The 72,089-nt window shown below is 41.6% G+C and overlaps 2 protein-coding genes across 3 annotated transcripts; both read right to left on the reverse strand.

Annotated features, from left to right (window-relative positions):
• Window positions 1–1,984: 1,984 nt before the first annotated feature.
• Window positions 1,985–18,264, reverse strand: LOC121843820 (NLR family CARD domain-containing protein 3-like). Its single transcript, XM_042313668.1, has 6 exons — window positions 18,173–18,264; window positions 17,837–17,921; window positions 17,480–17,708; window positions 7,780–9,571; window positions 7,444–7,493; window positions 1,985–2,136 (listed from the first exon to the last, which is right to left on the reverse strand). Exons 1-6 carry the CDS (start codon window positions 18,238–18,240, stop codon window positions 1,985–1,987), a joined length of 2,376 nt encoding a protein of 791 aa, XP_042169602.1. The 5' UTR covers window positions 18,241–18,264.
• Window positions 18,265–37,299: 19,035 nt separating this feature from the next.
• LOC112241358 (NLR family CARD domain-containing protein 3-like) lies at window positions 37,300–52,326 on the reverse strand. 2 transcript variants are annotated; one of them, XM_042313666.1, is made up of 8 exons: window positions 52,098–52,326; window positions 49,872–51,690; window positions 49,420–49,593; window positions 47,469–47,642; window positions 42,660–42,833; window positions 39,506–39,679; window positions 38,370–38,416; window positions 37,300–37,902 (listed from the first exon to the last, which is right to left on the reverse strand). In XM_042313666.1, the coding sequence occupies exons 1-8, from the start codon at window positions 52,306–52,308 to the stop codon at window positions 37,364–37,366; spliced, it is 3,312 nt and encodes a 1,103-aa protein (XP_042169600.1). In that variant the 5' UTR covers window positions 52,309–52,326; the 3' UTR covers window positions 37,300–37,363. The 2 variants fall into 2 exon arrangements, with proteins under 2 accessions (XP_042169600.1, XP_042169599.1); XM_042313665.1 differs by lacking the exons at window positions 37,300–37,902; window positions 47,469–47,642 and having other exon boundaries at window positions 38,198–38,416; window positions 52,098–52,323.
• Between the last annotated feature and the right edge of the window lie 19,763 nt (window positions 52,327–72,089).

Raw genomic sequence — 72,089 nt, forward strand, 5'->3', positions numbered from 1 at the left:
ACTCCAGTCAGAGGGTGAATTATCAGGTATTGGAGCGTTAAGAGATGACGCACAACAACAGTTTCTACCACGAAACCATGATTCCAATAACCTCTGCGGTCGAAATAACTGTAAAGTACGTCGCCATCAACATGACTACCGCTACAATCGACCTGTTCACTACGTTCCTGCACCTAACCCACACAAAGTGTCAGAGCACAAGGGTAACAAAGGATTGAAGGATGATCAAAAACGTAGACCAATGTTCTCCAGAAGTTCCACTACATGAAGAACTAAAGCGAGAAACATTTGAGAAAAGGGTAAAAGATAAGTCACAAGGACTAGACGGGGAATTACCGGACACCAGGTCCGCAGGAATTAACACCCATAGCAAGGATGTTAAAATTCAAATCTCCCGCTCTAATCCGAGACCCTATCCAGGGCCCGCTTGATCAAGAAACAAGCCCACAGGCTTTGTCTATAGACTCTGATACAAAGGTTGCGAAGACAAAGGTCAAACGCTTCGTTAAAGCCAAGCCCACTCAAAATCTGAAAAGTCGATCTGCTTCCACCTTGAACAGAATTGACACATCATGTTGTTGCGAAGAACCACTCCACTTTGTGGGGAACATGTTCACTAAACAGGAATCGAAACGACCATAGCTGGAAAAAGTCCTGGGGCTTAACTTGTCATGCGCTAATTGATTCGGGTGCGACGATATCACTCATCTCTCAAACATTGTTTGATGATCTCAAAAGGGCTTTGAAGCCAACTAAATGTTGGTTAAAAGTGGAACGATGAGACACTACACTTCGAGGGGTCACTAAGACTACCTCGCCTCTCACATTGAGAGTCATGCTGAAACTACACTTCAAGGACGTATTGCTCATTCACCCTGTGTATGTTACCAGCCTCAAAACTGTAACCCTGCTACTTGGAGCAGACTTAATTAATCGGTTACTCCCATTGATGGATTGGAAAACCAACCAGGTATGGTCACAGGCCACCGTGCCTTCTCTACCGACCACACTGTCTGTCTTCCCCTAACGCTAGCTGCAACGCAGTCATTCACGAGGGGTATCTGTCGAAAGCACCTCTTGGGAAAGAGACGTTTAGAAACATCTTGGGGCAGAATCCGATCCAAGGAGATATTACAATATCTCGACACATTCCATCAGCCAATCTGATTGACCATTCTTGTCATGATTTCGAGCCAGCTGTCTCTGTGAATGAGCAACTTCCCTCCTCCTTGCAGTCATGCAATACGGTAGTTGAGATGAACTTCTCTTGCCCTACGGATACTTCCGCAAACACTGCGGCCGTCTCAGCAAGAAAAACATTGATACGCAGAGTATACTCTGCTTCCGATGACACACCTTACACTTTGTGGGGACTGTCAACCCTTACAATGACACTAATGGCGTCAGTCCAGCAACTGACCCGGTGACTCCCACTGGTGAAACACTTTACGATATCACAGACCGATATCCTCATCTCAGTTCGCAGGTACTGAAGAGGTTGCCACACGCGGACGCGGTGGGGACTGACAGAACTCGGCAGCCCACTGAGGGTGCTGTAGAATGGAAATACTCTCATCATTATTCCCAGAACTGTCATTTCTGAAGTCTGTCAACTGTAGCATGTCCAAGCTGTTTGTGAAGTTAACAATACAATGTGTTTTTCCTTTGTGTTCATGTTCTCTGTGATGTCAGAATCTACATGTTCTCTGTGATGTCAGAATCTCCATGTTCTCTGTGTCCGTTAGAATCTCCATGTTCTCTGTGTCCGTTAGAATCTCCATGTTCTCTGTGTCCGTTAGAATCTCCATGTTCTCTGTGTCCGTTAGAATCTCCATGTTCTCTGTGTCCGTTAGAATCTCCATGTTCTCTGTGTCCGTTAGAATCTCCATGTTCTCTGTGTCCGTTAGAATCTCCATGTTCTCTGTGTCCGTTAGAATCTCCATGTTCTCTGTGTCCGTTAGAATCTCCATGTTCTCTGTGTCCGTTAGAATCTCCATGTTCTCTGTGTCCGTAGAATCTCCATGTTCTCTGTGTCCGTTAGAATCTCCATGTTCTCTGTGTCCGTTAGAATCTCCATGTTCTCTGTGTCCGTTAGAATCTCCATGTTCTCTGTGTCCGTTAGAATCTCCATGTTCTCTGTGATGTCAGAATCTACATGTGCTGTGTGATGTCAGAATCTACATGTTCTCTGTGATGTCAGAATCTACATGTTCTCTGTGATGTCAGAATCTACATGTGCTGTGTGATGTCAGAATCTACATGTTCTCTGTGATGTCAGAATCTACATGTTCTCTGTGATGTCAGAATCTACATGTGCTGTGTGATGTCAGAATCTACATGTTCTCTGTGATGTCAGAATCTACATGTGCTGTGTGCTGTCAGAATCTCCATGTTCTCTGTGATGTCAGAATCTACATGTGTGTGCTGTCTGAATCTCCATGTGCTCTGTGATTTCAGAATCTCCATGTGCTCTGTGGTGTCAGAATCTCCATGTTCTCTGTGTTCGTTAGAATATCTCCATGTTCTCTGTGAGGTCAGGTATCTTGACTCTTGGTAGAATGAACGGTTCTCCCATCTCCATATTTGAAAGCTCTGTTGTTTGGTTTGTCAATCATATGTTGTACTTCTTTCATATTTACTTCACTGACACAGCTATCAAGCCATTTCCTAAGGATTCAACTATAAAGGTCTCAGTATCAACCACAGCAGATCCTAAGGATTCAACTATAAAGATCTCAGTATCAACCACAGCAGATCCTAAGGATTCAATTCAACTATCAACCACAGCAGAAAGATTCAACTATAACAGATCTCAGTATCAACCACAGCAGACCCTAAGGATTCAACTATACAGATCTCAGTATCAACCACAGCAGACCCTAAGGATTCAACTATACAGATCTCAGTATCAACCACAGCAGACCCTAAGGATTCAACTATACAGATCTCAGTATCAGAAGCAGATTTGTTTGATGCAATGTTGCTCAATCTCTGTGTTTATATTTTCCTCTGTTAGTTTAACTTGTTCATTTTTTTGAGGACAGTCTTTAACCCAGTGGTGCTTTGACAAACAGCACATTTTGATCTCCTCCATATCTGTCCAGTGGATTTGTGTCGGACAATGGCGCCCTCCCCTGGTTGTCTTGAGAATGTGACGTGTTGGCGTGTTGGTGCCTTTTCTCTGCTGTTCAGTGGAATATGCTGCGTCACTCACTTGCATTGGCGTGACAGATGTCTTTTCACCCAAAATTATTTTTAGTGCCAACTTTATTGACAGTCAAAGCCAACTGTTGCTCCCTTACCATCCAGACAGACAGTATCTAACAACTAGAAAGCTAACACTGCATCCAGGAGAACCATGTCTCTACCATCCAGACAGACAGTATCTAGCAACTAGAAAGCTAACACTGCATCCAGGAGAACCATGTAGAAAGCTAACACTACATTGCACATCCTATTGTAACTCTGTTTGAAATCAATTATGTTGTCCTTCACTGCAACCGAATTGCCTCTAGTAACACTGTTAGTGTGAATATGCCTCTTAGTACTGTTAGTGTGAATATGTCTCGTAGTAACTGTCAAAGTGTGAATATGCCTTGTAGTAACACTGTCAGTGTGAATATGCTCTTAGTAACACTGTCAGTGTGAATATGCCTCTTAGTAACACTGTCAAAGTGTGAATATGCCTCTTAGTAACACTGTCAAAGTGTGAATATGCCGTGTCCAGACTAGTAACCAGTGTCCAGACTAGTAACCAGTGTCCAGACTAGTAACCAGTGTCCAGACTAGTAACCAGTGTCCAGACTAGTAACCAGTGTCCAGACTAGTAACCAGTGTCCAGACTAGTAACCAGTGTCCAGACTAGTAACCAGTGTCCAGATTAGTAACCAGTGTCCAGATTAGTAACCAGTGTCCAGATTAGTAACCAGTGTCCAGATTCCAAGTTCATTTTTCCAACTTTCATACAAGCTCTTCTCGTGGAAGCGAAGTGGCACATTGTAGTTATTAGCCATCCTCTGCTACCAATGTTAACTTAAAATGACACAACGACTATGTTCCTGTTGAACAACCCAATACATGGTTACCATGGTTACCATGACACTCAGGACAGGCCCACAACACTGTGACTCCCAGGCCCACTGGAGTGATATCACCGTAGTAACAGAAATATAGGGGGACTTAAAACATTAATTTAACACACAGTCCAAACAACATCTATTTTGACAGTGAAGCTAATATTGTAAATGAAAGCACTTTGTGTATCCAGTCCCCCAATTGAAGAAGTCAAAGTAGTCCGACCAATTGTATTAAAGTTGTCAAACATTTTGTACTTGTTCCCAAACTCCTTGGTTGCATTTGCAGTCTGTTTTGGTTGTGTTATGGGTTATGTTTTGCCCGAAAGTAACTGAATGGTGTCTAAGTGACGAGATAACATGTTTCTAAACACTACTAAATGAATCCTGATGATGCCAGAACTAATACAAATCATAAATGAAAAATGCTAACCTCTCACCATTACCAATAACAGAGGCTTCAACAAAACATGCTAACCTCTCACCATTACCAATAACAGAGGATACAACAAAACATACTAACCTCTCACCATTACCACCTCTCACCAATAACAGAGACTACAACAAAACATGCTAACCTCTCACCATTACCAATAACAGAGGCTACAACAAAACATACTAACCTCTCACCATTACCAATAACAGAGGCTACAACAAAACATACTAACCTCTCACCATTACCAATAACAGAGGCTACAACAAAACATGCTAACCTCTCACCATTACCAATAACAGGGTCTGATCTTTGTGCCAACAAAACATGTAACTTTCTCAGAGGCTTCATCACCATTCAATAACAGAGGCTTCATTCATGCTAATTATTCATAATCATACTACCTCTCATCAATAACAGAGGCTACAACAAAACATACTAATGAATTACCAATAACAGAAGCCTCTCAAAATCATCTTCAAGATTCATTCATTATTACTGAATCATATTAACATCGAAATGAATGTAGAAGTGTTGACTGACTGAAGTGACTCCAAAATGACAGGACATTATTCACCATTCAGTTTCTATTAGGAAAACATCTAAAACACAACCAAGACAAACTATAAATGCATTTAACAAGTTAGTAGAATCACAAGATTGATGTAATCACTGCAGGCATGGAACATGGGACCAAATACTAAACTTATGACTACGTTAATACAATATGAGTGAATATGTCAGAGTAATTACGATTTTCAAATGGGAGAACTACATACATAAAGTGCTTTCATATCTGATAATACTGACCTCAGAGTCTCCAGTTTACAGTGGGGATTCCCCAGTCCAGCAGAGAGCAGCTCCACTCCTGAATCCTTCAGGTCATTGTTACTCAGATCCAGCTCTCTCAGGTGTGAGGGGTTTGACCTCAGAGCTGAGACCAGAGAAGCACAGCCTTCCTCTGTGACTCCACAGCCTGACAGCCTGACAAAGAGTCAAATCATTTTAAAATCACACTGCTATTCTTTGGAGGTGAAAATAGTGGCAGTATATTTTTTCAACATATTCAGATATATCAGTGTCCTGAAACCTTCCATATCTATTCGTAAATGTAAGTATCATTATTAAAAATGACAAATGATCAAAGTATTGCCTGCAGATAGAAACATGTATAGTACAAATATTATAGTAGACTGACCAGACCAGTTTAAATATCATAACTCAAAAGACAGACACATACAGTACAGTCCACACCATATCTTTTTTTCTACATTTTCAGATATATCAGTGTTCTGAAACCTGCCATATCTATTCATATATTAATGTACCAATATTATAAATTATAAATTATCAAAGTATTTCCATGGTGTTTATACTTTCTCCTTCCTGAGTGGTTTGACAGCTTGTGGTCCCATGGTGTTTATACTTGTCCCTTCCTGAGTGGTTTGACAGCTGTGTGGTCCCATGGTGTTTATACTTGTCTCCTTCCTGATTGGTATGACAGCTGTGTGGTTGCCTTGTCTCCTTCCTGAGTGGTATGACAGCTGTGTGGTCCCATGGTGTTTATACTTGTCTCCTTCCTGAGTGGTATGACAGCTGTGTGGTCCCATGGTGTTTATACTTGTCTCCTTCCTGAGTTTATACTTGTCTCCTTCCTGAGTGGTATGACAGCTGTGTGGTCCCATGGTGTTTATACTTGTCTCCTTCCTGAGTTTATACTTGTCTCCTTCCTGAGTGGTTTGACAGCTGTGTGGTCCCATGGTGTTTATACTTGTCTCCTTCCTGAGTGGTTTGACAGCTGTGTGGTCCCATGGTGTTTATACTTGTCTCCTTCCCAGTTGAAGTCGGTAGTTTAAATACACCTTAGCCAAATACTTTTAAACTCAATTTTTACAATTCCTGACATTTTAGTTAAAATTCCCAGTGGCTTATTGATGAACAACCTTTCAGCTTATGTTGATATAGGACTCGTTTTACTGTGGATATAGATACTTTGTACCTTTTTCCTTGAGCATCTTCACAGGTCCATTGCTGTTGTTCTGGGATTTATTTGCCACAAAGTAAGAGAATCTCTAGGAGACAGAACATGTCTCCTTCCTGAGTGGTATGACAGCTGTGTGGTCCCATGGTGTTTATACTTGTCTTCCTTCCTGGATGGTGTTTGGTATGACAGCTGTGTGGTCCCATGGTGGTCCCATGGTGTTTATACTTGCGTACTATTGTTTGAACAGATGAACGTGGTACCTTCATGCATTTGGAAATTGCTCCCAAGGATGAACCAGACTTGTCCGAGGTCTTGGCTGATTTATTTTCATTTTCCCAAGATGTCAGGCAAAGAGGGACTGAGTTTGAAGGTAGGTATTGAAATACATCCAAATGATGTCAATTAGTCTATCGGATGCTTCTAAAGCTATGACATGATTTTCTGGAATTTTCCAAGCTGTTTAAAGGCACAGTCACCTTACTGTATGTAAACCCCTGACCCACTGGAATTGTGATACAGTGAATTATAAATTAAATCATCTGTCTGTAAAAAAGTGTTTGAAAAAGTGACTCCAAAATGAAAGGACATTATTCAACATTCAGTTTCTATCAGGAAAAGCATCCAAAACACAACCAAGACAAACTACAAATTAATTCAACAAGTTATTAGAATCACAAGCTTGATGTAATCACTGCAAGCATGGAATATGGGACCAAATACTAAACTTATGACTACTTTAATACACTATAAGTGAATGTGTAATAGTAATTACGACTTTTTCAAGTGGGAGAACTACATACATAAAGTATCTGTATCTGTTAATACTGACCTCAGAGTCTCCAGTTTACAGTGGGGATTCCCCAGTCCAGCAGAGAGCAGCTTCACTCCTGAATCCTTCAGGTCATTGTTACTCAGATCCAGCTCTCTCAGGTGTGAGGGGTTTGACCTCAGAGCTGAGACCAGAGAAGCACAGCCTTCCTCTGTGACTCCACAGCCTGACAGCCTGACAAAGAGATCATCATGACTTCACAAACACACTGTTCATTTAACACCAGTAGTGTAGAAGGACAATGGTAGATGCATTTGGTTTATTCTCCCAAACAACATATAGATTCATCTTCCGTCTCCTATAATTGTATGGTCATATTGTTATACTAATGTGAAAATCAATGCATTTATTCAGTATGTTATTCAATATAATATTATATACATATTATGATACATATTTTTCTCTAAACTGAATATTTCTTCCTGATGATTAGTTCTTATATGTCATTTTATTTACTCACAGAGCAGCTCTGGAGGCTTTGACCACTGGCAGCAGCCTCAGAAGACCTTCCTCTGATCTGGTGTATTTCTTCAGGTCAAACACATCCAGCTCCTTTTCTGAAGTCAGCAACACAAAGACCAGAGCTGACCACTGTGCAGGTGACAGTTTGGGTTTTGAGAGACTTCCTGAGCTCAGGTATCTTTGGATCTCCTCCACAAGAGAATGGTCATTCAGTTCATTCAGACAGTGGAACAGATTGATGCTCCTCTCTGGAGAGGGATTCTCCCTGATCTTCTCCTTGATGTACTTGACTGTTTCTTCATGGCTCTGTGAGCTGCTTCTTGTCTTTGTCAGTAGACCTCGTAAGTACTTCTGATTGGACTCCAGTGAGAGGCCCAGAAGGAAGCGGAGGAAAAGGTCCAGGTTTCCTGTCTCACTTTGTAAGGCTTTATCCACAGCACTCTTGTAGAAAGTAACTTTACGCCTTTGTTTGATCCTCACAGAATGGTTACTGGATGTTGATTGCAGTTTGTCCATTACATTCTCATTGTTGTTGATGAATGAGAGGAACACATATACAGCAGCCAGAAACTCCTGAATGCTCAGATGAACAAAGCAGTACACCTTGTCCTGGTACAGCCCACATTCCTCTTTAAAGAGCTGTGTGCACAATCCTGAGTACACTGAGGCTACATTGACATCAATGCCAGCTTCATTCAGGTCTTCTTCATAGAAAATCAGATTGCCCTTCATAAGCTGTTGAAAAGCCAGTTTTCCCAGTGACAGAATGCTCTCTTTATTCCAGTGTGGACCTGTCTCTTCATTCCCAATATACTTTTCATTCTTCTGTTTGGTATGAAACACCACAAGGTGTGTGTACATCTCAGTCAGAGTATTGGGCATCTCTTCTCTCTTATGTTTCAGCATGTGTTCAAGGACTGTTGCAGAAATCCAACAGAAGACTGGAATGTGGCACATGATGTGGAGGCTCCTTGATGTCTTTAGGTGGGAGATGATTCTGGTTGCCAGGTCCTCATCACTGAATCTCTTCCTTAAATACTCCTCCTTCTGTGGGTCATTGAACCCTCGTACCTCTGTCACCTGGTCAACACACCCTGAAGGGATCTTATTGGCTGCTGCTGGTCGGGTAGTTATCCAGAGGAGAGCAGAGGGAAGCAGATTTCCCTTGATGAGATTTGTCAGCAGAACATCCACTGAGTTTGACTCTGTGATATCACAACAGATCTTGTTCTTCTGGAAGTCTAGGGGCAGTCGGCACTCATCCAGACCATCAAAGATGAACAGAACTTTGTAGTTGTCATAGTTGGAGATTCCTGATTGTTTGGTTTCCATTGAGAAGTGATTGAGAAGTTTAATGAAAGCGTGTTTGTCCTCTTTCATCAAATTCAGCTCTCGAAAAGGGAATGAAAATACAAATTGGACATCCTGATTTGCTTTTCCTTCAGCCCAGTCCAGAATGAACTTCTGCACAGAGACTGTTTTTCCAATGCCAGCAACTCCCTTTGTCAGCACAGTTCTGATACGTTTGTCTTGTCCAGTTAAGGGTTTGAAGATGTCGTTACATTTGATTGCAGTCTCTGGTCTTGCTTGTTTCCTGGTTGTTGTCTCAATCTGTCTCAGCTCATGTTCATTATTGACCTCTCCTGTTCCACCCTCTGTGATGTAGAGCTCTGTGTAGATCTTATTGAGAAGTGTTGGGTTTCCTTGTTTAGCGATCCCCTCAAATACACATTGAAACTTCTTCTTTAGATTAGATTTGAGTTCACGTTGGCAAATCACAGCAGGATCATCTGAATGAAGAAATAACACAGAGGATATTAATATTATGTCTGTTTTAATGCCTACAGTATTGTAGGACTGTTATAAAGTTCCCAAATCAAATCAAATCAAATTTTATTTGACTGTCACATACACATGGTTAGCAGATGTTAATGCGAGTGTAGCGAAATGCTTGTGCTTCTAGTTACAATGCAGTGTAACGAGCAAGTAATCTAACTTTCCAAAAAAAAACTAATGTCATACACAGTGTAAGGGGATAAAGAATATGTACATAAGGATTATGAATGAGTGATGGTACAGAGCAGCATAGGCAAGATACAGTAGATGATATCGAGTACAGTATATACATATGAGATAAGTTGTAAACCAAGTGGCATAGTTAAAGTGGCTAGTGATACATGTATTACCATAAGGATGCAGTCGATGATATAGAGTACAGTATCAACGTATGCATATGAGATGAACAACTAGGGTAAGTAACATTATATAAGGTAGCATTGTTTAAAGTGGCTAGTGATATATTTACATCATTTCCCATCGATTCCCATGATTAAAGTGGCTGGAGTAGAGTCAGTGTCATTGACAGTGTGTTGGCAGTAGCCACTCAATGTTAGTGTGTGGTGGCTGTTTAACAGTCTGATGGCCTTGAGATAGAAGCTGTTTTTCAGTCTCTCGGTCCCAGCTTTGATGCACCTGTACTGACCTCGCCTTCTGGATGGCAGTGGGGGTGAACAGGCAGTGGCTCGGGTGGTTGATGTCCTTGATGATCTTTATGGCCTTCCTGTAGCATCGGGTGGTGTAGGTGTCCTGGAGGGCAGGTAGTTTGCCCCCGGTGATGCGTTGTGCAGGTCTACCCTCTGGAGAGCCTTAGGTGAGGGCGGTGCAGTTGCCATACCAGGCGGTGATACAGCCCGCCAGGATGCTCTCGATTGTGCATCTGTAGAAGTTTGTGAGTGCTTTTGGTGACAAGCCGAATTTCTTCAGCCTCCTGAGGTTGAAGAGGTGCTGCTGCGCCTTCCTCACGATGCTGTCTGTGTGAGTGGACCAATTCAGTTTGTCTGTGATGTGTATGCCGAGGAACTTAAAACTTGCTACCCTCTCCACTACTGCATCGATGTGGATGGGGGTGTTCCCTCTGCTGTTTCCTGAAGTCCACAATCATCTCCTTAGTTTTGTTGACGTTAGTGTGAGGTTATTTTCCTGACACCACAGAGGGCCCTCACCTCCTCCCTGTAGGCCGTCTCGTCGTTGTTGGTAATCAAGCCTACCACTGTTGTGTCGTCCGCAAACTTGATGATTGAGTTGGAGGCGTGCATGGCCATGCAGTCGAGGGTGAACAGGGAGTATCAATTGTTGTTGTCAATTATAATAATTTATTATCTCTTAACTGACTGTATAAATGTGTAAATGTTTTTATAATGCATTACAGACTGGTGTGACTGATTATATTATTATTGGTATTATTGATGGTATTATTAATGTTCTCTCTCTCTCTAAATTAATCACCACAACACATCCCTGCTGCTACTTGATGAGGACACTAGGTGTTGTGTTAAGGCTGCTACAATATCATTGAGTTACACAGCTACTTTAGCTATTGCTACAGCTTTTAAATGTTATAAAACAGCATTCAACATGAGCCAGACAGATCTTACATTTCTCCAGTGTGTCAGACTGGTGTGACTGATTATATAAATTATCTCTCTCTCTCTCTGCTTGATGAGGTCACTAGGTGTTGTTTTGAGAATATGAAATATACTTATTCATGTCACTGAGGGAGTGCTGAGGTTTAAAAGATCTACACCAGAAGGTAATGGTTATAGGATGAAGGTATATAGTGGAGGGTCTACACCAGAAGGTAATGGGTATCTGTAGGAGGAAGGTATATAGTGGAGGGTCTACACCAGAAGGTAATGGGTATAGGAGGAAGGTATATAGTGGAGGGTCTACACCAGAAGGTAATGGGTATCTGTAGGAGGGTATATAGTGGAAGGTCTAGACCAGAAGGTAATGGTTATCTGTAGGAGGAAGGTATATAGTGGAGGGTCTACACCAGAAGGTAATGGTTATAGGAGGAAGGTATATAGTGGAGGGTCTACACCAGAAGGTAATGGTTATAGGAGGAAGGTATATAGTGGAGGGTCTACACCAGAAGGTAATGGGTATCTGTAGGAGGAAGGTATATAGTGGAGGGTCTACACCAGAAGGTAATGGGTATCTGTAGGAGGAAGGTATATAGTGGAGGGTTTACACCAGAAGGTAATGGGTATATAGTGGAGGGTCTACACCAGAAGGTAATGGGTATCTGTAGGAGGAAGGTATATAGTGGAGGGTCTACACCAGAAGGTAATGGGTATCTGTAGGAGGAAGGTATATAGTGGAGGGTTTACACCAGAAGGTAATGGGTATATAGTGGAGGGTCTACACCAAAAGGTAATGGGTATCTATAGGAGGAAGGTATATAGTGGAGGGTCTACACCAGAAGGTAATGGGTATCTGTAGGAGGAAGGTATATAGTGGAGGGTCTACACCAGAAGGTAATGGGTATCTGTAGGAGGAAGGTATATAGTGGAGGGTCTACACCAGAAGGTAATGGGTATCTGTAGGAGGAAGGTATATAGTGGAGGGTCTACACCAGAAGGTAATGGGTATCTGTAGGAGGAAGGTATATAGTGGAGGGTCTACACCAGAAGGTAATGGGTATCTGTAGGAGGAAGGTATATAGTGGAGGGTCTACACCAGAAGGTAATGGTTATAGGAGGAAGGTATATAGTGGAGGGTCTACACCAGAAGGTAATGGGTATCTGTAGGAGGAAGGTATATAGTGGAGGGTCTACACCAGAAGGTAATGGGTATCTGTAGGAGGAAGGTATATAGTGGAGGGTCTACACCAGAAGGTAATGGTTATCTGTAGGAGGAAGGTATATAGTGGAGGGTCTACACCAGAAGGTAATGGGTATCTGTAGGAGGAAGGTATATAGTGGAGGGTCTACACCAGAAGGTAATGGGTATCTGTAGGAGGAAGGTATATAGTGGAGGGTTTACACCAGAAGGTAATGGGTATATAGTGGAGGGTCTACACCAGAAGGTAATGGGTATTTGTAGGAGGAAGGTATATAGTGGAGGGTCTACACCAGAAGGTAATGGGTATCTGTAGGAGGAAGGTATATAGTGGAGGGTCTACACCAGAAGGTAATGGGTATCTGTAGGAGGAAGGTATATAGTGGAGGGTCTACACCAGAAGGTAATGGGTATCTGTAGGAGGAAGGTATATAGTGGAGGGTCTACACCAGAAGGTAATGGGTATCTGTAGGAGGAAGGTATATAGTGGAGGGTCTACACCAGAAGGTAATGGGTATCTGTAGGAGGGTATAAAGTGGAGGGTCTAGACCAGAAGTTAATGGTTATCTGTAGGAGGAAGGTATATAATGGAGGGTCTACACCAGAAGGTAATGGGTATCTGTAGGAGGAAGGTATATAGTGGAGGTTCTACACCAGAAGATAATGGGTATCTGTAGGAGGAAGGTATATAGTGGAGGTTCTACACCAGAAGGTAATGGTTATAGGAGGAAGGTATATAGTGGAGGGTCTACACCAGAAGGTAATGGGTATCTGTAGGAGGAAGGTATATAGTGGAGGGTCTACACCAGAAGGTAATGGGTATCTGTAGGAGGAAGGTATATAGTGGAGGGTCTACACCAGAAGGTAATGGGTATCTGTAGGAGGAAGGTATATAGTGGAGGGTCTACACCAGAAGGTAATGGGTATCTGTCGGAGGAAGGTATATAGTGGAGGGTCTACACCAGAAGGTAATGGGTATCTGTCGGAGGAAGGTATATAGTGGAGGGTCTACACCAGAAGGTAATGGGTATCTGTCGGAGGAAGGTATATAGTGGAGGGTCTACACCAGAAGGTAATGGGTATCTGTCGGAGGAAGGTATATAGTGGAGGGTCTACACCAGCAGGTAATGGGTATCTGTCGGAGGAAGGTATATAGTGGAGGGTCTACACCAGCAGGTAATGGGTATCTGTCGGAGGAAGGTATATAGTGGAGGGTCTACACCAGAAGGTAATGGGTATCTGTCGGAGGAAGGTATATAGTGGAGGGTCTACACCAGCAGGTAATGGGTATCTGTCGGAGGAAGGTATATAGTGGAGGGTTGTCGTGGCTAATCATTTCAAAATATAACACTTGCAAGAAGCTGTGAATTCAATAATAGACTTTTGATACAATGTATTGCAAGCCGGAGTGGTCCGCGGAACACACACCTTTTTTCAGAGCACTCGCTCTGATTTATACACATACAACATATGAGTCCATCCCACATGCAAATGAAGTTACTTCTCTCAGTCCATCTGCCACCATTCTATCCCAATCTGTGCATCCTGCTTGAAGGTAATAACGCCCATATCTGCTTTCCGTCAGATTATAATGGTGACAAGACCCTTGCTTTGTTCCTGCACTTAGCCTAATGCGTTATTTTGTATGTGTGTTATCTAGGATCAGCAGACTATGTGTCTCCTCTGTTTTTAGCGTGTCCAGCTATACTAAAAATACTATACATTCCTCTATTCTACAGGCCTATGCTTTGGCCCTGTATTTAGCTCAATGTGTTCCTTTGTATGTGTGCCTTTATCTCGGATCAGCAGACTATGTGTCTCTTCTGACATTCCTTCAGCATCTCCATGTCCTAAAAATATGTGGGGATGTCTATAGTCCATTAGTTGGTCATTTGGCTGACCCCCTCCTTTGTATATCCCTCTGACCTTGGTATGTCCAATTGCCCTAGGCGCCTATGTGTCGCCTTCCCTTCGTGTGGTCTGTTTAATGGGTCCCATACTCTCATGGCCTCCTGTCCTATACAATAGACAATGCATTTTACCAGAATGGCAAATGCACTCTAAAAGTCTGTCTTTCTCTTGTGTTACAGTATTATGTTCCTCCATATATGTACATCTTTCTCCCATAGGGTCCACACCAGAAGGTAATGGGTATAGGAGGAAGGTATAGTGGAGGGTCTACACCAGAAGATAATGGTTATAGGAGGAAGGTATATAGTGGAGGGTCTACAACAGAGGTTAATGGTTATAGGAGGAAGGTATATAGTGGAGGGTCTACACCAGAAGGTAATGGGTATCTGTAGGAGGAAGGTATATAGTGGAGGGTCTACACCAGAAGGTAATGGGTATCTGTAGGAGGAAGGTATATAGTGGAGGGTCTACACCAGAAGTTAATGGGTATCTGTAGGAGGAAGGTATATAGTGGAGGGTCTACACCAGAAGGTGAATGGGTATAGGAGGAAGGTATATAGTGGAGGGTCTACACCAGAAGGTAATGGTTATAGGAGGAAGGTATATAGTGGAGGGTCTACACCAGAAGGTAATGGGTATCTGTAGGAGGAAGGTATATAGTGGAGGGTCAACAACAGAAGGTAATGGGTATCTGTAAGAGGAAGGTATATAGTGGAGGGTCTACACCAGAAGGTAATGGGTATCTGTAGGAGGAAGGTATATAGTGGAGGGTCTACACCAGAAGGTAATGGGTATCTGTAGGAGGAAGGTATATAGTGGAGGGTCTACACCAGAAGGTAATGGGTATCTGTAGGAGGAAGGTATATAGTGGAGGGTCTACACCAGAAGGTAATGGTTATAGGAGGAAGGTATATAGTGGAGGGTCTACACCAGAAGGTAATGGGTATAGGAGGAAGGTAAATAGTGGAGGGTCTACACCAGCAGGTAATGGGTATCTGTAGGAGGAAGGTATATAGTGGAGGGTCTACAGAAGAAGGTAATGGTTATAGGAGGAAGGTATATAGTGGAGGGTCTACACCAGAAGGTAATGGTTATAGGAGGAAGATATATAGTGGAGGGTCTACACCAGAAGTTAATGGTTATAGGAGGAAGGTATATAGTGGAGGGTCTACACCAGTAGTTAATGGTTATAGGAGGAAGGTATATAGTGGAGGGTCTACACCAGAAGGTAATGGGTATCTGTAGGAGGAAGGTATATAGTGGAGGGTCTACACCAGCAGGTAATGGGTATCTGTAGGAGGAAGGTAAATAGTGGAGGGTCTACACTAGAAGGTAATGGTTATAGGAAGAAGGTATATAGTGGAGGGTCTACACCAGAAGGTAATGGGTATAGGAGGAAGGTATATAGTGGAGGGTCTACACCAGCAGGTAATGGGTATCTGTAGGAGGAAGGTATATAGTGGAGGGTCTACACCAGAAGGTAATGGGTGTCTGTAGGAGGAGGGTATATAGTGGAGGGTCTACACCAGCAGGTAATGGGTATCTGTAGGAGGAAGGTATATAGTGGAGGGTCTACACCAGAAGGTAATGGTTATAGGAGGAAGGTATATAGTGGAGGGTCTACACCAGAAGGTAATGGTCTGTAGGAGGAAGGTATATAGTGGAGGGTCTACACCAGAAGGTAATGGTTATAGGAGGAAGGTATAAGTGGAGGGTCTACACCAGAAGGCAATGGATATCTGTAGGAGGAAGGTATATAGTGGAGGGTCTACACCAGAAGTTAATGGGTATCTGTAGGAGGAAGGTATATAGTGGAGGGTCTACACCAGAAGTTAATGGGTATCTGTAGGATGAAGGTATATAGTGGAGGGTCTACACCAGAAGGTAATGGGTATCTGTAGGAGGAAGGTATATAGTGGAGGGTCTACACCAGAAGGTAATGGTTATCTGTAGGAGGAAGGTATATAGTGGAGGGTCTACACCAGAAGGTAATGGTTATAGGAGGAAGGTATATAGTGGAGGGTCTACACCAGAAGGTAATGGGTATCTAGGAGGAAGGTAAATAGTGGAGGGTCTACACCAGCAGGTAATGGGTATCTGTAGGAGGAAGGTATATAGTGGAGGGTCTACACCAGAAGGTAATGGGTATCTGTAGGAGGAAGGTATATAGTGGAGGGTCTACACCAGAAGGTAATGGGTATAGGAAGAAGGTATATAGTGGAGGGTCTACACCAGAAGGTAATGGGTATCTGTAGGAGGAAGGTATATAGTGGAGGGTCTACACCAGAAGGTAATGGTATCTGTAGGAGGAAGTATATAGTGGAGGGTCTACACCAGAAGTTAATGGGTATCTGTAGGAGGAAGGTATATAGTGGAGGGTCTACACCAGAAGGTAATGGGTATCTGTCGGAGGAAGGTATATAGTGGAGGGTCTACACCAGAAGGTAATGGGTATCTGTCGGAGGAAGGTATATAGTGGAGGGTCTACACCAGAAGGTAATGTGTTTCTGTAGGAGGAAGGTATATAGTGGAGGGTCTACACCAGAAGGTAATGGGTATCTTTAAGAGGAAGGTATATAGTGGAGGGTCTACACCAGAAGGTAATGTGTTTCTGTAGGAGGAAGGTATATAGTGGAGGGTCTACACCAGAAGGTAATGGTTATAGGAGGAAGGTATATAGTGGAGGGTCTACACCAGCAGGTAATGGTTATAGGAGGAAAGTATATAGTGTTTGAACTAAGCTTGGAATGTGTTGGTGCAGGGAAGTGATTACATGTGTCAGGCATTGATTAGGGAGAGAGACATGGATTAGTGATGGAGGGGGTCAGATGAAGTGAGGAAGAACAGATCTCACTAAGGTTTGTTTTGCAACATATATACATTCTGTTCGGCTGCGGAGGAGGAGACTCCTCCGCAGGGTTAAATATGGGTTAAATATCAGTGCTTGTGTCAGATGTTTTGTTGTCTGAATAACAGCTGTAACGACCCTTTGGGAAGAATTATACTTGGTTAAAGCTTCTCTAGTGTCCGTGACTTATTTACTCTGAAAAATTACAGTGTTAAGGCTGCTACAATATCATTGAGTTACACAGCTACTTTAGCTGTACTTTAGCTACAGCTTTTAAATGTTATAAAACAGCATTCAACATGAGGCAGACAGATCTTACATTTCTCCAGTGTGTCAGCAAGCTCCTTCTGGTTCATTTTCCTCAGGATGTGCAGTGTGATCTTCAGAGCCCCCTCTCTGGCACTGCTCTCCTGCTGCTCATCTTCAGGGTCCACCACTTCCTTATCCTGCTTCTGACTCTCAAAGCCTTCTGGGAGTTCTGGACTAAGAATCCTCTTGAACATCTTCAGCTCGTTCTTCACAAATGTCATAATATTCTGTTCAAGCAACTGAAATAAATAAAGTAAATCAGTTAGCAAGAGAATAAATGCTTTCTCATTAACACATTAATACATGTTTGACAGATCAACTTTATTGAGGTAAACAAGAAACAAATATACATAACAGGACCACATACACTGAATATGGAGGCCAGGTCTGTTTGATGACTCTGGGAAGACTGACCACTGAGACTCTCTGACTCCAATCTCTCCTGTTGGTTTCTGTGGACAAAACATGAGATTACATCTCCTCATCCAGGAGTACACGTACACACACACACACGCACTACACGAACAAACACACCGAGGGAATGTTGTGTTTGTTTAATATTGTTTTACGACTATGAAAATGGACAAAATGATTAGCCTATGGATTATGAAATCAACAAAAATAAATGTGAAAATGTGAGAGGAGAAATGACTAGAGACAGTGTTGTTTAACTCACTGACCAGGACCCATGAGTTCTTCTTACCTTTGTTCAGTAGAAAAGTCTCCCTCTCTAAACTCTATAGGATGATTCATAGACTTCTCACTCTTCATGGACACACAGCTGGGTACAGGGAGGCTGGTCTCTCCTGCTTGATTGGTCTTCAACACAACAGAGACAAACATTACATCTCTCATCTACTCTGAGCTCAGATGGGGAAACAGAAGAAGAGTTTCACAAATAGAACTGACTTCCAGACGTTAGTTAATGGCGCGAGCAGTGAGTCATTTTTAATAACGAAATTAATTTAGCCTTGCGAGCGTTGTAGTCAGTCTGTCAGCCCCGCTAAAAGGCTGGTGTCGTTACTCTGCCTTCTCCGGGGGCATGTTGAGGTAAATTTACTAACCGGGAGGGTTGAATGATGTAATTTATTGGACGGCTGGAAGACGCACTCTCGAGGTTGTTTACTCACAATACCTGTCTGGGTTGGCGCCCCCCTTGGGTTGTGCCATGGCGGAGATCTTTGTGGGCTATACTCAGCCTTGTCTCAGGATGGTAAGTTGGTGGTTGAAGATATCCCTCTAGTGGTGTGGGGGTTCTGTGGCAAAGTGGGTGGGGTTATATCCTTCCTGTTTGGCCCTGTCTGGGGTGTCCTCGGATGGGGCCACAGTGTCTCCTGACCCCTCCTGTCTCAGCCTCCAGTATTTATGCTGCAGTAGTTTATGTGTCGGGGGCTAGGGTCAGTTTGTTATATCTGGAATACTTCTCCTGTCCTATTCGGTGTCCTGTGTGAATCTAAGTGTGCGTTCTCTAATTCTCTCCTTCTCTCTTTCTTTCTCTCTCTCGGAGGACCTGAGCCCTAGGACCATGCCCCAGGACTACCTGACATGATGACTCCTTGCTGTCCCCAGTCCACCTGGCCGTGCTGCTGCTCCAGTTTCAACTGTTCTGCCTTATTATTATTGGACCATGCTGGTCATTTATGAACATTTGAACATCTTGGCCATGTTCTGTTATAATCTCCACCCGGCACAGCCAGAAGAGGACTGGCCACCCCACATATGCTCTCTCTAATTCTCTCTTTCTTTCTCTCTCTCGGAGGACCTGAGCCCTAGGACCATGCCCCAGGACTACCTGAATATGATGACTCCTTGATGTCCCCAGTACACCTGACCGTGCTGCTGCTCCAGTTTCAATTGTTCTGCCTTATTATTATTTGACAATGCTGGTCATTTATGAACATTTGAACATCTTGGCCATGTTCTGTTATAATCTCCACGCGGCACAGCCAGAAGAGGACTGGCCACCCCACATAGCCTGGTTCCTCTCTAGGTTTCTTCCTAGGTTTTGGCCTTTCTAGGGAGTTTTTCCTAGCCACCGTGCTTCTACACCTGCATTGCTTGCTGTTTGGGGTTTTAGGCTGGGTTTCTGTACAGCACTTTGAGATATCAGCTGATGTACGAAGGGCTATATAAATACATTTGATTTGATTTGATTGAGGCGCCCTGAAAATGATATTCAAAAGTTTGGTCCTTGGACACAAAGGGGTTAAACACTAAAGTTACCGTCCATCTAGTGAAGAGAGGAGAACCGGACAGAGGTAGCCAGCATCTGTCAACGAGAGAGGGAGAAGCCCTCCACGGGATTTAATAGGTGGAAGAAACAACCGGGGAGCTCCATCGGTCCACAAGAAATGCAGACAGCCGGTGATGATGTAGTGGTAGCTATGGTAACTAGGATGCTGCTGGTAGAGTAGCTAGCTAGCTTACCGAGCTGTACCGAATAGCTAGGATAACTAGGATGCTGCTGGTAGAGTAGCTAGCTAGCTTACCAAGCTGTACCAACTAGCAGGTCGTTTGTCTGTCTTTCGTCTCGATGATGATGAATCCGGTGAACCACAAAATGAAACGAGGATAAAGAGAGAAAAGGATCTGGCTACACTCATACTGTCCCTGACCGTAAAGAAAAAGCAAATTGAACAATAAACTTCGGTGTCTCAACACTGTAACAAACTCCGTCGTTATTCCCCAAGATCACCTCAGTCCACTCTGCGTGTAACCGGACAATATCCTTGGCGCCACACCGAACGGGGACGCGGACAGTTCTGTACGGGGACGCGGACAGTTCTGTACGGGGACGCGGACAGTTCTGTACGTGGACGCGAACAGTTCTGTACGGGGACGCGGACAGTTCTGTACGGGGACGCGGACAGTTCTGTACGGGGACGCGGACGGTTCTGTACGGGGACGGACGGTTCTGTACGGGGACGCGGACAGTTCCAGAACGCGGACGCGCGCAGTGCAACACAATCAACTAAACCCAGTCTTTACAGTGGGTTACATTAGTAATATTCATGTTTTATTATTATGTAAAATAACATTCTACGTTTTTTTATAACAATATTTTGAGATCTGGGACCATATGGCCAAAGTGTCTCAGAGTAGAAAATCGGTTGAGAAGGGCTGAGAATAAAGACATTTTACACTTAGGTGGGTGGGTAACTATGCATGAAGTCTGTGAGCTGTCCTAAGTAGTTAAGAGTTAACAGCAGCTGTCCTAAGTAGTTAAGAGTTAACAGCAGCTGTCTTGATAATACTATAGAATAATGCAGAGAGTCAGTGTTTCCTGTTCCATATGTAATTGCTTTGTAGTAGTTAAATTAATGTTTTACATTTCTATATGATCAATCCATTAATAATATAGACCTACATGCAACAGTATGTCTTGTGCTTTTGGCAATGATTTATGTATAATAATTATAATAAGTCATACCATTTATGTCTGCATAGCATTTTGTCTTCATTTTGGCAGATGAACTCAGATTTTCACCCAGCAGCTAAGGAGTTGGTGCTGTGGCCAAAAGGTGGCTGGTTCAAATCCCGGGCCAGACAAAAAACACCAGAAGTGATCTGATGACTGGAAGGCTGCTTCATTCACATCCTCTAAACATTAACCTTCCGTTGATCAGAACTCTAGAGGTTCTTCTTCACTGAACCCAAATATATATATAATGTTTTAGTGGTTTCATATATTAAGGAAGTGATAGAAGCCTTTTTGGTTCTAGAAGGAACCTTCTGTTCTAAGAGTGTATAATAATAAACACGTTGTTCTTCTGATTATTTAATTATCTACATCATGTTGTTATTTAATTATCTACATCATATTATTATTTAATTATCTACATCATGTTATTATTTAATTATCTACATCATGTTGTTATTTAATTATCTACATCATGTTATTATTTAATTATCTACATCATGTTATTATTTAATTATCTACATCATGTTATTATTTAATTATCTACATCATGTTATTATTTAATTATCTACATCATGTTGTTATTTAATTATCTACATCATGTTATTATTTAATTATCTACATCATGTTATTATTTAATTATCTACATCATGTTATTATTTAATTATCTACATCATGTTGTTATTTAATTATCTACATCATGTTATTATTTAATTATCTACATCATGTTGTTATTTAATTATCTACATCATGTTATTATTTAATTATCTACATCATGTTATTATTTAATTATCTACATCATGTTGTTATTTAATTATCTACATCATGTTATTATTTAATTATCTACATCAAAGATATTTAGAGTTGTTAAACGGGTGTGAAGAGTGTGTTGATATAATGGTAATATTGTCAAAATTCTGCTTGTAAAAATGATCAGAATTGGTAAAAAAATATATGCATAGCATTATATTAGGCAATAATTAAGAGTAGGCAAGTGGTCGGTCGTGAAAATTCTATCAAATGTCTAACATTGCAATGAGTACAGTCAGGGTGCCATGGAACCCCTGCAGTACCTCCACAGACCCCGGATTGAGAACCCCTGCAGTACCTCCCCAGACCCCGGATTGAGAACCCCTGCAGTACCTCCACAGACCCTGGGTTGAGAACCCCTGCAGTACCTCCACAGATCCCGGATTGAGAACCCCTGATTTAGCAGATGCTCTTATCCAGAGTGATTTACAGAAAGTGCTTTCATCATAATTAAGATAGCTTGTGAGTATATATAAATACCCATCTAAAATCTATAAGTAAAAACTCTGAGAACAGTAATATTGAAGGTACCCATAAGCAACCATTTCTGATTAAAACACAAATGTGAACATTTTGGAAATAAACTCATAATAATGATATCAAAAATTGACATCTCACCTCTTAGCTTTGGTGTCATGTTCCCCAGAGAGACTCATTTTAGAGGCAGGGCCCCCTCCTCTCTCCCCCAGAGAGACTCATTTTAGAGCACTGACCCCTAAACAGAGATCCAAAATGTTGTTTGTGGTTAACACAGTAATTATTTAATGTCAATTGTTATCATTTATTAATTATCTCTTATAAAACATTTACTAACAGACACTGAAACAATCAGATTATTTAATGCATCACATGAATATGTAGTTGTGACATTTCATCTCCATGGTAACTGTCTGTAATAATAAAAAGTCACTGTTTGTTAAGGTAGTTATAGACAGTACAGCAACAATAATAATAATAATAAGTCACTGTTTGTTAAGGTAGTTCTAGACAGTACAGCAACAATAATAAATATAATAATAATAATAATAAGTCACTGTTTATTAAGGTAGTTATAGACAGTACAGCAACAATAATAATAATAATAAGTCACTGTTTGTTAAGCTAACTGAAGCTGGCTAACTTAAGAAAACCAGTATATCTGGCTAGTATCATAGTTTACCCCTCAGGCTACGTTCAGGTTTCAGCATCAGGCAGGTATCAACATGCCGAGTCGTAGGCTACAACCTGGGATGTATTCATTAGTTTACTCCACAGCCAACAGTTTTAAAATGTTGCTGTCACGCCCTTGGTTCTCTATGGTGTTGTAGATCAAGGCATGACTAGGGGGTGTTCTAGTTTTCCTATTTCTATGTTGGTGTTTTTGGTATGGTTCCGTGATTATCGTTGTCTCTAATTGGGGATCATACTTAAGTTCTCCATTGTTGTTTTGTGTCTGTGTGTGTTGCACCACGTAGTCACGTTTTGTTGCTTGGTTATTGTTTTGTTATAGTATACCCCCAGGGTTCAGCATCAGGCAGGTATCAACATGCCGAATCGTAGGCTACAACCTGGGTTGTATTCATTAGTTTACCCCTCAGGCTACGTTCAGGTTTCAGCATCAGGCAGGTATAAACATGCCAAGTCGTAGGCTACAACCTGGGTTGTATTCATTAGTTTACCCCTCAGGCTACGTTCAGGTTTCAGCATCAGGCATCAACAGCCGAGTCGTAGGCAACAACCTGGGATGTATTCATTAGTTTACTCCACAGCCAACAGTTTTAAAATGTTGCATAAACAGTTTACTCCAAACGCTGTACAACGTGACATAAACAGTTTCTGTTGCCAAACGTTTTTCTACGGTTGGCACTAATGAATACACTTAAACTGTTTTGAGGAAGTGGAATTTGTTGTTAGGTTTTCCACCATGTATATTTGTCTCTCTTTCACACAACAAACCTTCCTGAGTGAAAAGAGTTAACTGTAGATTAGAATTATAAAATGTTTGTTTGTTGCTTGTTGTGTTTTAAGCCTGTTTTAAGAAGACAAGCCCATAGGCCTATGATACAGTAGGAGATCACCCTGGTCTATAGACCTATGATACAGTAGGAGATCACCCTGGTCTATAGACCTATGATACAGTAGGAGATCACCCTGGTCTATAGACCTATGATACAGTAGGAGATCACCCTGGTCTATAGACCTATGATACAGTAGGAGATCACCCTGGTCTATAGACCTATGATACAGTAGGAGATCACCCTGGTCTATAGACCTATGATACAGTAGGAGATCACCCTGGTCTATAGACCTATGATACAGTAGGATATCACCCTGGTCTATAGACCTATGATACAGTACACTCTTAGACTAAAGGGTTCCAAACAGGTCCTCTGGCTGTCCCCATAGGAGAACGCTTTAGGGTTCCAGGTAGAACCCTTCTGGCTTCCATGTAGAACACTCTGTGGAAAGGGTTCTTCATGGAACCCAAAAGGTACCAAAAAGGGTTCTACAAAGGGTTCTCCCTTGGGGACAGCCAAAGAACCCTTTTAGATTCTAGATAGTGTAGGAGTGATCACCCTGGGGCACACAGATGGGCACAGAACAAATTCACCCCAAGCATCTAATTTATATTGAAAACATTTTAAGGAGAGTAGGACTATTATAACACTGTCCACCAGAAATATAATCAACTATATGAATACACATCACAATATCATCAACTATATGAATACACATAACAATATCATCAACTATATGAATACACATAACAATATCATCAACTATATGAATATAACAATATCATCAACTATATGAATACACATAACAATATCATCAACTATATGAATACACATAACAATATCATCAACTATATGAATACACATAACAATATCATCAACTATATGAATACACATAACAATATCATCAACTATATGAATATAACAATATCATCAACTATATGAATATAACAATATCATCAACTATATGAATACACATAACAATATCATCAACTATATGAAAACACATAACAATTGTCGTCTTACCTTTTATCTCTCAATAGAAACAGAGTCTGAATGATCATTCGGTCGTGGAAAGTTACTTTTGTTTGCTCTGCTCATTTACATATCAGGTTCTGCCTGTTCTCTCTCCCTCCCTCTCTCTTAACAGCTCTTACAATGTGCCTTGGAATACATTCTCCAACTGTCTGGAAATCTATTGGAGGGATGTGACACCATTCTTACACAAGAAATTCCATCATTTGGTGTTTTGTTGATGGTTGTGTTCAATTGTGTTGATACCTGGTGACTGAGATTGCCATGGCATATTGTGAAACATCAGCAAGTACAGCAGTCTTCATCACGGAAGTTCAGCAGTCTTCATCCCTGAAGCTCCTGTCAATCCAGTCTTCATCACTGAAGCTCCTGTCAATCCAGTCTTCATCACTGAAGTACAGCAGTCTTCATCACTGAAGCTCCTGCCAATCCAGTCTTCATCACTGAAGCTCCTGCCAATCCAGTCTTCATCACTGAAGCTCCTGTCAATCCAGTCTTCATCACTGAAGCTCCTGTCAATCCAGTCTTCATCACTGAAGCTCCTGTCAATCCAGTCTTCATCACTGAAGCTCCTGCCAATCCAGTCTTCATCACTGAAGCTCCTGCCAATCCAGTCTTCATCACTGAAGCTCCTGCCAATCCAGTCTTCATCACTGAAGCTCCTGTCAATCCAGTCTTCATCACTGAAGCTCCTGTCAATCCAGTCTTCATCACTGAAGCTCCTGTCAATCCAGTCTTCATCACTGAAGCTCCTGTCAATCCAGTCTTCATCACTGAAGCTCCTGTCAATCCAGTCTTCATCACTGAAGTACAGCAGTCTTCATCACTGAAGCTCCTGCCAATCCAGTCTTCATCACTGAAGCTCCTGTCAAATGTGCCCCAACAATCACCAATCGTTAATCGTCTCAAGCAGGGTAGCAGTCTCTCCTGGTTGCAGCTCCTCTCTCTCCAGGGGTAGCAGCTCCTCTCTCACCCCAGGGGTAGCAGCTCCTCTCTCACCCCAGGGGTAGCAACTCCTCTCACCCCAGGGGTAGCAACTCCTCTCACCCCAGGGGTAGCAACTCCTCTCTCCCCAGGGGTAGCAGCTCCTCTCTCTCCAGGGGTAGCAGCTCCTCTCTCTCCAGGGGTAGCAGCTCCTCTCTCCCCAGGGGTAGCAGCTCCTCTCTCACCCCAGGGGTAGCAGCTCCTCTCTCCCCAGGGGTAGCAACTCCTCTCACCCCAGGGGTAGCATCTCCTCTCCCCTAGGATTTGAAGACATTGGGGGCTACTTGTGAACACATACATCTGTATTTGCCAAAAACCACTCCACATCTTCAAACATAGACTCTGACCTGTCTAATGAGCCAAAATGATTAAATAATCCCTGAGTACCTCTCTCTCTCTCTCTCTCTCTTGCTCTCTCTCTCTCACTTATCCTTTTCTTCTGTTGCTGTCTCTGAGTCTTGTCTGGTGTGTCTCTTTAGTTTTCCAATCCAAAAGGTCAGGGGGATACTGGGGTAGCTTAACTAGTTTTGGGCCTGTGTTGGGCTGTTGTGGTGTTGTGGTGACTGTATTCCTGCCACACAGACAGCCGTGTTGTGGTGTTGTAGTGGTGTTGTTGTGGTGTTGTGGTGACTGTATCCACACCGACAGTCATGAGTAATGACGGCAGTCAAAACGTGAAATGTAATTTTGAGAATTAAGTCACAATTTTTTGATAGTACAGTCGTGAGAGTCATCCTCACTATGCCCCCTAGAGGAGAGGACGAGACATTACATTACTTACTATTAATACAGTGTATACAGTCGTGAGAGTCATCCTCACTATGCCCCCTAGAGGAGAGGACGAGACATTACATTACTTATTATTAATACAGTAAAAACAGTCGTGGCCAAAAGTTTTGAGAATGACACAAATATTACTTTTCACAGTCTGCTGCCTCAGTTTGTATGATGGCAATTTGCATATACTCCAGAATGTGATGAAGAGTGATCAGATGAATTGCAAAGTCCCTCTTTGCCATGCAAATTAACTGAATCCCCCAAAAAACATTTCCACTGCATTTCAGCCCTGCCACAAAAAGACCAGATGACATCATGTCAGTGATTCTCTCGTTAACACAGGTGTGAGTGTTGACGAGGACAAGGCTGGAGATCACTCTGTCATGCTGATTGAGTTCGAAGAACAGACTGGAAGCTTCAAAAGGAGGGTGGTGCTTGGAATCATTGTTCTTCCTCTGTCAACCATGGTTACCTGCAAGGCAACATGTGCCATCATCATTGCTTTGCACAAAAATGGCTTTACAGGCAAGGATATTGCTGCCAGTATGCTGCCAGTTTTTTAATGTAGATGTTCCAAAGGTGCTCATCAGTGGTTTGTATGAGGCTTGTAGACAGTGGAGGCCTGGAGTTGCTAAACCTGTTTATGTTAATTAACAGTCATTTACCTTCAGGTCAGGTCTTTTGCATGACAATAACCGACAGACAATTAAATCAAGCTCTAGGCCTGTGTCTTGGTCACCTAAATCATCTTCCCTACTGTCAGGTTCACCTAGGGTCAGGAAAAGTGTTGTACCAAAATGTTTGATGTATTAGAATAATTGATTAGTCTTATGTTGTATTAATAGAAGGGGAGGGGTTATAAGACTCCTCCATCCTTACATTAATAGAGTCCTAGACTACAGATTAACTATACAGTATATACATTATGAGGATTTAATATTGTTCCACAGTTGTTTTCTAATTATCTCTCTCTGCCTCATTATAAAGAGGCCCCTCTGAGTAATGTGTGACTGTGAAGAAGGAGCTCTGCAGGGGAGTGGAGGAGATAAGACGAGTCAAACATTCCACAATAAAGCAACTTTGGGAGTGGACTTTTACTGCTAGGTTTTAGATAACACTAAAAGCCATTGTTTATATAGCTTGGGAGGCAGGGTGTTGGTCTCAGAGGTAAAAAGGTACTGACGTAGGTAGTGACATCACCAGGCAACACTGAGGGTTTAACAAAACAACTGGAGACCTTTTGTTTGATGCAGAACTTACTCAGAAACATGCGTGCTGTGTTCCTGTTCCTGTTCCTGTTCCTGTTTGTCAACTTCTGTCTGCAATTGCATTAATAAAGGTTTTTGAATGATTTAATTAAAGATATTGTCATAATGCTAATTTCACCAATGAACCAATGATTGACAAAGAAGGACGTAAGAAACGAACCCTAACATTTGGCGAGCTTGCCGGGAGTGAAGAGTCTCCCCCCGGTTGGAGGAGATTCCACACCGTGGTGCCAGAGATCCAAATTAAACAAGATAAACAAGGTAAACAGTTTAATCTAAGTCTGTAATTAAATGGCATTTACTGGTGTGGTTTCCCTCTAATAAGGAAGTGGCACCGTCACTCACTCTAAATGATAGACAGACACGTTGAATATGATATGATCTTAGTTTGGAGATAGTACGTAACGTGACTATTGGTGAAATGCATATTGTCAATATAGGATGAATGAAATGAATGATAGATGATTTTAATTTTAATTTTGGGTAATAATGCAGGCGACCATTATTGAAATTCAAGTTTTTATTTGGAGAGGTGATTCAGTAATGATCAGCTATTTAATTTTGGGTGTGTAATACAGTTGACTATTACCAATACTAGTTTAAACTTGGAGAGGTGATTCAGTAATGATCAGCTATTTAATTTTGGGTGTGTAATACAGTTGACTATTACCAATACTAGTTTAAACTTGGAGAGGTGATTCAGTAATGATCAGCTATTTAATTTTGGGTGTGTAACACAGTTGACTATTACCAATACTAGTTATTTCTGTTCTGAAGAGGTGGTTCAGCATTGATCTTCCATTATATTGGGAGTAATGCAGCGATCATTACTCATCTCTTCTATTTTATTTTGAGTTGTAATGCGGAGAGACCATTACTTTAATACGAGTTCATTTATTTAGGAGAAGTGGTTCAGAGATAATAATCAGCAGTGATCATTACATAATGTTATTTTGGTTTAGAAGAGGTGGTTCAGTGTTAATCATCCATTATGTATTGGGAGGTAATGCAGTGATCATTACATCATGTTATTTTGGTTTTGAAGAGGTGGTTCAGTGTTAATCATCCATTATGTATTGGGAGGTAATGCAGTGATCATTACATCATGTTATTTTGGTTTAGAAGAGGTGGTTCAGTGTTAATCATCTATTATGTATTGGGAGGTAATGCAGTGATCATTACATCATGTTATTTTGGTTTAGAAGAGGTGGTTCAGTGTTAATCATCCATTATGTATTGGGAGGTAATGCAGTGATCATTACATCATGTTATTTTGGTTTTGAAGAGGTGGTTCAGTGTTAATCATCCATTATGTATTGGGAGGTAATGCAGTGATCATTACATCATGTTATTTTGGTTTTGAAGAGGTGGTTCAGTGTTAATCATCCATTATGTATTGGGAGGTAATGCAGTGATCATTACATCATGTTATTTTGGTTTAGAAGAGGTGGTTCAGTGTTAATCATCCATTATGTATTGGGAGGTAATGCAGTGATCATTACATCATGTTATTTTGGTTTTGAAGAGGTGGTTCAGTGTTAATCATCCATTATGTATTGGGAGGTAATGCAGTGATCATTACATCATGTTATTTTGGTTTAGAAGAGGTGGTTCAGTGTTAATCATCCATTATGTATTGGGAGGTAATGCAGTGATCATTACATCATGTTATTTTGGTTTAGAAGAGGTGGTTCAGTGTTAATCATCCATTATGTATTGGGAGGTAATGCAGTGATCATTACATCATGTTATTTTGGTTTTGAAGAGGTGGTTCAGTGTTAATCATCCATTATGTATTGGGAGGTAATGCAGTGATCATTACATCATGTTATTTTGGTTTAGAAGAGGTGGTTCAGTGTTAATCATCCATTATGTATTGGGAGGTAATGCAGTGATCATTACATCATGTTAGTTTGGTTTTGAAGAGGTGGTTCAGTGTCAAATCAAAATCAAATCAAATCAAATTTTATTTGTCACATACACATGGTTAGCAGATGTTAATGCGAGTGTAGCGAAATGCTTGTGCTTCTAGTTCCGACAATGCAGTAATAACCAACAAGTAATCTAACTAACAATTCCAAAACTACTGTCTTATACACAGTGTAAGGGGATAAAGAATATGTACATAAGGATATATGAATGAGTGATGGTACAGAGCAGCATAGGCAAGAAACAGTAGATGGTATCGAGTACAGTATATACATATGAGATGAGTATGTAACAAAGTGGCATAGTTAAAGTGGCTAGTGATACAGGTATTACATAAGGATGCAGTCGATGATATAGAGTACAGTATATACGTATGCATATGAGATTAATATGAGATGAATAATGTAGGGTAAGTAACATTATATAAGGTAGCATTGTTTAAAGTGGCTAGTGATATATTTACATCATTTCCCATCAATTCCCATTATTAAAGTGGCTGGAGTTGAGTCAGTGTCAGTGTCAGTGTGTTGGCAGCAGCCACTCAATGTTAGTGGTGGCTGTTTAACAGTCTGATGGCCTTGAGATAGAAGCTGTTTTTCAGTCTCTCGGTCCCAGCTTTGATGCACCTGTACTGACCTCGCCTTCTGGATGATAGCGGGGTGAACAGGCAGTGGCTCGGGTGGTTGATGTCCTTGATGATCTTTATGGCCTTCCTGTAACATCGGGTGGTGTAGGTGTCCTGGAGGGCAGGTAGTTTGCCCCCGGTGATGCGTTGTGCAGACCTCACTACCCTCTGGAGAGCCTTACGGTTGTGGGCGGAGCAGTTGCCATACCAGGCGGTGATACAGCCCGCCAGGATGCTCTCGATTGTGCATCTGTAGAAGTTTGTGAGTGCTTTTGGTGACAAGCCGAATTTCTTCAGCCTCCTGAGGTTGAAGAGGCGCTGCTGCGCCTTCTTCACGATGCTGTCTGTGTGAGTGGACCAATTCAGTTTGTCTGTGATGTGTATGCCGAGGAACTTAAAACTTGCTACCCTCTCCACTACTGTTCCATCGATGTGGATAGGGGGTTGTTCCCTCTGCTGTTTCCTGAAGTCCACAATCATCTCCTTAGTTTTGTTGACGTTGAGTGTGAGGTTATTTTCCTGACACCACACTCCGAGGGCCCTCACCTCCTCCCTGTAGGCCGTCTCGTCGTTGTTGGTAATCAAGCCTACCACTGTTGTGTCGTCCGCAAACTTGATGATTGAGTTGGAGGCGTGCGTGGCCACGCAGTCGTGGGTGAACAAGGAGTACAGGAGAGGGCTCAGAACGAACGCACCCTTGTGGGGCCCCAGTGTTGAGGATCAGCGGGGTGGAGATGTTGTTGCCTACCCTCACCACCTGGGGGCGGCCCGTCAGGAAGTCCAGTACCCAGTTGCACAGGGCGGGGTCGAGACCCAGGGTCTCGAGCTTGATGACGAGCTTGGAGGATACTATGGTGTTAAATGCCGAGCTGTAGTCGATGTACAGCATTCTCACATAGGTATTCCTCTTGTCCAGATGGGTTAGGGCAGTGTGCAGTGTGGTTGAGATTGCATCGTCTGTGGACCTATTTGGGCGGTATGCAAATTGGAGTGGGTCTAGGGTGTCAGGTAGGGTGGAGGTGATATGGTCCTTGACTAGTCTCTCAAAGCACTTCATGATGACGGAAGTTTGCTACGGGGTGGTAGTCGTTTAGCTCAGTTACCTTAGCTTTCTTGGGAACAGGAACAATGGTGGCCCTCTTGAAGCATGTGGGAACAGCAGACTGGTATAGGGATTGATTGAATATGTCCGTAAACACACCGGCCAGCTGGTCTGCGCATGCTCTGAGGGCGCGGTTGGGGATGCCGTCTAGGCCTGCAGCCTTGCGAGGGTTAACACGTTTAAATGTCTTACTCACCTCGGCCCGCAGTGAAGGAGAGTCTGCATGTTTTCGTTGCAGGCCGTGTCAGTGGCACTGTATTGTCCTCAAAGCGGGCAAAAAAGTTATTTAGTCTGCCTGGGAGCAAGACATCCTGGTCCGTGACTTGGCTGGATTTCTTCTTGTAGTCCGTGATTGACTGTAGACCCTGCCACATGCCTCTTGTGTCTGAGCCGTTGAATTGAGATTCTACTTTGTCTCTGTACTGACGCTTAGCTTGTTTGATAGCCTTGCGGAGGGAATAGCTGCACTGTTTGTATTCGGTCATGTTACCAGTCACCTTGCCCTGATTAAAAGCAGTAGTTCGCGCTTTCAGTTTCACGCGAATGCTGCCATCAATCCACGGTTTCTGGTTAGGGAATGTTTTAATCGTTGCTATGGGAACGACATCATCAACGCACGTTCTAATGAACTCGCACACCGAATCAGCGTATTCGTCAATGTTGTTATCTGACGCAATACGAAACATATCCCAGTCCACGTGATGGAAGCAGTCTTGGAGTGTGGAATCAGCTTGGTCGGACCAGCGTTGGACAGACCTCAGCGTGGGAGATTCTTGTTTTAGTTTCTGTCTGTAGGCAGGGATCAACAAAATGGAGTCGTGGTCAGCTTTTCCGAAAGGAGGGCGGGACAGGGCCTTATATGCGTCGCGGAAGTTAGAGTAACAATGATCCAAGGTTTTTCCGGCCCTGATTGCGCAATCGATATGCTGATACAATTGAGGGAGTCTTGTTTTTCAGATTAGCCTTGTTAAAATCCCCAGCTACAATGAATGCAGCCTCAGGATAAATGGATTCCAGTTTGCAGAGAGTTAAATAAAGTTTGTTCAGAGCCATCGATGTGTCTGCTTGGGGGGATATATACGGCTGTGATTATAATCGAAGAGAATTCTCTTGGTAGATAATGCGGTTGACATTTGATTGTGAGGAATTCTAAATCAGGTGAACAGAAGGATTTGAGTTCCTGTATGTTTCTTTCATCACACCATGTCACGTTAGTCATAAGGCATACGCCCCCGCCCCTCTTCTTACCAGAAAGATGTTTGTTTCTGTCGGCGCGATGCGTGGAGAAACCCGCTGGCTGCACCGCCTCCGATAGCGTCTCTCCAGTGAGCCATGTTTCCGTGAAGCAGAGAACGTTGCAGTCTCTGATGTCCCTCTGGAATGCTACCCTTGCTTGGATTTCATCAACCTTGTTGTCAAGAGACTGGACATTGGCGAGAAAAATGCTAGGGAGTGGTGCACGATGTGCCCGTCTCCGGAGTCTGACCAGAAGACCGCCTCGTTTCCCTCTTTTACGGAGTCATTTTTTTGGGTCGCCACATGGGATCCATTCCGTTGTCCTGGTTGAAAGGCAGAACACAGGATCCGCGTCGCGAAAATCATATTCTTGGTTGTACTGATGGTGAGTTGACGCTGATCTTATATTCAGTAGTTCTTCTCGACTGTATGTAATGAAACCTAAGATGGCCTGGGGTATTAATGTAAGAAATAACTCGTTAAAAAAAACAAAAAGCTGCCTAGTTTCCTAGGAACGCGAAGCGAGACGGCCATCTCTGTCGGCGCCGGAAGTAGTCTATAGGTTATACACTGAGTGGACTAGATATTACTCTAACTGAGCAGTGTAGCCTACATGTTATACACTGAGTGGACTAGATATTACTCTAACTGAGCAGTGTAGCCTATAGGTTATACACAGAGTGGACTAGAAATTACTCTAACTGAGCAGTGTAGTCTACATGTTATACAATGAGTGGACTAGAAATTAAGGACACCTTCCTAACATTGAGTTCCACAGGGATGATGACCCATGTTGACTCCAATGCTTCCCACAGTTGTCAAGTTGGCTGTTCAAAGGCACTTAAAACTTTTGTCTTGCTCATTCACCCTCTGAATGACACACATACACAATCCATGTCTCAATTGTCTACAGGCTTAAACATCCGTCTTTAAATCTTCTCTAGGATAGGGGGCAGCATTTTCACTTTGGATGAATAGCGTGCCCAGAGTGAACTGCCTGCTACTCTGTCCCAGATGCTAATAGATGCATATTATTATTACGATTGGATATAAAACACTCTGAAGTTTCTAAAACTGTTTGAATGATGTATGTGAGTATAACAGAACTCATATTGCAGGAAAAACCTGAGAAAAAAATCCAAACAGGAAGTGAGAATTCTGAGGCTGGTCGATTTTCAACTCATTGCCTATTCAAATCCCAGTAAGATATGGATCTGTTTGCAATGCCTACGCCTTCCACTAGATGTCAACAGTCTGTAGAACGTTGAATGAAGCCTCTACTGTGATGTGGGGCTGGATGGGAGGTGTTTGAGTCAGTGGTCTGGCAGAGAGCCAGTTCCTGGTCATGCACATTCCACATGATATCGCCTTGCGTTCCATTACTTCTGTAGACACAAAGGAATTCTCCGGTTGGAACCTTATTGAATATTTATGATAACAACATCTTGGAGATTGATTCTCTACTTAGTTTGACAAGTTTATTGGACCTGTAATATAACTTTTTAAAGTTTTCGTCCGACGTTCGCCTGGACCTGCGCGAGTAGATACTTTTTTCAATGAATGGACATTATCAAACAAAACAACAATTTATTGTGGAACTAGGATTCCTGGGAGTGCATTCTGATGAAGATCATCAAAGGTAAGGGAATATTTATGATGTAATTTTGTATTTCTGTTGACTCCAAGTGTATCTTTAATTCTATGTAAAACATGTATCATTCATCAAAGTTTATGATCAGTATTTCTGTTATTTGACGTGGCTCTCTGCAATTTCTCCGGATATTTTGGAGGCATTTCTGAACATGGCGCCAATGTAAACCGTGGATATTTGTGGATATAAATATGCACATTATCGAACAAAACATACATGTATTGTGTAACATGAAGTCCTATGAATGTCATCTGATGAAGATCATCAAAGGTTAGTGATTAATTTGATCTATATTTCTGCTTTTTGTGACTCCTATCTTTGGCTGGGAAAATGGCTGTGTTTTTCTGTGGCTATGTACTGATCTAACATAATCGTTTGGTGTGCTTTTGCCGTAAATCCTTTTTGAAATCAGACATGTTGGCTGGATACACAACATGTGTAGCTTTCATTTGGTGTCTTTCATGTGTGAATTCATGAAAGATTGATGTTATAATAATTTTATTTGAATTTGGCGCTCTGTATTTTTACTGGCTTTTGGCCAAGTGGGACGTTAGCGGCCCAAATATCCCAGAGAACCTTTCTCCTCCCTTTCATCTACTAGTGAAAAATAAGGAATCATAGCTTTCACCTGGATTCACAGTTTGTCATGGAAAGAAAGGTGTCCTTAATGTTTTATACATTCATGGTCCCCACCTGGGGACTGAGGGTTATGACAGAACCCCCACATCACTAGCTTCTCTTTATTCAACCTGCCATCTACCCACCTGGGGACTGAGGGTTATGAGAGAACCCCCACATAACTAGCGTGTATGTTCTGCAGCCTTGTAAAGATAAGGAGGGGATGACTGGGAGGCAGGTTGGCATTTATTGTCATGAATCTTGCCCTGGAGGCAGTTCTGTAAAGTGGTCACTAACTTTCACAGGCACAAAGTAATACAATCTGATTTTAATTCTAACCTCAACCCTAACCACACTGCTAATCCTTCCCTTAAATTAAGTCCAACAAATACAATTACTTTCCACATATGTTTACGAGATATTTTGACTTTGTTGCTGTCATATGAAGAGGAAATCTCGCTGTTCTACCTCCAAGTCAAGATTCATGGCAAACATCAACCTGCGACTGGCAGAGGCAATGAAGAATCGATAACCAAACTGTTTTCACAATTAACAAGCCTTTTCTTGTTTCAATTATGTTTTATTATGAAAAGTACAATATATCCTTGTATACATGTACAACTATGGAGCATATATATATAATTGTACAATTTGTTATTCAACATAAAAGACACACAACAAATGATCACATTGGTATTTTAACGGTGTTATTGTAAGAGTTTAAATGTTTAAACAGAGGATCCATCTAAAACAGTATAAAACAAGATGATAAACAGAGGATCCATCTAAAACAGTATAAAACAAGATGATAAACAGAGGATCCATCTAAAACAGTATAAAACAAGATGATAAACAGAGGATCCATCTAAAACAGTATAAAACAAGATGATAAACAGAGGATCCATCTAAAACAGTCTAAAACAAGATGATAAACAGAAAGGATCCATCTAAAACAGTATAAAACAAGATGATAAACAGAAGATCCATCTAAAACAGTATAAAACAAGATGATAAACAGAGGATCCATCTAAAACAATATAAAACAAGATGATAAACAGAGGATACATCTAAAACAGTATAAAACAAGTGCAGTATGTTCTGAGAATGTTACTTTAACGTCAACTCATAACGTCACACTATAACTTCATGGGAGTCTTGTGGAAAGACTGCATGTTGTTTTGGGTGGATTGAGTGACGTCTTCATCAACATTTGCAGAATATTCCTGTAATATTTTCACCTCTTGTCAGACGCCAACAGTCTAGTCGGCTGCAGACATTCATAAGGAGTTCTAGTAGTTTATTTGCCATTTGCAGGTATTAAAAGTAATACATACATTGTAATTCCTTGTTGGATCTCTCTCACATATAGGACAGTACATACCAGAGGAGGCTGCTGAGGGGAGGATGGCTCATAATAATGTCTGGAACAGAGTGAATGAAATGGAACACATGGAAACCACGTGTTTGATACCATTCCACTTATTCCCCTCCAGCCATTACAAGCCTGTCCTCCCCAATTAAGGTCCCACCAACCTCCTGTGGTACAAACACAAACAGTAAAATATATAATTAAATCACACTGTGTGTCAAAGTGTGTGTTTGTAAGTGTGTGTTTGTCAGTGTGTGCTTGTGCAGATAGTGGGATGTCTGTTCAGTGTGTCCAGAAACTGATTTAACAGGCAGATAGAACTGTGTGTCTGTGTGTGTGTAATCCAGTTTGTGTGTCAGGAAAGCTGTGTGTGTCCAGTGTGTGGCAGATAGAACTGTGGATAGAAGTCCAGTGTTCTAGAACCTGTGTGTCCAGAAACTGATTTAACAGGCAGTAGAACTGTCTAGAACAGGTGTGTGTGTGTGTCAGTGTGTCTGTGTGTCCAGAAACTGATTTAACAGGCAGATAGAACTGGGATAGAAGCTGTTCTAGAACCTGTGTCCAGAAACTGATTTAACAGGCAGATAGAACTGGGATAGTGCTGTTCTAGTGTGTGTGTGTGTCCAGAAACTGTGTGTATCCAACCACTGTTCTAGTGTGTGCCCTGTCCAATGGCATGTGTGTGTTCTGTGTCCTGTGTGTGTGTCAGTGTATGTGTATGTTTCAGTGTGTGTCCAGTATGTGTGTGTTGGTCCAGTGTGTGTGTCCAGTGTGTGTGTGTGTCCAGTTTGTTGTGTGTGTCCAGTGTGTTTGTGTGTGTGTGTGTGTCCAGTGTGTGTGTGTGTGTCCAGTATGTGTGTGTGTCCAATGTGTGTGTGTGTGTGTGTCCAGTGTGTGTGTGTCCAATGTGTGTGTGTCCAGTGTGTGTTTGTCCAGTGTGTGTGTGTGTGTGTGTTTGTATGTCTCAGTGTGTGTGTGTCTGTGTGTTTGTGTGCCTCAGTGTGTGTCCAATGTGTGTGTGTCCAATGTGTGTGGCCAATGTGTGTGTGTGTGTGTGTGTCCAATGTGTGTGTGTGTGTCAGGTTATTATTTCCAGGGACACTGAAGAGTCAACATCATAAAACCTAAACCCTGGATAAAGGGGCTCAGTGAATGTGGAGGTGAATGTGATCAGGTGGGTCTGTGTGTCAGAGGAGGCTCTATAGAAGGACAGAGTGCCGGCTGGCCAGTCCAGATACACTCCTACTCTGTGGGAGCTGGAGGAGGGGACGTCTATGGTAGTGGGTTTATTATTGTGCCAGGCATAGTAACTGTTGTCACAGCAGACCAGACTCCAGGACTTGTCATTGTATCCAAGCCAACAGTCATTAACCCCTCCTCTCCTGTTGATTCCTTTATATGTCACTCCTATAACAGCCCCTCTCCCACTCCACTCTACCTCCCAGTAACAGCGCCCAGTCAGACCCTCTCTACACAGCACCTGTCCACAGCCCTCAAATCTCTCTGGGTGATCAGGATACGGCTGCTCCTCTGTCCTACATGTCACCTTTCTGTTCTCCTCAGACAGAGAGAGGAGTCTGTTTACTGTGTTTAGGTCCAGTGTGAGATCACAGACATCTGATGGATGAAACCAGACACAATATTAGAAATCATCATCATTCACATTAGAATGTTAACTCACTTTTCACTAATTCATTTAATGTAGATGTTTCTAGGTATCAAAAGGAGAAGTTAAGGTAACTTGAGACTTGTTGAATGATCATATGTTATACTGTATGGTAATATAAAACACACTTATTCCCATTCAACACACACACACACACACACACACACACACACACACACACACACACACACACACACACACACACACACACACACACACACACACACACACACACACACACACACACACACACACAAAGCAACTCTTTGTAAACTTTGGTGTCCCTGATTTCTGCTTCTGTAGAACTACAGCTGATATTTAATATGACCAAGTAAGTAATGATGGTGGTCTTTGACTTTGACTTAACTTGAATTAAGACTTATTCTTAGTCATATTCTTCACAGCAGTCAACACTCACATTTTCTAAGCCCAGGTTTCATTCTGTTCTCTCCACCATGTTCCACACTGTAGCGGTAAGCAGAAGAACAGACAGTCATTGAGGGATACACCTGAACTCACACACACACACACACACTGGACACACACACACACACACACACACTGGACACACACTAGACACACACACACGTATATAGCATATATATCAAATGTTTGTGAATGTTTGTGTGTGTGTGTGTGTGTGTGTGTGTGTGTGTGTGTGTGTGTGTGTGTGTGTGTGTGTGTGTGTGTGTGTGTGTGTGTGTGAGTCCAGCGTGTGTGTGAGTCCAGCGTGTGTGTAAGTCCTGTGTGTGTGTGTCCTGTGTGTGTGTCCAGTTTGTCTGTGTGTGTCCAGTGTGTGTCTGTGTGTGTGTGTCTGTGTGTGTCCTGTGTGTGTGTCCAGTGTGTGTCTGTGTGTGTCCAGCGTGTGTAAGTCCTGTGTGTGTCCAGTTTGTCTGTGTATGTCCAGTGTGTGTCTGTGTGTTCAGTGTTTGTCTGTATGTTCAGTGTTTGAGTGTGTGTGTCTGTGTGAGTCCAGTGTGTGTCGTGTGTGTCTGTGTATGTGTGTCCAGTGCTTGTATGTGTGTGTGTGTGTGTTTGAAAGTCCTGTGTATGTGTGTGTCCAGTGTGTGTGTCCAGTGTGTGTGTCCAGTGTGTGTATCCAGTGTGTGTGTCCAGTGTGTGTGTGTCCAGAGTGTGTGTGTCCAGAGTGTGTGTGTCCAGAGTTTGTGTATATTTTTTATTTGTGTGTTATTTATGTGTGTGTCCAGTGTGTGAACAAGTTCTCATTGTGTCCAGTGTGTGTGACCAGAGTGTGTGTGTCATTAAGACACACTGATCTCACTGCAGACAACACTGAACTACACATGGAATAAACATTAACAACACTGGACACACACACAAAACACTCACACTACTCACACACACTGACACAGATTAACACACACACATAAATGAATCAGATGGTCACACAGGTGAACTCACACACACTGAACACACACACACACACACAGTCAGCATATAACTTTGTCCAAGTGGTGGTAATAATGTTTGTCTTAAATAGCCTGATAAGTCAAACATGTCTGATATGAACATTGACATAAACCCTCTACATACTTGAGTTTCTCCAGTCTGCAGTGTGGATCCTCCAGTCCAGCAGAGAGCAGTCTGACTCCTGAGTCTCCTGGGTGATTGTAGCTCAGGTCCAGCTCTCTCAGGTGTGAGGGGTTTGACCTCAGAGCTGAGACCAGAGAAGCACAGCCTTCCTCTGTGACTAGACAGCCTGACAGCCTGCAAAGAGTCAAATCATATTAAAATCACACTGATATTCTTTGGTGGTATAAATAGTGGCAGTATATTTTTTCAACATATTCAGATATATCAGTGTCCTGAAACCTTCCATATCTATTCGTAAAATAGTGTATCATCATAAAAAATGACAAATGATCAAAGTATTGCCTGCAGATAGAAACATGTATAGTACAAATATTATAGTAGACTGACCAGACCAGTTTAAAAAGCAGTATCAGTCAGAAGACAGACAGTGAGGTATCAGATTTAGATTGTATTGAGTATACAGTCCACACCATATCTATTTAGACAGTGAGGTATCAGATTTAGATTGTATTGAGTATACAGTCCACACCATATCTATTTAGACAGTGAGGTATCAGATATCTATTTAGACAGTTGATTTAGATTGTATTGAGTATACAGTCCACACCATATCTATTTAGACAGTGAGGTATCAGATTTAGATTGTATTTGAGTATTGAGTACAGTCCACACCATATCTATTTAGACAGTGAGGTATCAGATTTAGATTGTATTGAGTATACAGTCCACACCATATCTATTTAGACAGTGAGGTATCAGATTTAGATTGTATTGAGTATACAGTCCACACCATATCTATTTAGACAGTGAGGTATCAGATTTAGATTGTATTGAGTATACAGTCCACACCATATCTATTTAGACAGTGAGGTATCAGATTTAGATTGTATTGAGTATACAGTCCACACCATATCTATTTTGACAGTGAGGTATCAGATTTAGATTGTATTGAGTATACAGTCCACACCATATCTATTTTGACAGTGAAGCTAACATTTTAAATGTGGCTCTATTCTCCAACATTTTGGATTTCAGATCAAATGTTTCATATGAGGTGACAGTATATAATGTCACCTTTTATTTGAAGGTATTTTCATACAAATCTGTTTCACCATTTAGAAAAATAAAGCACTTTATATATCTAGTCCCCCCATTTGAAGAAGTCATAAGTATTCTGACCAATTAACTTTCAGTGTATTAAAATAGTCAAAAGTTGGGTATTTGGTCCGATATTCCTTGAAAGCAAATGACTTCATCTTCATGCTTGTGACTCAAACTCTGTAATGGTCTGGGTGAGGCTGATGCAGAGGAGTCAGGCGCAGGACAGCAGAAATTAGTAACACAAGTAACTTTACTCAAATATTCAAATAAAATGTCGTAATACCGAGCCCACAATAACAGACCGAACAGACAGAAAACAATCACGCACAAAAACAAAGGGGGAAAAGAGGGTTAAATAATGAACATGTAATTGGGGAAATGAAACCAGCTGTGTAAAACAAAGACAAAACAAATTGAAAATGAAAAGGGTGATCTGTGATGGCTAGAAGGACGGTGACGTCGCCCGAACAAGGAGAGGGACCGACCTCGTCGGAAGTCGAGACAAACTCGTTTGTTGCATTTACAGTTTGTTTTGGTTGTGTTTTGGGTTATTTAGGTTCATTAAAACAATTGTGATGGTGGATGATGACTAGAGTATTTTTCTGTCTAAGTGAGTAGATAATATGTTTCTAAGGACTAATAAACTAATCCTGATGATGCCATGATAATACAAACATGACTTTCTAAGCACTAATAAATAAATGATGCCATGATAATACAAATCATGACAAAACATTAACCTCTCATAATACAAATAACAGAGGCTACAACAAAACATGCTAACCTCTCACCATTACCAATAACAGAGGCTACAACAAAACATGCTAACCTCTCACCATTACCAATAACAGAGGCTACAACAAAACATGCTAACCTCTCACCATTACCAATAACAGAGGCTACAACAAAACATGCTAACCTCTCACCATTACCAATAACAGAGGCTACAACAAAACATGCTAACCTCTCACCATTACCAATAACAGAGACTACAACAAAACATGCTAACCTCTCACCATTACCAATAACAGAGGCTACAACAAAACATGCTAACCTCTCACCATTACCAATAACAGAGGCTACAACAAAACATGCTAACCTCTCACCATTACCAATAACAGAGGCTACAACAAAACATGCTAACCTCTCACCATTACCAATAACAGAGGCTACAACAAAACATGCTAACCTCTCACCATTACCAATAACAGAGGCTACAACAAAACATGCTAACCTCTCACCATTACCAATAACAGAGGCTACAACAAAACATGCTAACCTCTCACCATTACCAATAACAGAGGCTACAACAAAACATGCTAACCTCTCACCATTACCAATAACAGAGGCTACAACAAAACATGCTAACCTCTCACCATTACCAATAACAGAGGCTACAACAAAACATGCTAACCTCTCACCATTACCAATAACAGAGGCTACAACAAAACATGCTAACCTCTCACCATTACCAATAACAGAGGACTACAACAAAACATGCTAACCCTCACCACCATTACAAAACATGCTAATAACAGAGACTACAACAAAACATACTAACCTCTCACCATTACCCATTACCAATAACAGAGGCTACAACAAAACATACTAACCTCTCACCATTACCAATAACAGAGGCTACAACAAAACATGTTAACCTCTCACCATTACCAATAACAGAGGCTACAACAAAACATGCTAACCTCTCACCATTACCAATAACAGAGACTACAACAAAACATGCTAACCTCTCACCATTACCAATAACAGAGGCTACAACAAAACATGCTAACCTCTCACCATTACCAATAACAGAGACTACAACAAAACATGTTAACCTCTCACCATCAACCTCAAATAAAAGGTGACATTCTGTACTGTCACCTAATATGAAACATTATATCTCAAATCCAAAATGCTGGAGAATAGCACCACATTTAAAACTGTAAGCTTCACTGTCCAAACACATATGGTGTGGACTATGTGTGCCTGGTAAACACATGTGGATCTGGTGAACAGTTATCACTTGTTGACCAACTACAGGAATACTGACCTCAGAGTCTCCAGTTTACAGTGGGGATTCCCCAGTCCAGCAGAGAGCAGCTTCACTCCTGAATCCTTCAGGTCATTGTTACTCAGATCCAGCTCTCTCAGGTGTGAGGGGTTTGAACTGAGAACTGAGGCCAACACTTTACAGGATGTGTTTCTGAGTTTACAGCCAGTGAGTCTGAAACACAGAGAAATACAATGACAGACAGGTTGTATTAAAATGTTACTCTTAGCTTTCACTGCTTACACTGTTAACCTGTCCACAAATAATGTGTTGGGTTTGACCTCAGAGCTGAGACCAGAGAAGCACAGCCTAGAAATGACACATTATCCAAGTATTGCTTGTAGATAGAAAGATGCATTTAAAAAAAATATTTGAGTAGACTGACCAGACCAGTTTAAAAAGCAGTATCAGTCAAAATACAGACAGTGAGGTATCAGATTTAGATGGTATTGAGTATACAGTCCACACCATATCTATTTAGACAGTGAGGTATCAGATTTAGATTGTATTGAGTATACAGTCCACACCATATATATTTAGACAGTGAGGTATCAGATTTAGATTGTATTGAGTATACAGTCCACACCATATCTATTTAGACAGTGAGGTATCAGATTTAGATTGTATTGAGTATACAGTCCACACCATATCTATTTAGACAGTGAGGTATCAGATTTAGATTGTATTGAGTATACAGTCCACACCATATCTATTTAGACAGTGAGGTATCAGATTTAGATTGTATTGAGTATACAGTCCACACCATATCTATTTAGACAGTGAGGTATCAGATTTAGATTGTATTGAGTATACAGTCCACACCATATCTATTTAGACAGTGAGGTATCAGATTTAGATTGTATTGAGTATACAGTCCACACCATATCTATTTAGACAGTGAGGTATCAGATTTAGATTGTATTGAGTATACAGTCCACACCATATCTATTTTGACAGTGAAGCTAACATTTTAAATGTGGCTCTATTCTCCAACATTTTGGATTTGAGGTCAAATGTTTCATATGAGGTGACAGTTTATAATGTCACCTTTAATTTGAGGGTATTTTAAGACATATGTGTTTCACAATTAAAAATGAAAACAATTTATGTTTCCAGTCTCCCCATTTGAAGAAGTCTTAAGTATTCTGAACAATTCACTCATAGTGTATTAAAGTAGTCAAAAATTTAGTTTTTTGTCGTAAACTCGTTGGTTGCATTTGCAGTTTGTTTTGGTTGTGTTTTTGGTTGTGTTTTGCCCAAATAATAAAATGGTGGATGATGAGTGGAGTACTTTTCTGTCTAAGAGAGTAGATAACATGTTTCTAAACAATAATAAATTAATCCTGATGATGCCATGATTAAGAAAAATCATTAAAGAATCATGAATAATAATGAGTGAGAAAGTTACAGAGGCTACAACAAAACATGCTAACCTCTCACCATTACCAATAACAGAGGCTACAACAAAACATGCTAACCTCTCACCATTACCAATAACAGAGGCTACAACAAAACATGCTAACATCTCACCATTACCAATAACAGAGGCTACAACAAAACATGCTAACCTCTCACCATTACCAATAACAGAGGGGGTCTGATCTTTGTACCTCTGTAACTTTCTCATTCTTCATTATTCTCGATTCATTCCTGATTATTCATCATCATAGTAGCATCCACATGAATGTAGAAGTGTTCAGAAACATCTTCTATTCTTACTGACAATACAAGTGATGGGACTCCAAAATGACAGGACATTATTCACCATTCAGTTTTTATTAAGAAAAACACCCAAAACACAACTAAGACAAACTGCAAATACATTCAACAAGTTAGTAGAATTACAAGCTTGATGTAATCACTGCAGGCTTGGAATATGGGACCACATACTAAACAGCGTTGAGATTGCCTGCAATGACAACAAGCTCAGTCCAATGATAGTGACACACCGCCCCAGACCATGACGGACCCTCCACCTCCAAATCGATCAGCGACAGTGGGTTTGTGCCCATAGGCGAAGTTGTTGCCAGTGATGTCTGGCGAGGACCTGCTTTACAACAGGCCTACAAGCCCTCAGTCCAGCCTCTCTCAGCCTATTACGGACAATCTGAGCACTGATGGAGGGATTGTGTGTTCCGGTGTAACTCGGGCAGTTGTTGTTGCCATCCTGTACCTGTCCCGCAGGTCTGATGTGCGGATGTACCGATCCTGCGCAGGTGTTGTTACATGTGTTATGCCACTGCGAGGACTATCAGCTGTCCGTCCTGTCTCCCTTTAGCTCTGTCTTAGGCGTCTCACAGTACAGACATCACAATTTATTTCCATGGCCACATCTGCAATCCTCATGCCTCCTTGCTGCATGCCTGAGGCACGTTCATGCAACTGAGCAGGGTCCCTGGGTATCTTTCTTTCTGTGTTTTTCAGAGTCAGTGGAAAGACCTCTTTAGTGTCCTAAGTTTTTATAACTGTGACCTTAATTGTCTACGGTCTGTAAGCTGTTAGTGTCTAAACGACCGTCCCACAGCTGCATGTTCATTAATTGTTTATGGTTCATTGAACAAGCAGGGAAACAGTGCTTCAACCCTTTTCAATATAGATCTGTGAAGTTATTTGGATTTTTACAAATTATCTTTGAAAGACAGGGGCCTGAAAAAAAGGGATGTTTATTTTTTTGATGAGTTTCGATACATAAAGTGCTTTCATATCTAAACGGTAAAATATACAGTCGTGGACAAAAGTTTTGAGAATGACACAAATATTAATATTCACAGAGTCTGATGCCTCAGTTTGTATGATGGCAATTTGTGTTTACTCTAGAATGTTACGAAGAGTGATCAGATGAATTGCAAATAATTGCAAAGTCCCTCTTTGCCATGCAAATGAACTGAATCCCCCAAAAACATTTCCACTGCATTTCAGCCCTGCCACAAAAGGACCAGCTGACATCATGTCAGTGATTCTCTTGCTAACACATGTGTGAGTGTTGACAAGGACAAGGCTGGAGATCACTCTGTCATGCTGATTGAGTTTGAATAACAGTCTGGAAGCTTCAAAAGGAGGGTGGTGCTTGGAATCGTTGTTCTTCCTCTGTCAAACATGGTTACCTGCAAGGAAACTTGTGTCGTCAACATTGCTTTGCACAAAAAGGGCTTCACAGGCAAGGATATTGCTGCCAGTAAGATTGCACCTAAATCAACCACTTATCGGATCATCAAGAACTTCAAGGAGAGCGGTTAAATTGTTGTGAAGAAGGCTTCAGGGTGCCCAAGAAAGTCCAGCAAAAACCAGGACTGTCTCCTAAAGTTGATTCAGCTGCGGGATCGGGGCACCACCAGTACAGAGCTTGCTCAGGAATTGCAGCAGGCAGGTGTGAGAGCATCTGCATGCACAGTGAGGCAAAGACTTTTGGAGGATGACCTGGTGTCAAGAAGAGCAGCAAAGAAGCCACTTCTCTCCAGGAACAACATCAGGGACAGACTGAGATTCTCCAAAAGGTACAGGGATTGGACTGTTGAGGACTGGGGTAAAGTCATTTTCTCTGATGAATCCCCTTTCCGATTGTTTGGGGCATCCGGAAAAAAGCTTGTCCGGAGAAGACAAGGTGAGCGCTGCAATCAGTCTGTGTCATGCCAACAGTAAAGCATCCTGAGACCATTCATGTGTGGGGTTGCTTCTCAGCCAAGGGAGTGGGATCACTCACAATTGTTCCTAAGAACACAGCCGTGAATAAAGAATGGTACCAACACATCCTCCAAGAGCAACTTCTCCCAACCATCCAGGAACAGTTTGGTGACGAACAATGCCGTTTCCAGCATGATGGAGCACCTTGCCATAAGGCAAAAGTGATAAATAAGTGGCTCTGGGAACAAAACAGCGATATTTTGGGTCCATGGCCAGGAAACTTCCCACACCTTAATCCCATTGAGAACTTGTGGTCAATCCTCAAGAGGCGAGTGGATAAACAAAAACCCAAACTCCAAGCATTGATTATGCGAGAATGGGCTGCGGCCCAGAAGTTCATTGACAGCATGCCAGGGTGGATTGTAGAGATTTTTATTTCTTTTTATTTCACCTTTATTTAACCAGGTGGCCAGTTGAGAACACCTTTATTTAACCAGGTAGGCTAGTTGAGAACACCTTTATTTAACCAGGTAGGCTAGTTGAGAACAAGTTCTCATTTGCAACTGCGACCTGGCCAAGATAAAGCATAGCAGTGTGAACAGACAACACAGAGTTACACATGGAGTAAACAATAAACAAGTCAATAACATAGTAGAAAAAAATAGTCTATATACATTGTGTGCAAAAGGCATGAGGAGGTAGGCAAATAATTACACATTTGCAGATTAACCCAAGAGTGATAAATCGACCCTCAATGTGTCTTGAAAAAGAAGGGTCAATACTGCAAATATTGACTCATTGCTTCAACTTCATGTAATTGTCAATAAAAGCCTTTGACACTTATGAAATGCTTGTAATTATACTTCAGTATTCCATAGTAACATCTGACAAAAATATCTAAAGACACCGAAGCAGCAAACTTTGTGGAAATTACTATTTGTGTCATTCTCAAAACTTTTAGGCCACGACTGTATATGGATGAATACCTTTAAATAAAAGGTCACATTCTGTACAGTCTCCTAATATGAAACATTCTATCTAAAATCCCAAATGCTGGAGCATAGCACCACATTTAAAACTGTAAGCTTCACTGTCCAAACACATATGGTGTGGACTATGTGTGTCTGGTAAACACATGTGGATCTGGTGAACAGTTATCACTTGTTGACCAACTACAGGAACACTGACCTCAGAGTCTCCAGTTTACAGTGGGGATTCCCCAGTCCAGCAGAGATCAGCTTCACTCCTGAATCCTTCAGGTCATTGTTACTCAGATCCAGCTCTCTCAGGTGTGAGGGGTTTGACCTCAGAGCTGAGACCAGAGAAGCACAGCCTTCCTCTGTGACTAGACAGCCTGACTGCCTGCAAAGAGTCAAATCATATTAAAACCACACTGATATTCTTTGGTGGTGAAAATAGTGGCAGTATATTTTTCAACATATGGAACCTTCCATATCTATTCGTAAAATAGTGTAGCATCATTAATAATGACAAATGATCAAAGTATTGCCTGCAGATAGAAACATGTATAGTACAAATATTATAGTAGACTGACCAGACCAGTTTAAAAAGCAGTATCAGTCAAAAGACAGACAGTGAGGTATCAGATTTAGATTGTATTGAGTATACAGTCCACACCATATCTATTTAGACAGTGAGGTATCAGATTTAGATTGTATTGAGTATACAGTCCACACCATATCTATTTAGACAGTGAGGTATCAGATTTAGATTGTATTGAGTATACAGTCCACACCTTATCTATTTAGACAGTGAGGTATCAGATTTAGATTGTATTGAGTATACAGTCCACACCATATCTATTTTGAAGGTGAAGCAAACATTTTAAATGTGTCTCTATACTCCAACATTTTGGATTTCAGATCAAATGTTTCATATGAGGTGACAGTATATAATGTCACCTTTTATTTGAGGATATTTTAATACATATCTGTTTCACGATTAAAAATTAAAACACTTTATGTTTCCAGTCTCCCCATTAGAAGAAGACATAAGTAATCTGACTAATTTACTTATAGTGTATTAAAGTAATCAAAGGGTTAGTATTTGGTCCCATATTCATTGATATTTGGTCGTAAAGTCATTGTTTGCATTTGCAGTGTGTTTTGGTTGTGTTTTTGGTTGTGTTTTGGTTGTGTTTTTGGTTGTGTTTTTGGTTGTGTTTTGCCCAATAATAAAATGGTGGATGATGAGTGGAGTAATTTTCTGTCGAAGAGAGTAGATAACATGTTTCTAAACAATAATGAATTAATCCTGATGATGCCATGATTAAGAAAAATCATGAATGAATCATGAATAATAACGAGTGAAAAAGTTACAGAGGCTACAAAAAAACATGCTAACCTCTCACCATTACCAATAACAGAGGCTACAACAAAACATGCTAACCTCTCACCATTACCAATAACAGAGGCTACAACAAAACATGCTAACCTCTCACCATTACCAATAACAGAGGCTACAACAAAACATGCTAACCTCTCACCATTACCAATAACAGAGTCTACAACAAAACATGCTAACCTCTCACCATTACCAATAACAGAGGCTACAACAAAACATGCTAACCTCTCACCATTACCAATAACAGAGACTACAACAAAACATGCTAACCTCTCACCATTACCAATAACAGAGGCTACAACAAAACATACTAACCTCTCACCATTACCAATAACAGAGGGGGTTAGCATTTATTCCGATCCTTGTGCCTCTGTAACTTTCTCATTCATCATATTTCATTCATGATTATTCATAATTATAATATCATAATCTTGGTAGCATCCACATGAATGTAGAAGTGTTCAGAAACATCTTCTATTCTTACTGACAATACAAGTGAAGTGACTCCAAAATGACAGGACATTATTCACCATTCAGTTTCTATTAGGAAAAATATAATCTAAAACACAACCAAATTTAAAACTGTAAGTCTCACTTTGTAGTCACCTAATATGAAACATTGTATCTCAAATCCAAAATGCTGGAGCATAGCACCACATTTAAAACTGTAAGCTTCACTGTCCAAACACATATGGTGTGGACTATGTGTGTCTGGTAAACACATGTGGATCTGGTGAACAGTTATCACTTGTTGACCAACTACAGGAATACTGACCTCAGAGTCTCCAGTTTACAGTGGGGATTCCCCAGTCCAGCAGAGAGCAGCTCCACTCCTGAATCCTTCAGGTTATTGTTACTCAGATCCAGCTCTCTCAGGTGTGAGGGGTTTGACCTGAGAGCTGAGACCAGAGAAGCACAGCCTTCCTCTGTGACTCCACAGCCTGACAGCCTGACAAAGAGATCATCATGACTTCACAAACACACTGTTAATTTAACACCAGTAGTGTAGAAGGACAATGGCAGATGCATTTGGTTTATTCTCGCAAACAACATATAGATTCATCTTCCGTCTCCCAGAATTGTATGGTCATATTGTTATACTAATGTGAACATCAATGCATTTATTCAATGTGTTTTTCAATATATTATATACATATTATAATACATATTTTTCTCTAAACTGAATATTTCTTAGATTAGTTCTTAATTGTAATTTTATTTACTCACAGAGCAGCTCTGGAGGCTTTGACCACTGGCAGCAGCCTCAGAAGACCTTCCTCTGATCTGGAGTATTTCTTCAGGTCAAACACATCCAGCTCCTTTTCTGAAGTCAGCAACACAAAGACCAGAGCTGACCACTGTGCAGGTGACAGGTTGTCTCTAGAGAGACTTCCTGATCTCAGGTAGCTTTGGATCTCCTCCACTAGAGAATGGTCATTCAGTTCATTCAGACAGTGGAACAGATTGATGCTCCTCTCTGGAGAGGGATTCTCCCTGATTTTCTCCTTGATGTACTCGACTGTTTCTTCATGGCTCTGTGAGCTGCTTCTGGTCTTTGTCAGTAGACCTTGTAAGTACTTCTGATTGGACTCCAGTGAGAGGCCCAGAAGGAAGCGGAGGAAAAGGTCCAGGTTTCCTGTCTCACTTTGTAAGGCTTTATCCACAGCACTCTTATAGAGAGTAACTTCAGGCTTGTAGACAGTAACTTTACGCCTTTGTTTGATCCTCAAGAAAAAGTTCCTGGACATTGATTGAGGTTTGTCCATTAGATTCTCATTGTTGTTGATGAATGAGAGGAACACATATACAGCAGCCAGAAACTCCTGAATGCTCAGATGAACAAAGCAGTACACCTTGTCCTGGTACAGCCCACATTCCTCTTTAAAGAGCTGTGTGCACAATCCTGAGTACACTGAGGCTTCATTGACATCAATGCCAGCCTCCTTCAGGTCTCCTTCATAGAAAATCAGATTGCCCTTCACAAGCTGTTGAAAAGCCAGTTTTCCCAGTGACAGAATGCTCTCTTTATTCCAGTGTGGACCTGTCTCTTCTTTCCCAAGATACTTTCCATTCTTCTGTTTGGTATGAAACACCACAAAGTGTGTGTACATCTCAGTCAGAGTCTTGGGCATCTCTTCTCTCTTATGTTTCAGCATGTGTTCAAGGACTGTTGCAGAAATCCAACAGAAGACTGGAATGTGGCACATGATGTGGAGGCTCCTTGATGTCTTTATGTGTGAGATGATTCTGCTGGCCAGGTCCTCATCACTGAATCTCTTCCTGAAGTACTCCTCCTTCTGTGGGTCATTGAACCCTCGTACCTCTGTCACCTGGTCAACACACCCTGAAGGGATCTTATTGGCTGCTGCAGGTCGGGTGGTTATCCAGAGGAGAGCAGAGGGAAGCAGATTTCCCCTGATGAGATTTGTCAGCAGAACATCCACTGAGGTTGACTCTGTGACGTCACAACAGATCTTGTTCTTCTGGAAGTCTAGGGGCAGTCGGCACTCATCCAGACCATCAAAGATGAACAGAACGTTGTACTTGTTGAAAATGGAGATTCCTGATTGTTTGGTTTCCACTGAGAAGCGATTAAGAAGTTCAATGAAAGTGTGTTTGTCCTCTTTCATCAAATTCAGCTCCCGGAAAGGAAATGAAAATACAAATTGGACATCCTGATTTGCTTTCCCTTCAGCCCAGTCCAGAATGAACTTCTGCACAGAGACTGTTTTTCCAATGCCAGCGACTCCCTTTGTCAGCACAGTTCTGATAGGTTTGTCTTGTCCAGTTAAGGGTTTGAAGATGTCATTACATTTGATTGCAGTCTCTGGTCTTGCTTGTTTCCTGGTTGTTGTCTCAATCTGTCTCAGCTCATGTTCATTATTGACCTCTCCTGTTCCACCCTCTGTGATGTAGAGCTCTGTGTAGATCTTATTGAGAAGTGTTGGGTTTCCTTGTTTAGCGATCCCCTCAAATACACATTGAAACTTCTTCTTTAGATTAGATTTGAGTTCACGTTGGCAAATCACAGCAAGCTCATCTGAATCTAGAAATAACACAGAGGATATTAATATTATTTCTGTTTTAATGCCTACAGTATATTAGGACTGTTGTAAAGTTTTACATTACATGAATTTATTCTCTAAACTGACTGTATAAATGTGTACAGTATTGTAGGACTGTTATGAAGTTTAAATATTTTCATAATGCATTACAGACTGGTGTGACTGATTATATTATTATTGGTATTATTGATGGTATTATTAATGTTGTCTCTCTCTCTCTCTAAATTAATCACCACAACAAATCCCTGCTGCTACTTGATGAGGTCACTAGGTGTTGTGTTAAGGCTGCTACAATATCATTGAATTACACAGCTACTTTAGCTGTACTTTAGCTACAGCTTTTAAATGTTATAAAACATCATTCATCATGCAGGCAGACAGATCTTACATTTCTCCAGTGTGTCAGCAAGCTCCTTCTGGTTCATTTTCCTCAGGACGTGCAGTGTGATCTTCAGAGCCCCCTCTCTGGCACTGCTCTCCTGCTGCTCATCTTCAGCATCCACCACTTCCTTATCCTGCTTCTGACTCTCAAAGCCTTCTGGGAGTTCTGGACTAAGAATCCTCTTGAACATCTTCAGTTCGTTCTTCACAAATGTCATAATATTCTCTTCAAGCAACTGAAATAAATAAAGTAAATAAGTTAAGCAAGAGACTAAATGCTTTCTCATTAACACATTAATGAATGATTGACAGATCAACTTTACTTGAGGTAAACAAAAACAAATGAACATAACAGGACCACATACACTGAATATGGAGGCCAGGTCTGTTTAATGACTCTGGGAAGACTGACCACTGAGAATCTCTGACTCTGATCTCCCCTGTTGGTTTCTGTGGACAAAACATGAGATTACATCTCCTCATCCAGGGAGTATACACACACACACACACACACACACACACACACACACAGGGAGGGAATGTTGTGTTTGTTTAATGTTGTTTTAGGACTATGTAATTGGACAAAATGATTAGCCTATGGATTATGAAAATGACAACAATAAATGGGAAAATGGGAGAGGAGAAATGACTAGAGACAGTGTTGTTTAACTCACTGACCAGGACCCATGAGTTCTTCTTACCTTTGTTCAGTAGTCAGCCAGACTCTTCCAGATCTGCCAGTCAGCCAGACTCTTCCAGATCTGCCAGTCAGCCAGACTCTTCCAGATCTGCCAGTCAGCCAGACTCTTCCAGATCTGCCAGTCAGCCAGTCTCTTCCAGATCTGCCAGTCAACCAGAATCTTCCAGATCTGCTAGTCAACCAGAATCTTCCAGATCTGCTAGTCAACCAGAATCTTCCAGATCTGCTAGTCAACCTGAATCTTCCAGATCCGCCAGCCAGCCAGGATCTATCGGAGCCTACTACCTACCTGAGCTTCATCTCAGTACTGGGCTTCCTCTCAGTACTGGGCTTCCTCTCAGTACTGGGCTGCCCCTCAGTCCCGGGCTGCCCCTCAGTCCCGAGCTGCCCCTCAGTCCCGAGCTGCCCCTCAGTCCCGAGCTGCCCCTCAGTCCCGAGCTGCCCCTCAGTCCCGAGCTGCCTCAGTCCCGAGCTGCCCCTCAGTCCCGAGCTGCCCCTCAGTCACAAGCTGCTCCTCAGTTCAGTGGGGTTCTGGGTGAGGACTATTAGGCCATGGTCGGCGGCGAGGGTGGATTATCCCAGGACGCGAAGGGGAGGAACTATGACATTTATGGAGTGGGGTCCACGTCCCGAGCCGGAGCCGCCACCATGGACAGACGCCCACCCGGACCCTCCCTATGGTTTTGAGGTGCATCCGGGAGTCCGCACCTTAGGGGGGGGGGGGTTCTGTCACGCCTTGGTCATAGTGTTTTGTGTTTTCGTTATATATTTTGGTCAGGCCAGGGGGTGACATGGGTTTATGTGTTGTGTTTCGTATTGGGGTTTTATAGGATTTGGGATTGCTAATGATTAGGGGTGTGTCTAGTTAGGTTTGGCTGCCTGAGGCGGTTCTCAATCTGAGTCAGGTGATTCTCGTTGTCTCGGATTGGGAACCGTATTTAGGTAGCCTGGGTTTCGCTTTGTATTTCGTGGGTGATTGTTCCTGTCTCTGTGTAGTTTCACCAGATAGGCTGTAATTAGGTTTCACGTTCCGTTTGTTGTTTTGTATTTTGTATCCTCAGTTATTTCATGTGTCACTTTTTTCCATTAAAATCATGAGTAACCACCACGCTGCATTTCGGTCCTCTCTTTCAAGAAACGAAGAACGCCGTTACACAACCATTACATCTCTCATCTACTCTGAGCTCAGATGGGGAAACAGAAGAAGAGTTTCATTCCATAATGCTATATATCACTTTTCAGAAATGTTCATAAATTAGTTTTTATTGTTTAAAGAAGTTATGTTTATGTTAAGTTATGTTTTTTGCTAAATGAGATGACGCGTGGGTACCTGCTTCTATAAACCAATGAGGAGATGGCACGTGGGTACCTGCTTCTATAAACCAATGAGGAGATGGCATGTGGGTACCTGCTTCTATAAACCAATGAGGAGATGCCACGTGGGTACCTGTTTCTATAAACCAATGAGGAGATGCAGCGCGAACTGCGTCACAAATAGAACTGACTTCCAGACGCTCGTTGGCGAGCACGAGCAGTGTGTCATTTTTAATAACGAAATTCATTTAGCGACGCAAGCGTTTTAGTCAGTCTGTCAGCCCCGCTAAAAGGCTGGTGTCGTTACTCTGCCTTCTCCGGGGGCATGTTGAGGTAAATTTACTAACCGGCAGGGTTGATTTATGTAATTTATTGGAGGGCTGGAAGATGCACTCTCGAGGTTGTTTACTCACAATATCAGATTATCAGATATTAAGATATTTTTTTATAATGAATGTATTCATTATTCAAAAGGAAATGTTCCTAACAGAGAAAAATGTCCTCCTACTAGTATATCCCCCCACTAGAATCCCCATATTTTAATGAAGACAGCTTCTCCATCCTGGAGGAGGAAATCAATCATTTCCAGGCCCAGGGACATGTACTAGTCGGTGGCGACCTAAATGCCAGAACCAGACAAGAACCTGACACCCTCAGCACACAGGGGGACAAACACCTGCCTGGAGGTGACAGCATTCCCTCCCACATATGCCCCCCTAGGCACAACTATGACAACATAACCAACAAAAACAGGTCACAACTCCTGCAGCTCTGTCGCACGCTGGGTATGTACATAGTCAATGGTAGGCTTCGAGGGGACTCCTATGGTAGGTACACCTATAGCTCATCTCTTGGCAGTAGTACTGTAGACTACTTTATCACTGACCTCAACCCAGAGTCTCTCAGAGCGTTCACAGTCAGCCCACTGACACCCCTATCAGACCACAGCAAAATCACATTCTACTTAAACAGAGCAATACTCAATCATGAGGCATCAAAGCCAAAGGAACTGAGTAACATTAAGAAATGCTATAGATGGAAGAAATGCAGTTTGGAAACCTACCAAAAAACAATTAGGCAACAACAAATTCAATCCCTTTTAGACAATTTCCTGGGTAAAACGTTCCACTGTAATAGTGAAGGTGTAAACTTGGCAGTAGAAAATCTTAACAGTATATTTGACCTCTCAGCTTCCCTATCAAACCTAAAAATCTCGAATACAAAAACCGAAGAAAATTAACAACAATGACAAATGGTTTGATGAAGAATGCAATAATCTAAGAAAGAAATTGAGAAACCTGTCCAACCAAAAACATAGAGACCCGGAAAACCTGAGTCTACACCTTCACTATGGTGAATCACTAAAACAATACACAAATACACTACGGAAAAAGAAGGAACAGCATGTCAGAAATCAGCTCAATGTAATTGAAGAATCCATAGACTCTAACCACTTCTGGGAAAATTGGAAAACACTAAACAAACATCAACACGAAGAATTATCTATCCAAAATGGAGATGTATGGGTAAACCACTTCTCCAATGTTTTTGGCTCTATAACAAAGAATAAAGAGCAAAAACATATACATGATCAAATACAGATCTTAGAATCAACTATTAAAGACTACCAGAACCTACTGGATTCTCCAATTACATTGAATGAGTTACAGGACAAAATAAAAACCCTCCAACCCAAAAAGGCCTGTGGTGTTGATGGTATCCTCAATGAAATGATCAAATATACAGACAACAAATTCCAATTGGCTATACTAAAACTCTTTAACATCATCCTTAGCTCTGGCATCTTCCCCAATATTTGGAACCAGGGACTGATCACCCCAATCCACAAAAGTGGAGACAAATTTGACCCCAATAACTACCGTGGAATATGCATCAACAGTAACCTTGGGAAAATCCTCTGCATTATCATTAACAGCAGACTCGTACACTTCCTCAATGAAAACAATGTACTGAGCAAATGTCAAATTGGCTTTTTACCAAATTACCGTACAACAGACCGTGTATTCACCCTGCACACCAGAATTGACAACCAAACAAACCAAAACAAAGGCAAAGTCTTCTCATGCTTTGTTGATTTCAAAAAAGCCTTCGACTCAATTTGGCATGAGGGTCTGCTATACAAACTGATGGAAAGTGGTGTTGGGGGTAAAACAAACGACATTGTAAAATCCATGTACACAAACAACAAGTGTGCGGTTAAAATTGGCAAAAAACATACACATTTCTTCACACAGGGTCGTGGGTTGAGACAGGGATGCAGCTTAAGCCCCACCCTCTTCAACATATATATAAACAAATTGGCGCGGGCACTAGAAAAGTCTGCAGCACCCGGCCTCACCCTACTAGAATCCGAAGTCAAATGTCTGCTGTTTGCTGATGATCTGGTGCTTCTGTCACCAACCAAGGAGGGCCTACAGCAGCACCTAGATCTTATGCACAGATTCTGTCAGACCTGGGCCCTGACAGTAAATCTCAGTAAGACCAAAATAATGGTGTTCCAAAAAAGGTCCAGTCACCAGGACCACAAATACAAATTCCATCTAGACAATGTTGCCCTAGAGCACACAAAAAACTATACATACATTGGCCTAAACATCAGCGCCACAGGTAACTTCCACAAAGCTGTGAACGATCTGAGAGACAAGGCAAGAAGGGCATTCTATGCCATCAAAAGGAACATAAATTTCAACATACCAATTAGGATTTGGCTAAAAATACTTGAATCAGTCATAGAGCCTATTGCCCTTTATGGTTGTGAGGTCTGGGGTCCGCTCACCAACCAAGACTTCACGAAATGGGACCAAATTGAGACTCTGCACGCAGAATTCTGCAAACATATCCTTCGTGTACAACGTAGAACATCAAATAATGCATGCAGAGCAGAATTAGGCCAATACCCACTTAATTAAAGAGCCGTTAAATTCTATAACCACTTAAAAGGAAGTGATTCCCAAACCTTCCACAACAAAGCCATCACCTACAGAGAGATGAACCTGGAGAAGAGTCCCCTAAGCAAGCTGGTCCTGGGGCTCTGTTCACAAACACAAACACACCCTACAGAGCCCCAGGACAGCAGCACAATTCGACCCAACCAAATCATGAAAAAACAAAAAGATAATTACTTGACACATTGGAAAGAATTAACAAAAAAACAGAGCAAACTAGAATGCTATTTGGCCCTACACAGAGATTACACAGCGGCAGAATACCTGACCACTGTGACTGACCCAAAATTAAGGAAAGCTTTAACGATGTAGACTCAGTGAGCATAGCCTTGCTATTGAGAAAGGCCGCCGTAGGCAGACATGGCTCTCAAGAGAAGACAGGCTATGTGCTCACTGCCCACAAATTTAGGTGGAAACTGAGCTGCACTTCCTAACCTCCTGCCCAATGTATGACCATATTAGAGAAACATATTTCCCTCAGATTACACAGATCCACAAAGAATTCGAAAACAAATCCAATTTTGATAAACTCCCATATCTACTGGGTGAAATTCCACAGTGTGCCATCACAGCAGCACGATTTTGTGACCTGTTGCCATGAGAAAAGGGCAACCAGTGAAGAACACACACCATTGTAAATAGAACCCATATTTATGCTTATTTATTTTATCTTGTGTCCTTTACCATTTGTACATTGTTAAAACACTGTATATATATATATAATATGACATTTTGTAATGTCTTTATTGTTTTGAAACTTCTGTATGTGTAATGTTTACTGTTAATTTTTATTGTTTATTTCACTTTATATATTCACTTTATATATTATCTACCTCACTTGCTTTGGCAATGTTGACACATGTTTCCCATGCCAATAAAGCCCTTGAATTGAATTGAATTGAATTGAATTGATATGTAGATGTTATATAATGTAAAGTAGGCTAGGTTATAATGTATAGTAGTGGGTTGTTAGTGATATGTAGATGTTATATTATGTAAAGTAGACTAGGTTATAATGTATAGTAGTGGGTTGTTAGTGATATGTAGATGTTATATTATGTAAAGTAGACTAGGTTATAATGTATAGTAGTGGGTTGTTATAATGTATAGTAGTGGGTTGTTAGTGATACAAAACACTGTAGATGTTATATTATGTAAAGTAGACTAGGTTATAATGTATAGTAGTGGGTTGTTAGTGATATGTAGATGTTATATTATGTAAAGTAGACTATAGGTTATAATGTATAGTAGTAGGTTGTTAGTATATGTTAGTGATGTTATATTATGTAAAGTAGACTAGGTTATAATGTATAGTAGTGGGTTGTTAGTGATATGTAGATGTTATATTATGTAAAGTAGACTAGGTTATAATGTATAGTAGTGGGTTGTTAGTGATATGTAGATGTTATATTATGTAAAGTAGACTAGGTTATAATGTATAGTAGTGGGTTGTTAGTGATATGTAGATGTTATATTATGTAAAGTAGACTAGGTTATAATGTATAGTAGTGGGTTGTTAGTGATATGTAGATGTTATATTATGTAAAGTAGACTAGGTTATAATGTATAGTAGTGGGTTGTTAGTGATATATGTTATATTATGTAAAGTAGACTAGGTTATAATGTATAGTAGTGGGTTGTTAGTGATATGTTATTATGTGTTAGTGGGTTGTTTCTTATGTTATAAAGAAAGTCGGACTAGGTTAAAATGTATAGGTAAGTAAGTTAAATGTTTAATAAACGAATATGTACGAAATATAAAACAACAAGTAGACTAGGTTATAATGATACGGTTGTTAGTGATATGTAGATGTTATATTATGTAAAAAAAAAACAACCTATACAGCCTATCTGGTGAAATACAAAACACTGAGACAGGAACAATATGTAGATGTTATATTATGTAAAACAGGTTATAAGAATATGGCTGTAAATATGGTAGTGATCCCAATCAGAGACAATGAGAATGGGTTGTTGATTGATATGTCAGCAGTTATATTATGTAGACACCCCACTAAGCCACAATGTTAAAACCTATATTATGTAAAAAAAAAATGTATAGTAGTGGGTTGTTAAACACAATGTTATAAAATAAACCCATATATAAACACAACACAAAATAAACCACCCTGACCTGACCAAATAAAGAAAGAAAACACAAAATACTAAGACCAGGGCGTGACAGCTAGGTTATAATGTATAATAGTAGTTTGTTAGTGATATGTAGATGGTATATTATGTAAAGTAGGCTAGGTTATAATGTATAATAGTAGTTTGTTAGTGATATGTAGATGGTATATTATGTAAAGTAGGCTAGGTTATAATGTATAATAGTAGTTTGTTAGTGATATGCAGATCGAGGTCTATACCTCAGCTATAGCCTACATATCATAGATGACCAGTCTAAACCTGTTCAGATCAGTTCACATAATGTTATAGTCCTTCCAGTAGCAGGACAGAGAATGTACTGTATATAACCTACATATCATAGGTGACCATCCTAAACCTGTTCAGATCAGTTCACATAATGTTATAGTCCTACCAGTAGCAGGACAGAGAATGTACTGTATATAACCTACATATCATAGATGACCAGCCTAAACCTGTTCAGGTCAGTTCACATAATGTTATAGGCCTACCAGTAGCAGGACAGAGAATGTACTGTATATAACCTACATATCATAGATGACCAGCCTAAACCTGTTCAGATCAGTTCACATAATGTTATAGTCCTACCAGTAGCAGGACAGAGAATGTACTGTATATAACCTACATATCATAGATGACCAGCCTAAACCTGTTCAGGTCAGTTCACATAATGTTATAGTCCTACCAGTAGCAGGACAGAGAATGTACTGTATATAACCTACATATCATAGATGACCAGCCTAAACCTGTTCAGATCAGTTCACATAATGTTATAGGCCTACCAGTAGCAGGACAGAGAATGTACTGTATATAACCTACATATCATAGATGACCAGCCTAAACCTGTTCAGGTCAGTTCACATAATGTTATAGGCCTACCAGTAGCAGGACAGAGAATGTACTGTATATAGCCTACATATCATAGATGACCAGCCTAAACCTGTTCAGGTCAGTTCACATAATGTTATAGGCCTACCAGTAGCAGGACAGAGAATGTACTGTATATAGCCTACATATCATAGATGACCAGTCTAAACCTGTTCAGATCAGTTCACATAATGTTATAGTCCTACCAGTAGCAGGACAGAGAATGTACTGTATATAACCTACATATCATAGATGACCAGCCTAAACCTGTTCAGGTCAGTTCACATAATGTTATAGGCCTACCAGTAGCAGGACAGAGAATGTACTGTATATAACCTACATATCATAGATGACCAGCCTAAACCTGTTCAGATCAGTTCACATAATGTTATAGTCCTACCAGTAGCAGGACAGAGAATGTACTGTATATAACCTACATATCATAGATGACCAGCCTAAACCTGTTCAGATCAGTTCACATAATGTTATAGTCCTACCAGTAGCAGGACAGAGAATGTACTGTATATAACCTACATATCATAGATGACCAGCCTAAACCTGTTCAGATCAGGTCACAGAGACCATCAGGTTTGTCAGCATGATAAGTGATCATAGCTCAAACCTACTCTGACTATTTAATGTCTGACATCGACTAACCTTTTAATCGTATGTAGGAAGTCAAGACCAACGAGAGTTTTCCCATCTTTCCTACGTCTCAACACATTTATCCGACTTCTAACGTACTGAGAAATATGTGTTACAGTTTCAACAGCCATTTTATAACTGCGTAGGCTACAAACATACTTTTAATTTCATATGAGGAAATCACATAACTTACAGTCACGGGTGCAGCCGCCTGTTTTCTTACAGATGAAGTAGCTTTCATAGACAACTCATTCAACCAGCCTAAACAACAGTAAATAAAAGATGTCAAATCATCAAAGGAGAATACATGAAAGACTGGTGTTTTGCTACAGATGTAGGATCTTTTTGATTTGAGACAGTTTACTACAGCAGAAACATTATGTGGATTATAATTAACATTTTAAAGTGGAAAGTGGAAATGACAAACTTCAGAAGCCTTTTAAAACATCAAATACACTGCAAGTTTTAGTTTTCCTGCAACAGGGTGATCAAATTCAGATCCTACATCTGTACAGAGATGATGTTTTTATCTGAAAAAGGAAGTTTGAGTTATTAGCAATGAAGTTGCAACTGTCAGCTGCTGTAAACCTAAGTGATTGGATGTTATAGACCCCAATCTGAACAGTTTCTTCCCCGTGGTTATAGCCTTTAGCTCTATGCTCAGTCTACCTAGTTCAATATATTGTTGTACGTAAACTTTGTGCAAACTCCACCGCCTGTATTCTGTCTCTTAATGTTTTCTTTCACTAGAAGCACCATGTCACCATGTTAAATAATGTGTTCAGATGTAGGATCTTTCCAACTCTGAGGACATGTCATTGTGATGTCATTTATTACATTTCAACCTGTTGATAAAGGCAACTAGAAGGCTGAACCCAGAAGACAACTCTAAATCAACACTTACTGATATTATCCTAAAATCCTTTCACTCATATTATTGTGTCTCTTTCTTCAACAAATGTCAGGGCAGCCTGTGCTGTTAATATAGTTGAAAACAGCAGGCAGGGAGGTCAACACCCTACAGGCAGCCTGTGCTGTTAATATAGTTGAAAACAGCAGGCAGGGAGGTCAACACCCTACGGGCAGCCTGTGCTGTTAATATAGTTGAAAACAGCAGGCAGGGAGGTCAACACCCTACGGGCAGCCTGTGCTGTTAATATAGTTGAAAACAGCAGGCAGGGAGGTCAACACCCTACAGGCAGCCTGTGCTGTTAATATAGTTGAAAACAGCAGGCAGGGAGGTCAACACCCTACGGGCAGCCTGTGCTGTTAATATAGTTGAAAACAGCAGGCAGGGAGGTCAACACCCTACGGGCAGCCTGTGCTGTTAATATAGTTGAAAACAGCAGGCAGGGAGGTCAACACCCTACGGGCAGCCTGTGCTGTTAATATAGTTGACACCCTACGGGCAGCGGGCAGTGCTGGATATAGTTCAACACCCTACGGGCAGCCTGTGCTGTTAATATAGTTGAAAACAGCGGGCAGGGAGGTCAACACCCTACGGCCTGTGCTGTTAATATAGCCACCCTACGGGCAGCCTGTTAATATAGTTGAAAACAGCGGGCAGGGAGGTCAACACCCTACGTATTGCACCAATAGGGTTAACCCACATGGTGGGAATTGTTACCTGGCTCACACAAAAGCTTGTCTCAGACACCACTTCTGACACCAATGTAGCAAACAGCAGGGCAGGGAAGTGAACCCAGGTTGCATGTGTTAAAGGTGAACAACCTACGCATCGCACCATTGGCATCAATTGGGTAACTTGGTTGGAATTGTGACGTGGCTCATATAGTGAGGATCACTACACTATAGTGGAACTATGGTACAATTACATTATCATATGAAATGTAGAGGATCACTACACTATAGAGGAACTATGGTACAATTACATGATCATATGAAGTGTTAAATGTAGAACTATAATATATGAATATGGATATATTGAATTTGACTTGACCACGTCCAATCAGCTCCATGTTGTATGATTAAACTGACACCAACCTGTCTCAGTAGAAGTAGACTGTTAGGAGTGTTGTACTTCCAGTCACTATACTAACATTACACCAGACATTTAATTTATCTACAACCTGGGATGTATTCATTAGTTTACTCCACAGCCAACAGTATTAAAATGTTGCATAAAACATAAACAGTTCTCTAAATGCTGTACAATGTGACCTAAACGGTTTCTGTTGTTTTGTTACGGTGGGCACTAATGAATACACACAACCTGTTTTGAGGAAGTGTAATTTGTTGTTAGTCTTTCCACAATATTTATTTGTCTCTTTCACACAAAATACCTTCCTGAGTGAAAAGCATTAACAGCAGATTAGAAAGAGAAAATGTTTGTTTGTTGCTTGTTGTGTTTTAAGCCTGTTTTGAGAAGACAAGTCTGTAGACCTATGATACAGTAGGAGATCACCCTGGTCTATAGACCTATGATACAGTAGGAGATCACCCTGGTCTATAGACCTATGATACAGTAGGAGATCACCCTGGTCTATAGACCTATGATACAGGAGGAGATCACCCTGGTCTATAGACCTATGATACAGTAGGAGATCACCCTGGTCTATAGACCTATGATACAGTAGGAGATCACCCTGGTCTATAGACCTATGATACAGTAGGAGATCACCCTGGTCTATAGACCTATGATACAGTAGGAGATCACCCTGGTCTATAGACCTATGATACAGTAGGAGATCACCCTGGTCTATAGACCTATGATACAGTAGGAGATCACCCTGGTCTATAGACCTATGATACAGTAGGAGATCACCCTGGTCTATAGACCTATGATACAGTAGGAGATCACCCTGGTCTATAGACCTATGATACAGTAGGAGATCACCGTGGTCTATAGACCTATGATACAGTAGGAGATCACCCTGGTCTATAGACCTATGATACAGTAGGAGATCACCCTGGTCTATAGACATATGATACAGTAGGAGATCACCCTGGTCTATAGACCTATGATACAGTAGGAGATCACCCTGGTCTATAGACCTATGATACAGTAGGAGATCACCCTGGTCTATAGACCTATGATACAGTACACTCTTAGACTAAAGGGTTCCAAACAGGTCCTCCGTCTGTCCCCATAGGAGACGCTTTTGGGTTCAAGGTAGAACCCTTCTGGCTTCCATGTAGAACCCTCTGTGGAAAGGGTTCTTCATGGAACCCAAAAGGGTTCTACCTAGTACTAAAAAGGGTTCTACAAAGGGTTCTCCTATGGGGACAGCCAAAGAACCCTTTTAGATTCTAGATAGTGTTGGAGTGATCACCCTGGGGCACACAGATGGGCACAGAACAAATTCACCCCATGCATCTACTTAATATCGAAAACATTTTAAGGAGAGTAGGACTATTATAACACTGTCCACCAGAAATATTATCAACTATATGAATACACATAACAATATCATCAATTATATTAAAACACATAACAATATCATGAACTATATGAATACACATAACACTATCATCAACTATATGAATACACATAACAATATCATCAACTATATGAATACACATAACAATATCATCAACTATATGAATACACATAACAATATCATCAACTATATTAATACACATAACAATATCATCAACTATATTAATACACATAACAATCGTCGTCTTACCTTTTATCTCTCAATAGAAACAGAGTCTGAATGATCATCAGGTTGTCAAATGTTACTTTCATTTGCTCTGCTCATTTACATATCAGGTTATGCCTGTTCTCTCTCCCTCCCTCTCTCTTTATACCTCTTACAATGTGTCTTGGCATACATTCTACAACTGTCTGAAACTCTATTCTTCTGTCTCTCTCCATCACTTTCTCTGTGTCGTCTGTTGCTGTCTCTGTGTCTTGTCTGGTGTCTCTCTCCGTCATATCCTATTCTGTTGTTGTCTCTGTGTCTTGTCTGGTGTCTCTCTCCGTCATATCCTATTCTGTTGCTGTCTCTGTGTCTTGGTCTGGTGTCTCTCTCCATCGTATCCTATTCTTCTGTTGCTGTCTGTGTCTTGTCTGGTGTCTCTCTCTATCGTATCATATTCTGTTGCTGTCTCTGTGTCTTGTCTGGTGTCTCTCCATCATATCATATTCTGTTGCTGTCTCTGTGTCTTGTCTGGTGTCTCTCTCCATCGTATCATATTCTGTTGCTGTCTCTGTGTCTTGTCTGGTGTCTCTCCATCATATCATATTCTGTTGCTGTCTCTGTGTCTTGTCTGGTGTCTCTCTCCATCGTATCCTATTCTGTTGTTGTCTCTGTGTCTTGTCTGGTGTCTCTCTCTATCATATCATATTCTGTTGCTGTCTCTGTGTCTTGTCTGGTGTCTCTCTCCATCATATCATAGTCTGTTGCTGTGTCGGTGTCTTGTCTGTGTCTCACTCCATCACCAGAAAATGTTGAGGGTTAGGCCTGCTACAATACAACATTCACAACATGACAACACAACTACATAACACCATTAAATACAGTTGAGGGTTACTACAATACAACATGACAACACAACTACATAACACCATTAAATACAGTTGAGGGTTACTACAATACAACATGACAACACAACTACATAACACCATTAAATACAGTTGAGGGTTACTACAATACAACATGACAACACAACTACATAACACCATTAAATACAGTTGAGGGTTACTACAATACAACATGACAACACAACTACATTGTGTAGGACAGTAGTTCAGGTGGCTGTTTGTGTAGATGCTGTTTGTCTTTGTAGGACAGTAGTTCAGGTGGCTGTTTGTGTAGATGCTGTTTGTCTCTGTAGGACAGTAGTTCAGGTGGCTGTTTGTGTAGATGCTGTTTGTCTTTGTAGGACAGTAGTTCAGGTGGCTGTTTGTGTAGATGCTGTTTGTCTCTGTAGGACAGTAGTTCAGGTGGCTGTTTGTGTAGATGCTGTTTGTCTTTGTAGGACAGTAGTTCAGGTGGCTGTTTAGATGCTGTCTTTGTAGGACAGTAGTTCAGGTGGCTGTTTGTCTTTGTAGGACAGTAGTTCAGGTGGTGGCTAGGACAGTAGTTCAGGTTGTGTAGATGCTTTGTCTCTGTAGGACAGTTGATGCTGTTTGTCTTTGTAGGACAGTAGTTCAGGTGGCTGATTGTGTAGATGCTGTTTGTCTTTGTAGGACAGTAGTTCAGGTGACTGTTTGTCTTTGTAGGACAGTAGTTCAGGTGGCTTTTTGTATTTGTAGGACAGTAGTTCAGGTGACTGTTTGTCTCTGTAGGACAGTAGTTCAGGTGGCTGTTTGTGTAAATGCTGTTTGTCTCTGTAGGACAGTAGTTCAGGTGGCTGTTTGTGTAGATGCTGTTTGTCTTTGTAGGACAGTAGTTCAGGTGGCTGTTTGTGTAGATGCTGTTTGTCTTTGTAGGACAGTAGTTCAGGTGGCTGTTTGTGTAGATGCTGTTTGTCTTTGTAGGACAGTAGTTCAGGTGGCTGTTTGTGTAGATGCTGTTTGTCTTTGTAGGACAGTAGTTCAGGTGGCTGCCCTTGCACTTAGTCTGCCTCCTGTCCCTCCCATCGGCATGGTTACACCTTCCTGAAAACAATGACTCCATACTTTGCTGAAACCTGTTCTGCCAGTTCATGTCCTTAAAGACTAGAATGTTCCAATGTGGTTACCCAAAGAGATGACAAGATAGTTCACACATGCATCTTTCAGGGTAACTGTCAAACAGACATGTCACATTTCTGGTTGGTCCATAACTAGTTTCCTGCTTGTAGCAGGCCGTGTTAACAGGAATCCTCTTCTCTAACTAGAAGTCATGTGATTTCATGAGGATGTTGTTCTGCAGTGAGAGTGTAATGCAAGTCAAGGTGTCCTGGGATGAATGTCAACTAGATTTATAAACATCATTGTTAAATTAACTGTTGTGATAAAAAAAATCTATGCTGTAATTTTCTTTATGTTGGTTAGCTTTTAAAGTGTTTGATTGTCACAGACATCAGATTGGTTCATTGAAATGCGTTGTTTTACAGGGTCAGCCATAGTAGTATGATAGGTGTTGTTTAACAGGGTGAGTCATAGTAGTATGATAGGTGTTGTTTTACAGGGTCATCTATAGTAGTATGACAGGTGTTGTTGTACAGGGTCAGTTATAGTAGTATGATAGGTGTTGTTTTACAGGGTCAGTCATAGTAGTATGATAGATGTTGTTTTACAGGGTCAGTCATAGTAGTATGATAGGTGTTGTTTTACAGGGTCAGTCATAGTAGTATGATAGGTGTTGGTGTACAGGGTCAGTCATAGTAGTATGATAGGTGTTGTTTTACAGGGTCAGCCATAGTAGTATGATAGGTGTTGTTTTACAGGGTCAGTCATAGTAGTATGATAGCTGTTGTTTTACAGGGTCAGTCACTCTAACCACTAGTCTATCTGACCATACCAGTTACTGATCCACCACTCTAACCACTAGTCTATCTGACCATACCAGTTACTGACCCACCACTCTAACCACTAGTCTATCTGACCATACCAGTTACTTACCCAACAGGTGGTGTCTGCCCTCCCCCCCTCCCTTTCTGTCTGCCCTCCCCCCTCCCTTTCTGGCTGCCCTCCCCCTTCCCTCCCTTTCTGTCTGCCCCCCCCCTTCCCTCCCTTTCTGGCTGCCCTCCCCCTTCTCTCCCTTTCTGTCTGCCCTCCCCCTTCCCTCCCTTTCTGGCTGCCCTCCCCCTTCCCTCCCTTTCTGGCTGCCCTCCCCCTTCTCTCCCTTTCTGGCTGCCCTCCCCCTTCTCTCCCTTTCTGGCTGCCCTCCCCCTTCTCTCCCTTTCTGGCTGCCCTCCCCCTTTCCTCCCTTTCTGGCTGCCCTCCCCTTCTCTCCCTTTCTGGCTGCCCTCCCCCTTCTCTCCCTTTCTGGCTGCCCTCCCCCTTCTCTCCCTTTCTGGCTGCCCTCCCCCTTCTCTCCCTTTCTGGCTGCCCTCCCCCTTCTCTCCCTTTCTGGCTGCCCTCCCCCTTCCCTCCCTTTCTGGCTGCCCTCCCCCTTCTCTCCCTTTCTGGCTGCCCTCCCCCTTCTCTCCCTTTCTGGCTGCCCTCCCCTTCCCTTCTAAGTTCAAGTGTGTTTATGTGTCATATACATGGAGGACACAGTGTGTTTATGTGTCATATACATGGAGGACACAGTGTGTTTATGTGTCATATACATGGAGGACACAGTGTGTTTATGTGTCATATACATGGAGGACACAGTGTGTTTATGTGTCATATACATGGAGGACACAGTGTGTTTATGTGTCATATACATGGAGGACACAGTGTGTTTATGTGTCATATACATGGAGGACACAGTGTGTTTATGTGTCATATACATGGAGGACACAGTGTAATGAAATGCTTCCTTGCAGGTTTAACCTCTTGACAATGCAACAACAATAGAACAAGTCAGTAGCTGAGTTAATAAAAAGAGCAATACAATAGTAATAAACCCTCCATTCATCAGTATCCTGAACATAGCTGGGTGTTTCTGGGATAGAGAGTTGATATAAAAGTCAGTACTACAATAGTAATAAACCCTCCATTCATCAGTATCCTGAACATAGCTGGGTGTTTCTGGGATAGAGGGTTGATATAACAGTCTGTACTACAATAGTAATACACCCTCCATTCATCAGTATCCTGAACATAGCAGGGTGTTTCTGGGATAGAGAGTTGATATAACAGTCAGTACTACAATAGTAATAAACCCTCCATTCATCAGTATCCTGAACATAGCTGGGTGTTTCTGGGATAGAGGGTTGATATAACAGTCAGTACTACAATAGTAATAAACCCTCCATTCATCAGTATCCTGAACATAGCAGGGTGTTTCTGGGATAGAGGGTTGATATAACAGTCAGTACTACAATAGTAATAAACCCTCCATTCATCAGTATCCTGAACATAGCAGGGTGTTTCTGGGATAGAGGGTTGATATAACAGTCAGTAATACAATAGTAATAAACCCTCCATTCATCAGTATCCTGAACATAGCAGGGTGTTTCTGGGATAGAGGGTTGATATAAAAGTCAGTACTACAATAGTAATAAACCCTCCATTCATCAGTATCCTGAACATAGCTGGGTGTTTCTGGGATAGAGGGTTGATATAACAGTCAGTACTACAATAGTAATAAACCCTCCATTCATCAGTATCCTGAACATAGCAGGGTGTTTCTGGGATAGAGGGTTGATATAACAGTCAGTACTACAATAGTAATACACCCTCCATTCATCAGTATCCTGAACATAGCTGGGTGTTTCTGGGATAGAGGGTTGATATAACAGTCAGTACTACAATAGTAATAAACCCTCCATTCATCAGTATCCTGAACATAGCAGGGTGTTTCTGGGATAGAGGGTTGATATAACAGTCAGTACTACAATAGTAATAAACCCTCCATTCATCAGTATCCTGAACATAGCAGGGTGTTTCTGGGATAGAGGGTTGATATAACAGTCAGTACTACAATAGTAATACACCCTCCATTCATCAGTATCCTGAACATAGCTGGGTGTTTCTGGGATAGAGGGTTGATATAACAGTCAGTACTACAATAGTAATAAACCCTCCATTCATCAGTATCCTGAACATAGCTGGGTGTTTCTGGGATAGAGGGTTGATATAACAGTCAGTACTACAATAGTAATAAACCCTCCATTCATCAGTATCCTGAACATAGCTGGGTGTTTCTGGGATAGAGGGTTGATATAACAGTCAGTACTACAATAGTAATAAACCCTCCATTCATCAGTATCCTGAACATAGCAGGGTGTTTCTGGGATAGAGGGTTGATATAAAAGTCTATATATTCAGCAATACAGTAAGATTCTGAGACACAATCACTTCCTATTGGTCAGCTGCAGGGAACTGCCCACGTCTCTGAGACACAATCACTTCCTATTGGTCAGCTGCAGGGAACCGCCCACATCTCTGAGAAACAATCACTTCCTATTGGTCAGCTGCAGGGAACCGCCCACGTCTCAGGAGATATGTATTTTAGGCAGTAAGTATAACTGTCTGGGCCTTGGAGAATCTGTCCCTAAAAGACCATCTGTTCATCTGTAATGTACTTATCCTCATACAGTTTATCTCCTGGATTCATCTTTGTGTTTTCTGGTTGTGTTGAGTGGGACAATGGAACATAGTGTTTAACATGATCTATTGTCTATTGGCTTCAAGAAGATATTCACTTTATCCATTACAACAATCTGAGCCCCCTTATCTGCTGGTTTAATCACTATATTTGTAGAGATTGATTTGTTTAAACATTTATAAGGTTAATCTGATAAAAAGGTCTGGTTCTGAATTGTGAAAAGGAAGCCACCTCCCTACGTATCAGAGTCTGTATAGTTTCTGACACGGACTCCAACTGAGGTTCCCAATGTGGAGGGTTTGGAAATAGTATATGAGGAAAATCTGTTTCATATTCAAAATGATCTGATAACTTCAATCTTCTATGACGGACGTGTAGATCCCCTCCGGAGCTCTTCCCAGTCCCCCTGTTTAGGAGTTGGTTCCTCCCAGTCCCCCTGTTTAGGAGTTGGTTCCTCCCAGTCCCCCTGTTTAGGAGTTGGTTCCTCCCAGTCCCCCTGTTTAGGAGTTGGTATGGAAGTCAGTCCACCTGTTTAGGAGTTGGTATGGAAGTCAGTCCTCCTGTTTAGGAGTTGGTATGAAAGTCAGTCCACCTGTTTAGGAGTTGGTTCCTCCCAGTCCACCTGTTTAGGAGTTGGTTCTTCCCAGTCCACCTGTTTAGGAGTTGGTTCCTCCCAGTCCCCTGTTTAGGAGTTGGTATGGAAGTCAGTCCACCTGTTTAGGAGTTGGTATGGAAGTCAGTCCACCTGTTTAGGAGTTGGTTCCTCCCAGTCCACCTGTTTAGGAGTTGGTTCTTCCCAGTCCACCTGTTTAGGAGTTGGTTCCTCCCAGTCCCCCTGTTTAGGAGTTGGTTCCTCCCAGTCCCCCTGTTTAGGAGTTGGTTCTTCCCAGTCCACCTGTTTAGGAGTTGGTTCCTCCCAGTCCACCTGTTTAGGAGTTGGTTCCTCCCAGTCCACCTGTTTAGGAGTTGGTTCCTCCCAGTCCACCTGTTTAGGAGTTGGTTCCTCCCAGTCCACCTGTTTAGGAGTTGGTTCCTCCCAGTCCACCTGTTTAGGAGTTGGTTCCTCCCAGTCCACCTGTTTAGGAGTTGGTTCCTCCCAGTCCACCTGTTTAGGAGTTGGTTCCTCCCAGTCCACCTGTTTAGGAGTTGGTTCCTCCCAGTCCACCTGTTTAGGAGTTGGTTCCTCCCAGTCCACCTGTTTAGGAGTTGGTTCCTCCCAGTCCACCTGTTTAGGAGTTGGTTCCTCCCAGTCCACCTGTTTAGGAGTTGGTTCCTCCCAGTCCACCTGTGTCGGAGTTGGTTCCTCCCAGTCCACCTGTGTCACAACTTCTCCTTGTTCGGGCGGCTTCCTGGCCTACCAGCCATCACTGATCCTTGTTCGGGCGGCTTCCAGGCCTACCAGCCATCACTGATCCTTGTTCGGGCGGCTTCCCGGCCTACCAGCCATCACTGATCCTTGTTCGGGCGGCTTCCCGGCCTACCAGCCATCACTGATCCTTGTTCGGGCGGCTTCCCGGCCTACCAGCCATCACTGATCCTTGTTCGGGCGGCTTCCCGGCCTACTAGCCATCACTGATCCTTGTTTCCTTTTCCGTTTGTTTTGTCTTTGGTTCTTTCACACCTGGTTTCATTTGCTTTCATTTCAGTGTGTATAATTACCCCTGTTGCCTGCTTAGGTTTGTGCGGGATTGTTCATTTCATTTTGCTCGTTGAGCTTCTGCCTCAGTTATTTTCTCGTATATACCGATTGTGTGTCAATTTAAGGAGCGTTGTTTTTCCTCCTTTTCGTGAGTAACTGTGTTCTCTTTTGTCGTGGGTGTTTATTTTGGTATTTTACCTGACCCTATTGTTGTGGACCTGCCTATTGAAAGACGCTACTTGGACATCTCTGCTCTCCTGTGCTTGACTCCTTCACCTCTAAATCAATATCACAACAACCTGTTTAGGAGTTGGTATGAAAGTCAGTCCTCTTTCTAGAACCTCTCGGCTTGGTTGACCCCAGTGGGACATTGCTGGTCAAGACCTCAAATAGGTTGTGAAGTAGTATGGACATATTGATGGCACAAGGTCACTAAACTGGTGGTTAGACAGGGTACATCCAAGAGCCTCTGCTGTCATCTAGAGGGGGTTTCTCTGTACTGCTAGCCAAACAAAAGCCAAAGGAGAGTGATGAGCAGCATCATCAAACCAGTGAGGCTGCCAGCAAGTCCAACAATGATGATGCTGCTGAGCTCCGTTTAGCTCCGTGTACAGAGCCTACC

This window comes from Oncorhynchus tshawytscha, unplaced genomic scaffold (genome assembly GCF_018296145.1).
Source record: "Oncorhynchus tshawytscha isolate Ot180627B unplaced genomic scaffold, Otsh_v2.0 Un_contig_6327_pilon_pilon, whole genome shotgun sequence".
Classification (NCBI taxonomy): Eukaryota; Metazoa; Chordata; class Actinopteri; order Salmoniformes; family Salmonidae; genus Oncorhynchus; species Oncorhynchus tshawytscha.

What these genes read in the sequence shown, in the direction of transcription:
- LOC121843820 (XM_042313668.1), bottom strand. Translation starts at nt 18,240, where the DNA reads ATGAAGAGTGAGAAGTCTATGAATCATCCTATAGAGTTTAGAGAGGGA. An exon ending in TGCTGACACACTGGAGAAAT is followed by an intron (nt 9,572 to 17,479) that starts GTAAGATCTGTC and finishes TTCTTCATTCAG; the next exon opens with ATGATCCTGCTGTGATTTGC. An exon ending in CTGTGCTTCTCTGGTCTCAG is followed by an intron (nt 2,137 to 7,443) that starts CTCTGAGGTCAA and finishes CTGACATCACAG; the next exon opens with AGAACATGGAGATTCTAACG.
- LOC112241358 (XM_042313666.1), bottom strand. Translation starts at nt 52,308, where the DNA reads ATGACATTTGTGAAGAACGAACTGAAGATGTTCAAGAGGATTCTTAGT. An exon ending in TGTAAACTGGAGACTCTGAG is followed by an intron (nt 42,834 to 47,468) that starts GTCAGTGTTCCT and finishes TCTGTGTTTCAG; the next exon opens with ACTCACTGGCTGTAAACTCA. An exon ending in TGTAAACTGGAGACTCTGAG is followed by an intron (nt 39,680 to 42,659) that starts GTCAGTATTCCT and finishes GACTCTTTGCAG; the next exon opens with GCTGTCAGGCTGTCTAGTCA.